The following is a 72,089-nucleotide window of genomic DNA, read 5'->3' as shown; positions in this document are numbered from 1 at the left end:
CCGTTGTTGCTGTTGCTGCAGCTATTCCTGTTCCAAGCGACATCACTCACCTGAATGCAGCCGACAACATCGCAGATGTCACAAGTTCAATTATGTCTGCCTGCACCGACAGCACCTCCGTTATACATTCCATCATTTCCGCGACTGTATTTGCTACCACAACCACCCCCACCCCACCACCCCTCATACGTTAGCATCACTCACCTGACCACTATTGACAGCATCACAACGTCTCTTCCACAACCCCCGAAGATGCCTAAGGCACCTCTTCCCACACACAACCGACTCCCAGGATGAGGAGCAGTTGTAATGGTAATGTCATCCTTGAGCACAACCATGCCCACTCGCGTGAGAGTCTCCACCCCCCACTCCCAGCTCCAGCCCAACGGATCTCAGCTTCCATCTTTGCTGTGTTCTTTACAACCCTACCAGGTCTCTCCCTCGCTGGCAATGAACGAATAGTTCTCATTAAAGGTCTCATCTTCATCGCCGTATGCTCCCAGATCAATTAGTTCAACAAGTGTTGCGACATCGAAAACTTCTTTCATCGACTTCTGGACTCCTTTTACCAGCAGGACTCCCGCCCACCTTCTGAGGACCGCTTCCCCGTCGCCAACACACCCCATCCACCTGGAAGCCCTGTGTCAGTCTGCTACCCACCCTCCAATCTCTTTGTTTCCAACTGTCACTGGGAAATTGACCGGCTCAACCTGTTTCCCCATCCCTCAATCCAACCACTTACCCATTCAACGCGCGGTCCTCCACTCCCTTCGCTCCACCCCAACCTCACCACCAAACCAGCGGATAAAGGGGGTGCAGTGGTAGTTTGGCACTCCCACACCTACACAGCTGAAGCCAGGTGCTTACTTGTGGACACCTCCTCTTACTGCCTCCTCTACCATGACCTCATCTGGCATCAACAAACCATCATCTCCCAGACCATACACAACCTCATCACCTCAGGGGATCTTCCATACACAGCCTCAAACCTCATGAGCCACGAACCCCGCACCGACTGATACTACCTACTAGCAAAGATTCACAAGCCTGACTGCCCTGGTTGCTCCATTGTCGCAACTTGCTCCTTTCCCATTGAACTCTTCTCTACATTCCTTGACTCTATCCTTTCACCGTTGGTACAGGATCTGCCCTCATATGCTCAGGACATCACTCACACCCTCCACCTACTCCATGATTTTCGTTTCCCTGGCCCTCAACGCCCTTGGACATCCAGTCCCTATATATAAGCATCCATCATGATGGAGGTCTCCAAGTCCTCCATTTCTTCCTCTCACGCTGAACCAACCAATACCTTTCCACTGACACTCTCAATTATTTGATTGAACTGGTCCTCTCCCTCATCAATTTCTCCGTTGAATCCTCCCACTTCCTCCAGACTAAATGGGTAGCCATTGGCAGTCACATGGTCCCCAGCTATGCCTGCTTCCTCGTCGGGTTCATGGAACAGTTCATCTTACACAGCTACGCTGGCATCATTCCCCACAATTTACTCTGCTACGTCGATGACTATATCGGCGCCACCTCGTGCTCCCAGGAGGAGGTTGATCAGTTCAACAACTTCACCAACACATCCCACCCTGATGTTAAGTTCACCTAGATCATCTCAGACCCTCCCTTCCGTTCCTGCATCTCTCCATCTCCATTTTTGCTGACCCACTCAATACAGACATCTTCTACAAACCCACCATGCCCCACAGCTCCCTGGACTACATCTCCTAACACCGTGTCTCCTATAAAAATTTAAATGCCAGCCCTTGTTCCTAATTCCTCCATACCTGCTGCAACTGCTCCCAGGAAGACCAATTCCAACTCAGACCATTCCAAATGGCCTCCTTCTTCAAAGGCCACAATTTCCCATCTTACGTTGTCGAAAATGCCCTCCAGCTATCTTCTCCACTTCCCGAACCTCCATCCTTGAACCACAATCTCCCACATGCAAGATAGAAAGAACCACGCCCCCACGGTTGTCACCTTCCACCCCACCGATTTTCAGATACATTGAATTGTCCTCCGCAATTTCCACCATCTACAAGCAGACCCCAAACTCAGAGATATATTTCCCTCCCCATCGCTATCCCCTTTCCATAAGGACCTTTCATTCTGCGACTCCCTCGGTAGGTCCACACCCATACCTCAACAGCCCACCCTCCCATCCCCGCACTTGCCCTGCTGCCACAAGTATAAAACCTGCGCCCTCCCCCCTCCCTTACCTTGGTCATAGATGACAAAGGTTCTTTCCACATTTTCAGAGATTTCCCTGTACTTCTATATATGTTGTCTACTGTGTCCTTTGCTCTCGATTTGGTCTCCTTTACACTGTGGATATAGGACGCCAACTTGTGCAACATTTCAGAGAACGTCTCGGGGACACCTGCATCAATGAACTCCACCTCCCCGTGGCTGAACACTTTATCTTCCAAAATCTGATTGAAGATTTGTAGCTCGGGTATCCGTTGTTGTGGTTCTGCTCGCTGAGCTGGAAGTTTTTGCTGCAAACGTTTCGTTCCCTGGCTAGGGAACATCATCAGTGCTGTTGGAGCCTCGTGTGAAGCGCCACTTTGATGATTCTTCCGGTATTTATAAATACCGGAAGAAACATCAAAGCAGCGCTTCACACGAGGCTCCAACAGCACTGATGATGTTCCCTAGCCAGGGAACGAAACGTTTGCAGCAAAAACTTCCAGCTCGGCGAGCAGAACCACAACAACTTTATCTTCCCCTCCCACTCCCCCAGAATGTGCAAGCGCTGGGCCTCCTCCATCGCCAAACCCTAACCACGCGTCTCCTGGAGAAAGAACAACTCCTCTTCCACCTTGGGACACCCCCAGCCACCAGGGATCAGTGTGGATTTCACCTCTTTGTTCATTTTCGTTTCTCCCACCTTATCACAGATCCAATCTTCTAACTGAGCACCCTCCCCTTTACATGTCCGACCTGTCCATCACCTTTCACATCTATCCAAACCAACCACCTCTCCGAATTGTCACCTTCACCCACCTATTGCACTCACAGCTACCTGCCCCAGACCATCCCCATCTCATTTACATCTCAGCCCCCCCCCCGCCCCCCATGGCCAACAATACTCATCTGATGAAGGGCTTGTGCTCGAAATGTTGACTCTTCTGTTCGTCAGATGCTGCCTAACCAGCTGTGGTTTTCCAGCAACACAATCTTCGACACAGATCTCCAGCATCTGCTGTCCTTACTTTCTCCGAGGTTATTTTATGGTGAATGGTTGTCCCAGGTTATGCATTCAGTGATGTTGACGTCATAATATGCCAATGGGAGATTGGTAGCTTCTCACTTTTTGTACTGCTCATTGCCCAGCTCTTATGGGATTTGAACATTTCTTGTCACCTATTAACCCCAGCTAGATGTGATCCCACCATATATGGACACAGACTTCTTCATTATCAAAGGAGTCATGAATGGCGCTAACCATTGTGCAATCGCCAGCAAACGTCTTCATATCAGAAATGAGGGAATGGTAGGAATGGGACAGCTTAATATTTGGGGAGTGAAGAAGTGATTCTGAAGAATCCCTGCTGAGACGATTGACCTCCAAAAGCCAGAAAGACCTTCGCATATAGTAAGGATGAAACCAAAGAGATTTGCAATCTCGTTGAGATTAGTTTCACAGGGGTTACTTGTTGTGAATATGTGTTCATTATCATTGTATTTAAGAGTTGAACATTTCTTTTCAGAAATAAAAAAATGAATCTATAAAAATAGGCACATTTTGTTGAGGAACAGACATTCCATGAATGCAACCTAAAGAGTCCAGAGTTTGTCAGACTTTAGATTTAACGTATGGTTGTGTTGGAAGTTCAGAGACTGTGGAAGAAAAACATGGCAGTGTGTGACTGAGTCTCAACATTGACAGAGTCCGAATCTTTGTCATTATCGCATAAAAAATTAAATATGTTCACAATTCTGGAAATAGATTTGTGCGTTTTTGTAGTGACATAAATGGCAGGCAAAATTGATTCCTTAATGTCCAAGACCAAATGTACAAGTTACTGTACTCATTGTTTCACGTTCTTTATTCAGACCTGTGAATTCCCTGAAATGTTCTCCGCCACCATCATTGGTAACAGTTACAATATTGCAGAGACTGCCTTCAGTTATTTGATGAAATAGACATTTTTATTCCTATTCCAAGCTTTTTTTTTGTAGATAATGCCTTAAAACTGATTGATGCACAATGCTCATGACCAGATGGACCAATGAGCTGAGAAGTGGCTGTTAGCTTCTGATTTATTCAGATAAATGTGATGTGCAGAAATTTGGCATAGCAAATCTTAGCAGGACTAATATACTTAATGGTAAGGTTCTAGGAAGTGTTGCTGAACAAAGACACCTTGGATTGCAGGTTCAAAACTTCTTGAAAGTGGAGTAGGATAGTGCAGAAGACGTTTGGTATGCTTTCCTTTGTTTGTCAGAGTATTGAGTACAGGAGGTGGGAGGTCATGTTGCGGCTGTACAGGACATTGGTTAGGCCAGTGTTGTAATATTGCGTGCAATTCTGGTCTCCTTTCTATCAGTAAGATGTTGTGAAACTTACTGATTCAGAAAAGATTCACAAGGATGTTGCCAGGGCGGCAGGATCTGAGCTAAAGAGATAGACGCTGGAGCTGTTTTCCATGAAGCGTCGGAGGCTGAGGGGTTATAAACCTTATAGATGTTTACAAAATTATGAGGGCATGGATAGGATAAATAGACAAAATATTTTCCCAGTGGTCAGGGAGTCCAGAACTAGAGGGCATAGGTTTAGGGTGAGAGGGGAAAGATATAAAAGAGACCTAAGGGGCAACGTTTTCACGCAGAGCAGGGTACGTGTATGGAATGAGCTACCAGAGGATGTGGTGGAGGCTGGTACAACTACAACATTTAAGAGGCATTTGGATGGGTAAATGAATAGCAAGGGTTTGGAGGGATATGGGCCGGGTGCTGGCAGTTGGGACTAGATTGGGTTGGGATATCTGGTCGGCATGGACGAGTTGGACCGAAGGGTCTGTTTGCATGCTGTACATCTCTACGTCTCTATAACCTCACCCTCCCTAAAGGACACGCAACACAATAGTGATTACCAGAATATTGCCTGTGTTTAGATTATGAATAGAAGAAACAAGTATTGTTAATCTCAATCTACTCAGCTACAGATGTTAAACAGTGCGAATTACTCTTGCTCTACATTCATCCTTCGAGACATCGTGTCATGCGGCACTGAAACAGACCCTTTGGTCCAACCAAACACAATATCATATTAAACTAATCCCACCTGCCTATTCCTGCCCCGTATCCCTCCAACCCTTTCCTGTTAATGTATTTATCCAAATATGTTTCAAACAGTGTAGGCACATCCATCACTTCCTCAGGATGTTCATTCCACCACTGCTCTGTGTAAAAACAATTACTCCTCATGCGTTTTTAAAATCTCTCTCCTCTCACCTTAAAAAATGTGCCTGAAAAATTACATCCTAGGAAAATCCCAACTGCCAGTAACCCAATTTGTGCCACTCATTATTTTATAAACCTCCATAAGGTTGCCAGTGAAAGATGTCCCATCCTATTCAGCATTTATTTATTACTCAAATCTTCCATAAGCGGAAACATCTCAGTAAATCTCTTCCTCATCCTCTTCAGTTTGATAATATCCTTCTCATCAGTAGGTGACGCAGCATAGACACAGCATTCCAGAAGACATCTTTGACATGACTTCACATCTCAAAAGACTGAGTAATGAATGCAAGTGTGATAAACATCTTCTAAATGACATGATTTAGAGATGCTGGTGTTGGCCGTGGTGTACAAAGTTAAAAAACACAGAACACCACGTTACAGTCCAACAGATTGAAATGTAAACTTCAAAGAATTATGAACCTGCGCCTCTAGGTTCCAATGGTCTACAAAAATACCCAAGGCACTACAATTAATTGCATAAGTCCTAACCTTGTTTAGTCTCCCAAAAAACAGTACCTCGCATTTGTCCATATAAGACCATAAGATATAGCAGCAGAAATTAGGCCATTCAGCCTTATCCAGTCTGCTTCACCATTCAATCATGGCGGATAATTTCTCAACTTCATTCTCCGACATACTTCGCCTAACCTTTGATCCCCTTCATAATCAAGAACCTATCCATATCAGTCTTAAATATACTCAATAAACTGGTCTCCGCAGCCTTCGCAGACAGTGAATCCCGTAGTTTCCCGTGGCTCAAGATGTTTCTCTTTGCCTCTGTTCTTTACCTTTTACCTTCAGGTCCTAATTTCTCCGAGCAATTGCAACATCTTCCCAACATTTACTCTGTCCAGACCATTCATTGTTTGTTAGTTTCAATTCGGTCCCCCACATCCTTCTAAACTCTATCAAAAATATATCTTGAATCCTGAAACGTACCTCATATGTTGAAACCCACCTGCCACTTTTCAACCTGTTAACCCATTTTATCAAGATAACTCTGTTATCTTAGAAAACCTTCTTCACTGTCTACAATGCCAGCAATTTTGGTGCTTTGTGCAAATTTCCTAACCAGGCAACCCTACATTCACATCCTAATCATTTGTATAAATAACAAGCACTCGAGCATCCAGCACAGATCCATTTGGGACACGGTTGGTCACAAGGCTCCAGTCCATAAAAAATACCTTCCATCATCACATTCTGTCTCCACGCTACATTACGTATTCAGTGGACAAGCTCACACTGAATCCCATGTGACATACCTTCACTAATTAGTCTATCATGTGTAACCTTGTCAAAAGATGTACTGAAGTCGAAGTAAACAATGTGTACTGCTCTCCTGTCATCAATATTTCTGGCAACTTTTCCAAAAAAAATCAATTTGTTGAGACAATTATCCTTGCACTAAACCATTGCTTACTATCTCTAATCAATGTTTGCCTCTTGTCCAGAAATTCTATCTTTTAAAATCACTTCCAACAGTTTATCCACAATCAAATTCAGACTCACAGGTCTGTATTTCCCCGATTTCTCCTTACAGGCTTTCTTAATGAAAGGTACAATTGCAACCATCCTCCAGTCATCAGGCACCTCACCCATAGTTGCAGATGATGTAAATATTTCTGCAAGGGATCTTGCTTCCTTGCTTCCCAGAGCATTCTGGAACGCATTCGATCAGGTCCTGGACCTTATTCGCCTTTATGTTCTTGAAGATCTCCTGAATTTTCTCTTTTGCAATCTGAACTGTTTTAAAACAATATAATTTATTTCATTGCACTCTGTACTCTCCACTTAAAACACAAAGATAACCTCTTTGTTCCTTTGAGGGCCCTATCCAGTTGCCTTCCTACTCTTAGTGTATATCGAAAATCTCTTTGGATTACCTTAAACTGATTTGCCAATGCTGTCTCATATACCCTCTTTGCCTTCCTATTCTTTTTAAGAATACCCTGCACTGTTTATATACATTTGGGCATTCAATTGAGTCAGGTTTTTTGTATCTAAAATAAGGCTTTCTTTTACTCTTGACTATAACCTCAACATCTTTATTTATCCATTGTTCTTTAACATTATCAACCTTACCCTTCACATTAACAGGAACAGAATCCCTCAGAATTCTAATCATCATTTCATGAAAGCCTCCCTTGTCTGATGTCCTGTTACCTGCGAATTTATTTATGGCTAGATAATGAATCAGAGTAGCCATTTCCTGCAGCTTGTCCTGACCACAATGGAAGTTAAACATTGACGTAAATTGACACTGTTACTATATTACTTTCACTTAATACTAAAAGGTACATTTTTCCTTTCCAATGGGGCATTTCACTTTGTAAACTTGTAACACACATCTATTCAACCAACGGCAAAGATTTTACAATTTAAAATCAGTTACATTTCCAAACTACATTCACAGTTTCGTCAGTGAACAGCTCAGAATGAGAACAGCAATATGAACGATGCATTCCATGGATACAATGAAATTTGGTTGTAATTACCATTATGGTCAGATATCCCCCTTCATTCAGCTCACCACAAGCAGTTAACCTCTCCAGTCAGATATATTCCTGATTGCGCATGGCCACTGAGGTAAGATGTTCCCCCTGCAGTTAGTAACCCACAATTTGTGTGATTTTACATTGACAGGTGCTCCAAGGAACACATCGTCACTGGGGTTAGTTACTACTCCTTGGCTGGGAACTCACCCTCGGTAAAATTATATTTGAAAGATGCTCACTGAATCACAATGCACTGGAATAGGGTACTCCCACCAGGCTGTTGACGCATACACAATACAGTTCTCCAGTGAACGATATTCCTATTAAAACTTGCAATTGGAGTCACTGGTATACTCCTGTTAGTGCTCCACACGTACACCAATGCTGTTTTTACAGATACCTGCAGACAAGCAAGAATACTGGGTCAGAAAAGTTATCGACACTCAATGCAATTTTATACTGACGCATTCTCACAGAAACATGAGGCCTCAGCAATCACAGGGTCCAGCCTGAGGTTTGTGGTTCCCATTCAATACAATTGCAAGGACAGTAATACCTTCACTCTGAGTGATTCCTGGAGACATGGATCAACACTAAATAACATGCCAGTCAATCTCTGGATAATGCAGAGTACCAGGGAACGACGGATAGAATTTTCTTTCCACAGGTGAGGAATTATACCAAAGAGTTAGTTTTGAAATGTGAACTCCATGCATTGTATCATGCATGAGGAACTTGTATGGACCCATCTATCTGTCCTTGCAAATACCATGCCCCCACACACTCACTAACTGACAGAAACACACAGGATATTCAAAGCTATCAGTACTGACACTCACTAATCACTCCATAATGACCTGTTTAACCCATCTGTTGTATCGGGCACACATGTGGAGGGAGCTGTCTGAGCAAGATCCACCAACGCAATCCCTTCACATCAAGGAATGGGAAACACCAGGTATCACTAAGAGGTAAGTTGTTACGAAACCCATCAGACCAATAACAGGCTTCGAACTCCCACAGAGAGACTGTGGTCTTCCTGAACACTTTCTAGACTAGCCAGGATGTTGCTCAGCCAAAGCTCATCAATGTGGCCTCCGAGCAAACTCATTCTGCACAGAGGAGAGAAACAGGCAATGCTGTACATTACTGAGGAACCTCTTAAACAAGCAAGTACAATAATATAGCATTGGGTTTTGACTTGCCAAATAGAAATAAAATAATTATCAGCATAAAGTGGAAATAAGTCTGATTTAATGCAGATATTTATCCAACTTAAGTTGTTACAACACTTACCAGGAACACCAACAACAGCGAGGATGGTGTACTATACTTTTTTAACAATTTGCCTTGGAAGATGAATTTTGTTGTTTGTGAAAAAAACCGCTGTGCTCCTGCGGTTAACAATTTCATAGAATTGGAAAATTCTCTCGGACTTGGTGATGACACAGTTCCATAGATATATCGTTTATACTGTGTGATATCTTCATTTGGAGACTTGAATGCACCGTCAGTTTTCAAATTCATTTTGAACAAACAGATTGTGTCAACAGGTTTATTTTAATGATGTGGCATCGTTGAGATTTATGTCTGTCACTGAATACCCAAAAGACTGTCTTAACCTGATCCTATTAGGTCTCAAAAGTTAATTGCAATCTGCCTTCAAACAACAATGTTTACATTGTTTCATTCACTATTTGCCCCATCAATATCTAAGTGCTTTTTGATATTAATTTCAGTGATGCCCTTCATTTTGCTGAGGTTATTCAGTCATCAACTGATGCTGCCGCGCTCCTTGAAAGCTGTTCGACTGCACGCTGTCATCCTACTGCTTTTCTTGCTCGTTCTGTTATACAACTCATTTGGGAAATTCTATCTGTGAACGAGTACTCAGATACAGAACCTGAATCTGATACTGACTACAACAACAGCAGGAACTTACAATCAGTAATATTTTCTCAAAAGAAATGCAAGGGAAAGTAAAACCTAATTCAGAAACTTACTATCAGAATTACAGAATTACAGAACAATATAGAACACAAGAAGTCTGTCGCCCCATCGTGTTTGTCCTGTGAATATTACCTTAAATCTACCTCAAACCCAATTCCCAGCATTTTGAACAAAGCCTTGAGCGTAATAACATATTAAGTGTGCATCTAAGTATTTTTTAAACTTTGTGAGGTTTCCATCTCAAACACCTGCCCAGGCAGAGAATTGCAGACTCCTACTATCCTCTAGCTGAGAAGAGGCTTTCCTCATAACCCCGCGAAACATTCTGTCTTTCAGCTTCAAATTACGCCACATGGTTATTGGGCCTTTGTCTGAGAGGAACAATTGCTTTCTACTTGCACTATCCAAGCTCCTTATCATTATATATGTCTCGATTTCTGCTCAAGAGAAAGCGACACGAGCGTATTCAGACTCCCTCCTCACAGCGAAGCTGAGACAGCTGCAGCAACACTCCTTTGCACTCTCTTCTTCCTATGGCACAGTGAATAGAACTGCATGCAATATCCCAACTATGACCGAACTAACCAGAGTCCAGTATAGCTCATATAGGACCTCACTGCTCTTCTCATCTATCCTCGATTGCTAAAGGCCAGTGTCCTGTATATCTTCTGAGTAACCGTATTAACCTCTCCTTCCACCATCAGGTCTCTGCAAACAAACACCTCAATTTCTATTCCCCTGAACTTCCTGGTGTCCTCCCCTTCATTGAGTACTGCCTTGTCCTGTGACTTCTGCCACAGCACATCGTCTCACATGTTATGAGAGTTAAATTCCATTTGCCACTGATCCACCCCCCTGAACAATCTGTTGTTTCTCTGTGTAACCTTAGATGAGGAAAGGCTGAGGCACTTGGGGCTGTTTTCATTGGAGAAAAGAAGGTTTAGTGGTGACTTGATAGAGGTGTACTAGATGATTAGGGGTTTAGATAGGGTTGACCATGAGAACCTTTTTCCACGTATGGAGTCAGATATTACGAGGGGGCATAGCTTTAAATTAACGGGTGGTAGGTATAGGACTGATGTTAGGAGTAGATTCTTTACTCAGCGAGTCGTGAGTTCACGGAATGGCCTGCCAGTAACAGTGGTGGACTCACCCTCTTTATGGGCATTTAAACGGGCATTGGATAGGCATATGGTAGAAAGTGGGCTAGTATAGGTTTGGTGGGCTTGGATTGGCGCAACATCGTGGGCCGAAGGGCCTGTACTGCGCTGTCTTTTTTCTATGTTCTATGTTCTATTATCTTCCTCACTGCCAAACACTCGGTCAACGTGTGTCATCCCCAAACGTAGTTAACTCCATCAAATAACAAAGTGGGATGCCAGCATGTCAACGTGTCATACAAATGCACAATGCTGCTGATACATGAAAGGTAAAATGAAAGCTCTTAAAGTAAGGGAACCCTTAGGAGGCAGTATCTTATAACACTCTATAATAAGATAGAGTTCAGTCTGGAGTTGGAAAGAGGAAAAGCAAAATTCGATTGAATTGTGTTACACTTAAATAAAGGTAATTATGGGGCATGAGAGAGGAATTGGCGAAAATGGAGTGGAAGCAGATTATAGTGGGGAAGACAATAGAACAACAATGCAGGAGCTTCTGCGTGCAATTGAGGACAAAGTACAGAGGTACATCCAAAAGAAAAAAAAGATTATCCGGTGGGGGTTCGGGTAGGGGCGGTGGCGGATTAGGCAGCCATGCGTGACAAAGGAAGTCAGGAAATATATCAAACAAAAAGATTCTGTAAAATTATCAAGAGCACTGGGAAGTCAGAAGATTGAGAAGACTACAAAAACAAACAGAGGATGACAAACAGAGAAATACGTAAGGAGAGGATCAAATATGAATGTAAGCAAGGCAGTAGCATTAGATATGATAGAAAAAAAATCAATAAATAAGAAACAAGCGAGAGCCAAAACTACAGATTGGGTCGCTCCAAATTGATGCAAAAGGGTGAGTGCTGGGAGGAAAGGAAATAGCTGAAGAACTTAATAAGTACTTTGTGTCACTTTTCACAGAAGAAGACATGAGCAATATCCCAACAATTAAGGAGAGTCAGGGGCAGAGTTGAGTATGGTAGCCATTGCAAAAGAGAAAGTGCTAGAAAAGCTAAAAGGTCTAAAAATGGATAAATCTCCTGGCCTCGATGGGTTACATTCTAGAGTTCTGAGAGAGGTGACTGAGTAAATAACAGAGGCGCAGACTGCGCTCTTCCAAAAATCACTGGAGTCAGGGAAAGTCCCAGATGATTGGAAAATTGCTGTTGTAACCCCCTTGTTGAAGGAAGTATCAAAACAAAAGATGGAAAATTATAGGCTGATTAGCCTAACCTTGGTTGTAGGTAAAATTCTACAATCCATCATTAAAAATGCGATTTCTAAATTCTTGACAGTGCAGGGTCGGATTAGAACAAGTCAGCATGAATTTATTGATGGGATGTCATGTCAAACAAAACTGTTAGAATTCTTACAACTGGTAACACGTAGGATAGACCAGGGAAACCCAGTGGATGTTTACTACCTGGACATCCAAAAGGCCTTTGATAAAGTGCCTCACTGGGGGCATTGTGACAAAGTTCTGCGATGGTACAAATTGAGGCAGACAGGCAGGTGGTACAGAGGAGGTGGGGGAGGGGAGGGGGCTATAGAAAGATTTTGACAGGTTAGGACGTTTGTCCAAGAAATGATTGATGAAATTGATGACTGACTCCCGCCTCAGGCGACTGACTTCCCGCCTCAGGCGACTGACTGTGTGGTCCCGCCTCAGGCGACTGACTGTGTTTCCCGCCTCAGGCGACTGACTGTGTGGAGTTTGCACGTTCTCCCCGTGTCTGCGTGGGTTTCCTCCGGGTGCTCCGGTTTCCTCCCACAGTCTCAAGATGTGCGGGTCAGGTGAATTGGCCATGCTAAATTGCCCGTAGTGTTAGGTTAGGGGTATGGGTGGGTTGCGCTTCGGCGGGTCTGTGTGGACTTGTTGGGCCGAAGGGCCTGTTTCTACACTGTAAGTAATCTAATCTAAAGTAATCTAAAAAAAATTCAACGTGACCAAATGCGAGGTGTTGCACTTTGGCAAAAAAAGGATACAGGCATGGACCATTTTTTAAATGGTGAGTAAATTCATAAAGCCAAGGTACAAAGGATCTGGGACTGCTCGTCCAGGATTCTCTACATGTTGATTTGCAGGTTGAATCTATGATTAAGAAAGAAAATGTGATGTTGTCATTTATCTCTAAGATGGTTGGAATATAAAAGCAGCGACGTGCTTCTGCGACTTTATAAAGCTCTGGTTAGGACCCAGTCAACATACTTTGTCCAATTTTGGACCCCACACCTCAAGAAGGCCATACTGACGCTGGAGCATGTCCAGCAGATGATTCCTGGAATGGTAGGCCTAACTTATGATGATCGGCTGAGGATCCTGTGATTGTGTTTATAAAATTTTGAAGAATTTAGATCAGAATTGTGCTGGATTTTCCTGCATCTCGGATGCTGCCTGACCACCCTGATCTAAACTCTGGTTTCCAGCATCTGCAGTCCTCACTTTTGCGTTTTCAACATTCTTGTCTAATCACACTTGTTTGAGAATTGAGAAGGTTGAAGGGAGATAGAAACTAGCAAGATACTCCATGGCGGAGAAAGGGTGGATGCTGGAAAGCTGTTTCTGTTATGCAGGGAGAGGATAACCAATGGGCACAACCTTAAAATTAGAGGGGGTCAATTTAGAACAGAAATGAGGAGACATTATGTTTGCCAGAGAGAGGTGGGCCTGTGGAATTCATTGCTGCGGAGCATAATGGAGGCCGGATTGTTGGGTATCTTCAGGGCAGAGATTGATAACTTCGCGAATTCGCACAGAATTAAGTGTTCCGGCGAGATAGTGTGTAACTGATTAAGAAGGGTTGTAAGCACAAGCTAGGGAACTATACACCAGTGAGCTTGACCTTGCTGGTGGGCAAGTTGTTGGAGGGAATCCTGAGGGACAGGATTCACGTGCATTTGGAAAGGCAAGACCTGATTAAGGATACTCAACATGACTTTGTGCGTGGCAAATCATGTCTCACAAACTGGATTGAGTTTTCCTGAATAAGTAATAAAGATTATTGATGGGAGCAGAGCGGAAGATGTGATCTATATGGACTTCAGTAAGGCATTCGACAAGGATCCCCATGGGAGCCTGATTATCAAGGTTTGATCTCATGGAATATAGGGAAAACTAGCCATTTGGGTACAGAAATGGCTCAAAGGTAAAAGACAGAGGGTGGTAGTGGACGGTTCTTTTTCAGACTGGAGGCCTGTGACCAGTGGACTGCCACAAGGATCGATGCTGGGTCCTCGACTTCTTTTAATTTACAGACATTATTTGGATACGAGCATAAGAGGTACAATTAGTAAGTTTGCAGATGACAGGAAAATTGAAGGTGTAGTGGAAAGCGAAGAGGGTTACTTCAGATTACAACAGAATCTTGCCCAGATGGGCTAATAGGCTAGGAAGTTGCAGATGGAGTTTAATTCGGATAAATTGGAGGTGCTGCATTTTGGGAAAGCAAATCTTAGCAAGACTTATACACTTAATGGTAAGGTCCTAGGGAGTGTTGATGAACAAAGTGACCTTGGAGTGCAGGTTCATAGCTCCCTGAAAGTGGAGTCCCGGATAGATACACCAGTGAACAAGGCGTTCGGTATGCTTTCCTTTGTTGGTCAGAGTATTGAGTATACGAATTGGGAGGTTATGTTGCGGCTATACAGGACATAGTTTGAATATTGCGTGTAATTATGGTCTCTTTCTATTCAGAAAGATGTTGTGAAACTTGAAAGATTCAGAAAAGATTTACAGGGATGTTGCCAGGCTTGGAGGATTTGAGTTGTAGGCAGAGGGTGAATAGGCTGGGCTGTTTTCTCTGGACCGTGCAGCCTGAGGGGTGACCTTATAGAGGTTTACAAAATTATGAGGGGCAAGGATAGGGTTAATAGGCAAAGTGTTTTCCCTGGGGTCGGCGAGTCCAGAAGTAGAGGGCATAGGTTTAGGGTGAGAGGGGAATGATATAAAAGAGACCTAAGAGCCAACTCTTTCTAATAGAGTGTGGTACGTGTATGGATTGAGCTGCCAGAGGACGTGGTGGAGGCTGGTAGAATTGCAATTTTTAAGAGGCATGTGGATGGTATATGAATAGGAAGGTTTTGGAGAGATATGGGCCATGTGCTGTCAGGTGGAACTAGATTGTGTTGGGATATCTGGTCCGATAGGGCAGGTTAGACCGAAGGATCTGTTTCCATGCTGTACATCTCTTTGACTCAACGTGCAATCGAAATGCCCATTAGCCATGATAAAATGGTGGAGTGGACTAGTTGGGCCGAATGGCCTTGCTTCCACTCCTTTGTCTTATGGTCTTAAGGAAAACAGAAAGTGCTGAAGAAATTCAGCAAACCTCACATTACCTGCGGAGAGATACACAGAGTAATCATTTTGTTTCAAATATAGCTTCAGAACAGTGCTGGAGCGGATTCTTGTAGGATTTGAAATATTAGTTATTTTTCTCTCTTCACAATTATAACAGGCCTGCTCTGTTCCTTCAGAACTTTCTGATGAATAACAAATTAATCAGTTTTGTTGGTATACCCACAAACATGCAGCCCAACCTCCACTAATGTTCATTTCCAGCATTGAATTACACTGCAGACGTTCACTAATGCTCCTTAGACCGCATTTCCCAAATCACTACCATCCTAAAGACAAAGGCAGTAGGAACATGAGACCAGCTCTACTGCACATCTCCTTCAAAGCCACTCAACATCCTTATTTGGATACATTTTCCTGTAGTAATGTCACCATTGGCCCAGGTAACCATCGTGCTGCTCTCTAATCAGTGAGCTACGACTGAGATTGTTTTAACCTGAGGATCACTGTGCGCCAGGGGAGGGTTGGGTGAGGTGAGAAGGTGGGACCTTTATGCTGGTCTCTGTCACCCTATATCACAAACCTGCCACCCAGCCACCACTGCTGCAAAGGGACAGTTAGCACAGTTGTCTGGATGGCTGGTTTGGGATGTAAAGTCAAACTTACCTTCATTTGCCTTTCTCGGAGAGAACAGCCTTCTGGAACTAAGACAGTCCTTCGGTATCCCTCTGTCAAACTCCTGGACAATCCATCTGCCATTCACACCACAGAACGATTGTATTCTCCATGGTCAGGACTGCAGTGGTACAGACAAGAAGCTACCACCTCATTCTTCTTTTTTCCCTCTTTTGTTTGCACTGGCTGTGGGCCTGCCAGTCCCAGCATCAGTTCATCCTTCACGTGAACCAATCAAGAGGATAATACTTGAACACTGGTCCAGCTGCATCAAGAGCCACCACCTCATTCTTAACGAAAGTAAATGTCGGCCCAGCTATTGAAGTCAAGTTCTCTGAATCGATTAATGCAACTCGTCTGATAACCAAGACTATAACTAAAACGAAAATTTAGACAAAGTTACAAATAAAATTGTTGCATGTGTTAACATCTTTGCTGATATTTTCACCTGGATGGGGTGTGTGTGTGTGTGTGTGTGTGTGTGTGTGTGTGTGTGTGTGTGTGTGTGTGTGTGTGTGTGTGTGTGTGTGTGTGTGTGTGTGTGTGTGTGTGTGTGTGTGTGTGTGTGTGTGTGTGTGTGTTTGCATGGGAAGGCGTGACCACTGCTGTAACAGAATTAAGCGATTTTCCAAAAGCTCAGTTAAGCTACGTTTTAACAATGCATTGAGCAGGGCCGGCTGAATTTGCCTGGACAGGATTCTGAACTGTGAAGCATTTTCAGACAGTACTACCAGGAAATTGATGGTGCATGTAGCACGTCATAAATCCCTTCTGCTAAAAGCAAGAATTACTGCCTTTAATTCTGAATAATACTCTGTTATTTGATCAGTGCTTTTATCTCAGGTGAAATTACACCACTCGAGGTCCAAGATTTGTCAGTATTTGTGTTCAAGAGGAATAAAACGTCGTGCCCGTGTCAATAGTGCAACAGCACTGTCATTGCAACAAGAGTATGTCCTAATATAATAACACCTTCAGTTTTGGTTACAGAAGAATATTGATATCCCTGTATAACTGTGCGATAACAGAAGTATCAGGAGAGCACTGTACCCTCTAATGTGAATAATTTCACATTGAGACTCACAGTGATTAATTACTAATGCATACCTTGACACGGTCCTGTCCCCCTTAGTCCAAGAACTCCCCACCTTACTAATGTAAGGGTATGATATGGAAAGCACTGATCTGAAGGGGAATAAAACCTGGGTCAAGAACAGGCTCAGGATGCTGTGTCTGAGATGACTCCTCATCACCTGTCCTGTGGGGTCAGGATCACTGCAGTACTTCAAACCCTCACTTTCCAACTGCAAACATTGTCTTACTGAATTATCTAATGTCATTTCCAACTAATGCTTTAATCTGATGTATACAAAACAAACCATACGTCAGTATATATAATAAATGACTATGACTAATATAACTGTTCAGTTAGGAGGAGAAAGTGAGGTCTACAGATGCTGGAGATCAAAGCTGAAAATGTATTACTGGAAAAGCGCAGCAGGTCAGGCAGCATCCAAGGAACAGGAGATTCGACGGTTCGGGCATAAGCCCTTCTTCAGGAATGAGGAAAGTGTGTCCAGCAGGCTAAGATAAAAGGTAGGGAGGAGAGACTTGGGGAGGGGCGTTGGAGATGCGATAGGTGGAAAGAGGTCAAGGTGAGGGTGATAGACCGGAGTGGGATGGGGGCGGATAGGTCAGGAAGAAGATTGCAGGTTAGGAAGCCAGTGCTGAGTTTGAGGGATTGACTGAGACAAGGTGGGGAGAGGGGAAATGAGGAAACTGCAGAAGTCTGAGTTCATCGCGTGTGGTTGGAGGGTTCCTAGGCGGAAGATGAGGCGCTCTTGCTGCAGCCGTCGTGTTGTTATGGTCTGGCGATGGAGGAGTCCAAGGACCTGCATGTCCTTGGTGGAGTGGGAGGGGGTGTTAAAGTGTCGAGCCACGGGGTGGTTGGGTTGGTTGGTCCGGTGTCCCAGAGGTGTTCTCTGAAATGTTTGACAAGTAGGCAGCCTGTCTCCCCAACATAGAGGAGGCCACATCGGGTGCAGTGGATGCAATAGATGATGTGTTTGGAGGTGCAGGTGAATATATGGCGGATCTGGAAGGATCCCTTGGGGCCTTTGAGAGAAGTAAGGGAGGAAGTGTGGGCGCAAGTTTTGCATTTCTTGCGGTTGCAGGGGAAGGTGCTGGGATGGAAGTTGGGTTGGTGGGGGTTGTGGATCTGACGAGGGAGTCACGGAGGGAGTGGTCTTCTCGGAACGCTGACAGCGGAGGGGAGAGAAATATATCCCTGGTGCTGGGGTCCGTTTGGAGGTGGCGGAAATGACGACGGATGATACGCTGTATATGGAGGTTGGTGGGGTGGTAGGTGAGAACCAGTGGGGTTCTGTCCTAGTGGCGGTTGGAGGGGCGGGGCTCAGGGGCGGAGGAGCAGGAAGTGGAGGGGATGCGGTGGAGGGCATTGTCGATCACGTCTGGGGAGAAACTGTGGTCCTTGAAGAAGGAGGCCATCTGCGCTGTACAGTATTGGAACTGGTCCTCCAGGGAGCAGATGCGGCGGAGACGAAGGAATTGGGAATATGGGATGGCGTTTTTACAGGGGTAAGGTTGGGAGGAGGTGTAGTCTAGGTAGCTGTGGGAGTCAGTCGGTTTATAGTAGATGTCCGTATTGATTCGGTCGCCCGAGATAGAAATGGAAAGGCCTAGGAAGGGGAGGGAGGAGTCTGAGACGGTCCAGGTGAATTTGAGGTCGAGGTGGAAGGTGTTGGTAAACTGGATGAACTGTTCAACCTCCTCGTGGGAGCACGAGGCTGCGCCGATACAGTCATCGATGTACCGGAGGAAAAGGTGGGGCTGGTGCCAGTGTAGTTGCGGAAGATGGACTGTTCCACATATCCTACCAATAGACAGGCATAGCTGGGGTCCATGCGGGTGCCCATGGCAACTCCTTTAGTTTGGAGGAAGTGGGAGGATTGGAAAGAGAAGTTATTCAGGGTGAGGACCAGTTCAGTCAGTCGCAGGAGGGTGTCAGTGGAAGGGTACTGGTTGGTACAGCGGAAAAGGAAGAAGCGGAGGGCTTTGAGTCCTTCGTGATGGGGGATGGAGGTGCACAGGGACTGGATGTCCATGGTGAAGGTAAGGCGTTGGGGATCAGGGAAGCGATAATCATCGAGGAGGTGGAGGGCATAGGTAGTGTCCCGAACGCAGGTGGGGAGTACTTGGACTAAGGGGGACAGGACCGTGTCAAGGTATGCAGAGATGAGTTCGGTGGGGCAGGAGCAGGCTGAGACAATGGGTCGGCTGGGGCAGTCAGGTTTGTGGATTTTGGGCAGGAGATAGAAACGGGCGGTGCGGGGTTGTGGGACTTTGAGGTTGGAGGCGGTGGATGGGAGATCCCCTGAGGTGATGAGGTTATGGATCGTCTATGAGATGATGGTTTGGTGGTGGGAGATGGGGTCATGGTCAAGGGGGCAACAGGAGGAGGTGTCCGCGAGCTGGCATTTTGCTTTAGTGGTGTAAAGGTCGGTACGCCAAACTACTACCGCGCCTCCCTTGTCTGCCCGTTTGATGGTGAGGTTGGGGTGGAGTGGAGGGAGTGGAGGGCTGCATGTTCTGAGGGTGAGAGGTTGGAGTGGGTGAGAGGGGTGGAGAGGTTGAAGCATTTAATGTCGCTGCAGCAGTTGGCTATGAAGAGATCGAGGGTGTGTAAGAGGCCAGCACGGGGCGTGCAGGTGGATGGGGTGTGTTGGAGGCGGGAGAAGGCGTCGACAGAGGGTGGGCGAGAATCTTGGTTGAAGAAGTAGGCACGGAGGCGAAGGTGGCGGAAGAATTGTTCGATGTCTCGACGCGTGTTGAACTCGTTAATTCGAGAGTGTAGGGGAATGAAGGTGAGGACTGATCTTTCATCCTCAGAGAGGAGGAGGTCTGGAAGGATGGTGAAAACACGGCAGGGCTGGGAGCTAGGACCTGCTGTGGGGCTGGAGCTGGGAGTGGGGGCGGGGTTAGGCGCGGGGGCTGGGACGGAGATCGGCGTGGGGGAGGAGTTAGGTGTGATAACGGAGATCGGCGTGAGGGCGCGGTTAGGCATTGTGACGGTGTTTGGCGTGGGGGCGGAGTTGGGCGCGGTGATGGAAATCAGCATGGGGTCAGGGTTACGCATGGTGACGGAGATCGGCGTGGGGGCGGGGTTACGTGTGTTGATGGAGATCGGCGTGGGTCGGAGACACATGCGGCTTTGTGGTCGTTCAGGTCAGTGATGTCACTGGGGGTGGAAGTGGCTGAGGCGACGGCAACCCAAGATGCAGAAGTGTCTGTGGCGACGAAAGAAACGCTGTTATTAACTGTTCAGTTAACCGAATTGCTTCCCTGGAGATTTGATGTTAGAATTGGAACTAGAATTATATTTTATTGCAACGTGTATTTGAGTATGAGAATACATGCGGGCAGTGAAAACAGAGTCTTCATTCTCCATCGCCATCTTAGTGTCAAAGCCAAGATGCGTGCAATAATATAGATTCACTTCGATTTCCTTAGTCATTCCTCAGTCAGAATATTTGAGTTCCTGAGGAAATCATCCCCTCTGATGGAGAGTGGGGAAAACACTATTCGGCAACTACTTTACTATTCGATTCGTGAAGCTGTTGCTCCTCCTGGTTCTCCATGGCTCATCTCCATGGCTCATCCCCAGTTTTGAGGTGTCAGTGTAAACTACAATTCTTCTGAGGCTTTTAGTTAGTTCAAAATTTCCATTTCTTTTCTTTGGCCCTAGATGCCTCCTCCCGACTGTGGATGTGCAATGCTTCTGCACGTACATCTGCCATCAGGATAATCGGAAGGTTTTCTGATTCTTCCTCAATAAGAGACCGAAACAGTCCACATCACACACTTTCTCCAGGCTAAGCTCATTTCTAAATTCTTAACTTTAACTTGTCTCACTTTCTCCAAACCAAAGATGTGGTTCTGGCTAGCTGCACGGTTCCCAGCTGTATCTGTCTCTGTTTAGGGAATGTGGAATATTCCTTGGTTCAGTACCAGTTAGGGATCCACCCAGAGCTCTTTGCCCATTATACGAATGATTCGAATTGGTGCTATTCAATTCCCATAATTAGACTAAAATAGAAGCAATAATTTACTTCTAATTTCTATCGTTCTCTAATGGACACCTGATCCATTTCTGACTCTTACCTGATTTCTCTGATTCCAGTTCTGGATAAATGTTATAGACCAATATCCATTACAGACCCACTGACTCCTGCAGTGACCTCGAACTCACTTCCTCACAACCTGCTGCCAGACAGCTTCCCATATTCCTTCAAATATAATCTTAAAGAGAGTGGCAGGGAAATGACATCTGGAAAAGGCTTCAGGCAGGGCAGTTATGGCATTGAAACGCATTAAATGACCAATATCAGAAAGATCTCAAAATTGTGTCATAGCAGGAGAAAAGGAGTGAAGAGATAACGCCAGCTATGACCTGCTTCTGAAGCTGGGTAGAGTGCTCGCACAAATGCTGGAGAAATTCAGCAGATCTGGCAACGTCTGTGGAGAGAAAACAGAGGTAATATTTCGAGTCCAGTAACCCTTCATCAGAACTACTTTGACATGGAGCTCTAGAATCAAGCCCAATGATCTGCCAATCAATCGTTGAAAGGAAATATAGAAGAGTAAGCAAGAAAGGGTGGGAAGAGATGTTATTGATGCGGGAACATGTCACAGCAGTACTTAGAATATTCCGAGGGATAGTCCAGTTAAGCCATGTGAGTGTAATTATGAAAATGGTACAAAGTTAAAAGTCACACAACACCAGGTGATAGTCCAACAGGTTTACTTGGAAGAATACTACCTATCGGATCGACGCTCCTTCATCAAGTGATAGTTCCTATCACCTGATGAAGGAGCGTCGCTTCGAAAGCTAGTGTGCTTCCAATTAAACCTGGTGAACAATAACCTGGTGTTGTGTGACCTTTAACTTTGTACACCTCAGTCCAACACCGGTATCTCCAAATCGTGAAAAAGGTAGGGTGTGATCACATTGTTGGGATTGTATTACAGGACACCTCCCCTTAGTCAGTGGGAAATTGAGGATCAAATATGTAGGAAGGTCACTGTTAGCTGTAACAAACTTAGAGTTGTAACAGAAAGTGATTTTAACTTTCCAACCACAGCCTGGGACTGGATCAGAGCAACTTGTTATGAGCATTCAAGAAACATTCACTATCAACATGAGATGATCGTCTGAGAGAAGGGTCGAAAAGTGTGATACTGGAAAAGCACAGCCGGTCAGGAAGCTTTCGAGGAACAGGAGGGTACCGTTTTGAGCATGAGCTCCTCATTCCTGATGAAGCACTTACGCCCGAAACGTCTCTTCCTCGGTCATTGGCTGCTGTTTGACCTGCTGTGCTTCTCCAGCGCCACATTCTGGACTCTGATCTCCAACACCCGCAGTCCTCACTTTCTCATCTGAGAGAAGGGGCAAAACTCAACCTCCTCTTGGAAAATAAGGCAGGGCAAGTGTCTGAAATGTTAGTGGGGAAGGAATTACAGTCAATCTATTTGTTTCAAAACAGCTATTTTGAAGGATCGGCCTGATCTACAAGTTAATATCTGGAGCTGACAGCTGGGTTCATTCAGTCTCTGTATATTTCAGCTTGTCGGTGTGATTTGTGGAGTTTGTTTCCCACTCTTTTATATTGTACGTGAGAAAGAGATTCTATACACAGGTTTGTGACATTCTTTGTCTGCCTTATGTATTACGTGCATATCTTTCATGTTTATCTCTACTTGGATTTGTAATTGTATCTTTAATAACTAACGTACAGTTTTCTACGTGGTATGTCAGTAATAAATAACCTGAACTCTGTGTTAATATCTGTTTAATTAAATCACTTCTGTGCCTTCTGAACATGGAGCAAACCTACTCGAAGTAAAACAGGAAGTGCTGCAAATACTCAACAGGTCAGACAGCATCTGTGGAGACAAAAACATAACAAACGGTTCTGGTCAATGTCATTTCACTCAGACAAAATGACTGAATACCTTTGTGTTTATTTAATGTTTACAGCATCTGGACTCTACAGCTCTTCAAATTATAAATCTCCACAATTGGTTTATTCAATTGGTTGTTGTGGGTTACAACTGAGATGAACACAGTCCTCGATCTTACAGTCTTTGGGATTTGGGATTTGGAGGTTGCGATTTGTTTCCAGAACGGTTTGCAGAGACGTGGAAATGATTTTCGTCTCCCTTCCTCTGTTTGGGCGTTGGAATGAAAATATGTCTCTGGAATGTGGGACCAAAATGGGTTGATCACTGTCTCTACCTGATCCTGTGGGATTCATAACCTTTTTGTGCCTTTCTGTCTCTGTGAATGAGAATGTCCGGACTGTGTGTGAGAATGAACTTCCGGCATTGCTCCTTGTACCTCAGGTAGAAGGTGAAAAGAAGAGCGGAAGGGCACGTCTGTGATGGGATGAAGGGCAGCAGAGACTTAGATGAAAGAGTGATCATGCCAAAGTTTTATACTGACATGAAACAAGGCTCAAACAGGCCTATGAAGTATTCAAAACCAGGCTTTATTGATGATTTGGAGATGCCGGTGGAGGACATGGGTGTACAAAGTTAAAATCACACAGCACCAGCTTATAGTCCAACAGGTTTAATTGCAAGCACACTAGCTTTCGGAGCGACGCTCCTTCATCAGGTGATTGTGTGATTGTGTCCTCGATCTTACCTGGTGAAGACAATCACCTGATGAAGGAGCGCCACTCCGAAATCTAGCGTGCTTCCAATTAAACATGTTGGACTATAACCTGGTGTTGTGCAATTTTTAAGTAAGTCTTTATTTAATCACGCATGCGAAGAGGTACCATAAATTTATTGGAAGCAATCTCTAAACAGTTGTTCCAATTACAGTCTATTAAAACAAATAATCATGAGGAAGTCCATGCATGACTTAAAAATGCCATAATGATCAAGTATGATTGGATTTTCAATTACACAGTTCATATAGTATAAGTATTATGATGCGCAGTTAACCCCTTTACTAATTTAAAGCAGCCACGCAGAAAAAGCTCACCTCGCGCCATAATCTCTTAATTTCGAGTGTCAAAGAACAATTCCAGATCCCACTACTTAAAATAAAGGTAAATAATAAAATAATTACGTCCAAAAGAGATCATTAGACACTTGGGTACAGAAATGGCTCAAAAGTAAAAGACAGAGGGTGGTAGTGGACAGTTGTTTTTCAGACTGGAGGCCTGTGACCAGTGGACTGCCACAAGGATCGATGCTGGGTCCTCCACTTCTTTTACTTTACAGACATTATTTGGATGCGAGCATAAGAGGTCCCCTCTCCCACTGCAACTTCCAGGTCATTTCCTCTGCCCTGAAGCGCTATGCTACTCTCTCCCCACCCCCACCCTCCTCTAGCATATCTCTCCACGCTTAAGTCTCTCTGTTTTTATTCCTGATGAAGGGCTTTTGCCCTAAACATCGATTTTGCAGCTCGTTGGATGCTGCAGCACCACCGATCAAGAATCTGGTTTCCAGCATCTGCAGTCATTGTTTTTACCTTAGTAACTATTTACAACTCCTTTCTCTTAATCTAACTATTACCCCCCGCCTTCCATGTCTGATGTTATGTGCCAAGAACATCCCCTTTGCTTTCACAAATTCAATTTTGTTGAAGTTTGTTACCAGATTTGCTTCTCGTAGTCGTTCAAAGAGCTCTGACAACTGTACCATGTGATCATTCTGGAACTGAGTAAAGATCGCTACATCGTCCAAATAGACTGTGCAGTTTGTTAACCCAGCACAACTCAGTTTGTGAGTCTCTGCAATGTGGGGGGTACTTTCTTCATTCCAAAGGACATCACTTTAAATTGATTATTGCCCATTTGTAGTTACAAACGATGATATTTCTTTCACCGTCTCTGATAAAGATACCTGCCAGTAACCACTCAATTAGTCCAATTTGGTGATGTAACTTGTTTGTCCAGATTTCCCGATACAGTCCTCCAATTTCCGTCTTGGTATGAACCCGAATTTGCAATGGCATTGACCATCCGATAATCCACACAGAAGCATTAAGTCCTGTCCGGTTTGGGAACTAACATGATCGGTTTGGTTCAATGATATCCCCATTGAGCATGGCCTCCATCTCATTCTGGACCTGTCTGGCTTTGACATGATTAAGCTCGTAGGGGTGTTGTTTTATCTGAACAGCATTCCCTTAGACTACTTCATATATGATAGCATTAGTCCTCCCCATCTGATTTCTACATCGAGCATCGAACAATTCAGTGCAGTGAGGCTATTCGGCCCTTGATGTTTTTCCGCCTTGTCAAACCAATCTGAAGTCAATCTAACCTATACTATTCCATTTTTGTATATACTTCTATCCAATTACCATGTAAATACCCACAATGTTGGCCAATCAACTACTGTTATAGGCAGTGCGTTCCATGATCCTACTACTCTGAGGTAAGAAACTACTTCTGACATCTGTCCAATATCTATCACCCCGCAATTTAAAGCTATGCCCCCTCGTGCTAGCCGTCACCATCCGAGGAAAAACAGCTCCTACTGCCCATCTATCTAACCCTCTGATTATCTTTCATGTCTCAACTAAATCACCTCTCAACCTTCTTCCTTATAACAAAAACAGCCTCAAGTCCCTCAGGTTTTCCTTGTAAGACCATCCCTCCATGCAAGGCAACATCTTGGTAAACCTCCTCTGGACATTTTCCAAGGCTTTCACATCCTTCCTATAATGTGGTGAGCAGAACTGCATGCAACACGCAAAGCGCAGTTGCACCTATGTTTTGTACAGCTGCAGCATGATCTCATGGTTTTGAAACACGATTCCTCTGCTAATAAAACTAATCTCCTCATCCTGCCGTAACAAACCTTTCAACTGCTCTCTTTGCTCTTGAGACAGGTAGTTCGCTAACCTATCCCACTGTTCAAGGACTTCTTCATTTCTGAACATGTTGAGGCACATCAAAATCCACAACAACAGCAGTTTCCTCATTTCCCTTGCACCTGCCTTCTCCAATGCCAACCTTACAACTCGGCACCACCCTCTCTATCTACCTATCCCCTATCTATCTCCCTTCCCAACTATCTGCTCCACCCTCCTCTCTCACCTATCACCCATACCCCTCGGCCATCTACCTATCATAATCTCAGCTACCTTCCCTCCTCGACCCAGCACTGCTCCATTCATCTCACCACACCCTCGGCTCACAAGCGTCATTCCTGATGAAGGGCTTTTGCCGGAAACTTCGACTCTCCTGCTCGTAGGATATTACCTGACCTGCTGCGTGTTTCCCCCTCCACACTCTCAACTCCCACCGTGGACCCTGTGAAATCATTCCCAAGAACAAACTTGGTTCCTACACGCAGACACCAACACCAACCAACAGTTGGTGGTAGACCCAATGCCACGACTAGGAAACAAAATTACATATCTCGGAACAAAATTACACATTTCCGGACAATTAACCCAGATAGAATTCCAGAAAATGAAACTCGAAGGGATCAACACCCCACGATTCTACGGACAACCAAAAATCCATAAACCAGGAGCCCCCTCAGACATATATTCGCACAACCCGGCACACCAACTTACAGACTGGCCAAAGAACTACGCAAGACTGAAATACCTCGTAGAAGAGTCACAGCACCACATCCACTCCACCCAGGAATTCGTAAAAATCTTCGAAAACACCAAAACAGAGGAAGACGAAGCAACGATCTAATGCGACGGAACAGGACTGTTCATCTGCATCAACATCGAGTTGGCAAAGGAAACACTTACCACACTTTTAGAAGAGGTCATCGCACATGCACCAATCACCATCAATCACACTACGAACGAAAACATCATGAAGCTAGTCAACCTGTGCCTCAGCACCCAATTCACTATCAACAACATAGTCACAACAAACCAACGGCATATCCATGGGATCTCTGCTATCAGAATTCATAGCAAAAGCAGTTATGCATAGAAAAGAACAAACAGCCCTACAGACCATCAATCCAAAAATCTGGGTCCGCTACGTAGATGACACATTTGTCATCACAAAACGAAACAAGATTTAACATCATCAACACCACCCTCACAGGCATAAATTTCACCAAGGAGGAAGAAACCGAAAAGAAACTCGCATTCCTGGACGTCACAGTCGAGAGAACGGACAACGGGCAACTACAAACCTGCGTATACAGAAAACCGAAGAACACTGACTAAATACTGAACTACACCAGCAAACATCCCAACACACACAAACGAAGCTGTATCAGAACACTATTCCAACGAGCCACGACACACTGCAGCACAGACGAACTACGCAAAACAGAGCAGAAGCACCTATACAATGTATTCAAGAAGAACGGATACTCAAAAAAGTACAGTGCGCAGATTCCTCAAGGACAAACCACGACAAGCAGACCAAATACAGCCAGAAACACTAAGCACCTTATCATACATCAAATAAATTTCAGAAATGACAGCCAGACTACTAAAACTCCTCGGAATCCTAGAAACTGACAAACCCACCAGCACTCTGAAACAAAAACTCACAAACTTAAAAGACCCAGTGCAACCCGTGGACAAAACCAACGTCATCTACAAAATTCCATGCAAGGACTGCCGCAAACACTACATAGGACAAACAAGTAGAGTGTTAGTCACCAGAATACACGAAAACCAACGAGCCACAAAAAAAGACACGCCCACTCTCCCTCGTAGCCTTACACACGGATGAGAAAAGCCACCATTTCGACGGGGACAACACATCTATCCTGGGACAGGCTAAGCAAAGGCATGCCTGAGAATTCCTAGAGGCCTGGCACTCCAACCACAACGCCATAAACAAGCACATAGATCTTGATGCATCTATCAACCCCTCATAAAACGAACAGGAAATGACATCACCACAAACCCCAGGAAACCCATACAGGAGAAAGATATAAATAAAAAGCAGGAGACAACAGCTTCGCTTCACTTGGAGGTCGCCACTGATTATGTTACCTAGCCAGGTAATGAAACGTCTGGATATCAAACCTACAGCTCAGCGAGCAAACCTACACCCTAAATCTCAACCTGAGCTGCACACCTTCACAAAACTTGCATGATACTCGTTTCTTAAAGCTCCCAATTAAAATTTACAATACAACACTTATCTCAAAAACCAGGCAGCTGTAGGTTCTTGTGTTTGGATCTTCCTGTGTCTTCTTTTCTCCTTGTTAGGAATTTCTACATCACAGGTTATTGATCAAAAAGATACCTTTAACAGAGTTTTTTTTTCAAGCAACCTGGTACATCTTAGGCTTGACGGTTCTCCTCTCAAATGTTCGATTTTCCCCATCTCGTACACCCCCAGTGCATCAGATTGTGTCATTGGCTTTTGCCATTGTCATATACTCAGTTAAAACTTCATTGAACTTTGATTTTTTTTTAAATCAGTGTATAACTTAAACTGATTGGTGGAAGTCGAATTTGTTTTTGTCTCCAGGCCACAAACTACTCAAGTTGTTCAAATCAGTATAACATAAAATGCTGCCTTATTGAGAGCACTTGATGCTGCGTCCAGCAGTTCTGTTGCTTTTAACTCTTTTAAAGGAATACCCACATCATCATAATATTTAACCAAAATCTCAATTTCTCAAATAATTTGGCATTCCCTACACCTACCAGATTTGTCTTTCACGCGAGCAGGAATATAATGTCTCTGGAGTCTCGTTAACTCATTTTTGAAGGTTTTCCATTTTCCTGTTGTTGCAGTGTGCTCAAGTGTACATGTCATCATTTGTATATATACCTCAAGGAGTTCTGCTTGCTGACTTTACCTGTTTGGCTTAGAGTGTAGTGATACTGTGTTCATTTATGAAATAAACTTATGTTCCGTTGTGAAAACATCTTGTATTAATTTTTGGGACTAACTTGCACAAAGTTGTGCAAATACCTTGTGTTAAGTTGTGCAAAAGTCTTGTGTGAATTGGTATTGTAACCGTGTGTTGTGGCTTCTCCGTGTTTGAAACTGCAGCTTTGTGTCTACGTGCATTCCAAGCCTGGGTCCAGTGGGGGTGGGAGAAGAGCAGGTACATGCTGGGAGACCCCTGTGCTAAACCCTTGACCTGCTGCTTTCTCCCGCACCACTCTCTAATTACATAACGATCATCCCATTGCTCTCCCAGCCTCTGTCACTCTGAGCAAGATTCAGGAGACAGTGTTTTTCATAGGATGTTCTCTCACCCTGTCCATTCATGCCATCATGCCTATGCACTCCTGCTCCTGCAAACTTCTTTGTAACTTGGATGTCATTATCGGAGGGATCGTTCGTAACTTTACAAATGGCACCACAATTGAAGTTGTACTGGACAGCGAATAAGGTTGTCTCAGAGTACAATGGACTCAGATGGGCTGATGGCCCGAGGAGTGGCAGATGGGATTTACTTCAGATAGATGCGTCATGTTCTATTTTTGTAAGGCAAATCAGGGTAGGACTTATATATTTAATGTTAAGGGAGTGATGCCAAAGAAAGAGATCTTTGGAGTGCAGATTCATAGTTCCTTGAAAGTTGTGTTGCATGTTGACAGGATAGTGAAGAAAGCAATTGGCACACTTGCCTTTATTAGTCATTGCGTTGAGTTTACGAGTTAAAATGTCATGTTGTGGCTGCATAGGACATTGGTTCGGCCACTTTTGGAATACTGCATTCAATACAGGTCACCCTTCTGTAGGACAGATATTATGAAACCTGAAAGGGTTCAGAAAAGATTTATTAGCCTGTTGCCAGGGCTGTAGGGCTTGAGCTATAGGGAGAGTCTGAATTGGTTGGTGGCGATTTTGCCTGTAACATCGAATGCTGAGGAGGGAGCCTTATAGAGATTTAGAAAACCAAGAGGTGCATGGATAGAGTGAAGGGCCAGCTCTCTTCCCCAAGGTAGGGAAGTCCAAATCTCGTGGGCACAGCTTTAAGGAGGGAAGCAACAGGTTTAAAAGGGCACTGAGGGGCAACGTTTTCACCTAGAGAGTGGTGTGTGTATGGAACAAGATGCCAGAGGAAGTGGAGAAGGTACATTATACCATTTTAAAGGCATCTGACTGGGTACACTAATGGGAATGGTTTGAAGGAATACAGAATGGAAACAGGCCCTACGGCCCAAACTACTCCATGCTGACTATGTGCTCGTTCCAATTGCCCGAATTTGGTCCGTATCTTTCCAAACACTCCCATACCTGCATGCATTAAAATGAATGTTACATGTTGCTACTGTACTTCCCTCAACCACTTTCTTTGGCAACTCATTCCATTCACTCTCTGTGAGAAGGTTTGCCCCTCATTTCCTTCCTAAACGTTTCCATTCTCACCTTCAACCGATGCTTTATAGTTTTCAATTCTGCATCACTGCGAAAAAGGCTATACATATTCCTTCCATCTTTGCCCCTTATGATTTTATACACATCAGTCAGGTCACTCTTCATTCTCCAACATTCCAAGGAATAATATCTGATCCTGGCCAGTCCCTCATTATACCTCAGGCCGATTAATCCTGGTAACATCTTCGTAAATCTTTACTGCATTAACTATGCCTTTCAAATAACAGGGTCACCAAAACTGTATACATTACTGCAAGTGCAATCTAAACAATGAGTTATATAGTTGTAACATTATGTCCCAACTCTTATACTCGTTGCTTTGAGCGATAGAGGCCAGCATGTTAAATGCTTCTTCACCACACTGTCTGTCTGTCATCGTCACTTTCCAAGGACGATGTACTTGTACTCCTGGGTCCCTCTATTTCACAGCACTCTTCAGGACCTCAGCATTTACGGTATAAGTCCTACATTGGTTTGACTTTCCAAAGTGCAACACCTCACATGTATCTGTATTGAATTGCATTCACCAATCCTCAGCCCACTTCCCTGTAATGTTTGACAACCTTCCTCGCTACCAACCATGTCTCCGAATTTTGTATCATCTGCAACTTATTAACCAGATTATTTATGTAAATAACAAACACCAAAGGTCCCAGCACCGACCCCTGTGGCTCACCACTTGCCACAGAACACCAGTTCGAGAAACGACCATCAACAATTACTACCATTGAGTCAATTTTGAATCCTATTAGCTCGCTGTCCCTGTATGCCATGCTACGCAACATTCATGTGTAGACTGACATGGGGGACCATGTGAAGACTTTACTGAACTCCATATAGACAACATCCACTGTCCTTCTGTCTTCAAGCCTGATCCATTTAAAATTGGAACCTTGCAATGGCCAGAAATTGAACCTGGATCAACTGCTTCGAAAGCAGCTAAGCTAAAAGCATTATACTAACATTGCTCATTTAGGGGTCTCTGAGTGTTCATTGATGAAGCAGGTGAAGATGGTTAGACTTAGGATGTTTCCTGAGGAGCTCTTGCAGAGGTGTCCTGAAGGTGAAGTTGCTGAATGAACAATAACAACAGATTTCCTTCTTGCCAGTTATTGCTGCAACCAACAGAGAGTTTTCCCTGGATGCTCATTGATTGTGGTTTTTCCTTGGCCTCCTAATGTCGCACTCTGTCAAATGGTACCTTGATGTTAAGTGAGCTCGTCTCCCTTCTTCTCTAGATTTCCGCTTCTTTGAACCAAGTCCCTTGCGCCACACAAACTGGCCATCAATAAGCAGGTTATCGCTGATCAGGTATTGCTTGATACCCCTCTTAATGACACAATCCTTCCCATTTCCATGTTAGAGAATGAGTTTTATCTTTTGCACTGATGCCCTGGATTCCTCCATAACTGAAGGTTTAAATGTTAGACAAAGGACTTCTCACCCAGTGGTTTAATTATCCACCTTCTTTTATGAACAAATGTGTCAGAGCGTAAATCTACAGAAATTAGATGTGATGCAAAAGCAGAAATTACTGGCAGCATCAATGGGAAGAAAGCAGAGTCTCATCGGTTGTATGATTACTTAGCTCTGTCCATCACTTGTTGCAGACAAAAGTCGTCCTGTTTTGTGGCTTCACCAGGTTGGAACCTCAGATATTGGTTTTCAGTGCTGCTGCCTGTATGTCCTGTTGTACTCTTCGTTGAACGAGTCTGAATACTTCCTATTCATATACTCACTCACATGCCATTTCAATTCTCTAATTGTACCAGCTTCTAGCATGAAACCATAGGGGAATAAAGCATGGAAACAGACCCTTTGAAGCATCCAGTCCATGCCGAATGCAATCCCAAACTAAACTGGTCTCATGCACCTGCTCCTGATCCATATCCCTCCAAAACCCTTCCTATTCATGTATCCATTCAAATGTCTTTGTTCCATACATACATCACCCTCTGCATGAAGGAAATGCCCCTCAGGTCTCACTTTAAACCTGTGCTCTCTAGTTTTGGAATCTGTTATCCTGGGGAAGACCTTGGCTTTCCATGCTCGTCATGATTTTAGGAGGCTCTATAAACTCATCCCTCAACCTTTGACGCCCCAGAATAAAAGACGTCGCAGGCAATCCAACATCTCCCTATAACCCAAACCCTCCAGTAAGATATTTTGTCAGGTAGTCGATGATTGTCTGTGCAAAGTATAATTCTGATGCTGCAGATAGCCCACTGAACGTCATGGACATTTCATCGTAAGTTGGTAGATCTGTTTGAAGTCTGCCAAATTTCACACAGAGACAGTGCCACACCGCATAATGTAGTGTCTCTTAAATGTGTGACACGCAGAATGGTAACAATGCCTTTTGTAATGTCCCAGCTCAGTCAGCAGGTGGTGCTGCTGAGCCTGTCTTAATAATGGACACTGAAGCCTCCCAAAGACACTTTGACATTCTCTGTCCTTTTCACTTTCAATGTTGTATTCAAAAAGGGAAATTCGAGGGATGTGTTAACTGATAATCAGCAGAATGTTTCCGTGTTTGTGTTTGACCTGATGCCATGAGGCTTCATGGGGGCAGGCATCAATGCTGAGCACTTCCAGGTTACAATCACCACCTTCCGTTTCACTATAACCCACGGGGCTGCTTCCTCTGTTGTCAGGCATGGAGGCTTTGAGGCACAAAAATAGCCTGGAAAGATTGGGGTTTAAGAGATTAAAGGGTGACCAAATTGAGGTTTACAAAATCATGAGGGGCACAGATAAGGTGACTGACCAGGGTCTTTTCCATAGGGTGAGGGAGTTTAAAACTAGTGGGTGCTATTTTAGAGTGAGAGGAGAAAAGAATATGCAATGCAATGTTTTTTACACAGAGGGTGGAATAAACATTGAGAGAAAGTCATGGATGCGGATATATTTCCAACATTTATAAAACATTTGGATAACTTTGTGACTAGATAATGTCTGGAATTGTTACGACAAACTCAGGCAGATAAAACCAGTTTAGCTTTGGAGCATAGTCTGCAGGGACTACTTCTGTCCTATATGACACTGACACTTTGACATTGCAGTAGGCAGTCAAAACAGAGATTAGTCTTCGCACATGCTCAATTCTCCCTCCATGCCAGGACCTGGAATACGGCATGGGGAAGGGCGACGTAGATGGATGGAGATATAGAGGGGCTATTGGATTTGATGTAGTAGTAATGTAAGGAAGGATATTCAAGGGAGATGAAGCTGCACAGGGCAGGGCAATTGGACACGAACCATGAAGAGAAAAATTGCTGTTTCGGGATTGCAAGACAGAAAGAGACCAGGAAGGAAAAAAGCAAGAAAGAAATTGTGAGGAAAAGAAGAAAGAATGCAAGAAAGTTGGGAAGAACACATACAAAGTAAGAAAGAGAGAAAGAGATTGAGAAAGAGAAACAGTGTGATGTAGAAAGTGAGAGAGACAGAGTCAGAGACAGACCGAGGGAGAGAAAAGAGGATATATCAAACAAGTACAAAAAGGAGTTCAAAAACGCATGGCCAAAGTAAAGAGGTGTTTCTCCCTATTCTGGTTGGTCTCAGCTCTCTCGATGGTCTCTCACATTCCTGCCCTTCCATTGAGGTCAGACCCCGCGACAGTGGCTTGCTTTAGGAGTGGCTTGTTCAGTGAGGGAATGGGTGTCTTACAGGATCAAACTGAGATTGAGATTCAAGCACTTTCCACACACATACACACAGACAGACAGAGCCACACAGATACTCATTTCCTGCTCAATGCACAGTGACTGCCAGAACCTGTTTGAAATACAACCAGGTCTGTCACTTATAGACGCCATATCCACCAAAGTCCCAGCTGATGCAGTCAGCATCTAGCTATCTCAATCTGGGGGACACCCAGTGATGAAGCACAACCAGAGTAATCTCTGTGGTATTAAAAATGGAGGTAGGGATGGAGGAAGTAGCTGCGAGAGAAACAGCAGGTAAATAGTTTTATTCAGACTCTCTCTCTCTCCTCCAAGCTTTCGTCTTAATGTCTTGTAATGAAAACCATGCATGTTTTCAAATAGATCAAATTCCTTTTGTCTTTGGGTTTTCCTATTGATCATTGTAAAAAATCTCATCATGCGATTGTCAGGAGTCAGACCAGGTCACCTGTTTGAAAAGCATCTGTACTCCCGACGAGAGCACCATCACTGGTCCACTTTAACTCAACATAATCCCCAAACACATTTAAAGAAAACCCTTATCATGACAAATTAACCAGAGTTGATATTGACTCACCAAAGCTAATAATAGACCAGGTGACAGTAAATGATATAAAGAGGCAGATTTGAAGGACCATCTTAAATCAGACGGGGAGCTGGGCAGAGTGAGAGATCCAGGAGTCCCTGTGGTTGGGCTTGGATTTGCCACCAACCCATTAGCTGGTTTATGGAAAGTAAGGAATAAAGAAATGCAATGATACCTGGAATTGAACGAAACAAATTGACAAAAACATATTTTTAACCTGAAGACACAACATTTAAAATATATTATTTTTTTCTTTTTAAAACTTTACCCACATGTGTGGATCAAAGAATTCAGTGATGAAGAAGGCTCAGAAACTTCTCGCTGCTTTTCCCACTCTGGCCTGCACTGAACAATGATCCTTTCCACCAGGGCATTTATGTTTGCATCTGGTTCACTCACTGAGAACTGATTGCTTAGCATGATTGTATCTTTTGTGTATATCTAATTCCTCTTTTGATTTTGCTTTTGTTGTTCAGCTTTCTCCAAACGGTTGCTTTATACAGGCTTTTCCCCTGCAGTCTCTTTCATTTTGTCCCTCAGATATAGTCAGTCCTTGCCCCTTAGAAAAGAAGTGTTATCTTGTTGCTGCTCCTCATTCTCCTTTCAGTGCATTCTTCAAGTGGACTCCTCGTTCTATTATCTGCTTCAGCTAATATTGGCTCTAAGTTACTTGGATTAATTCATCAATTGACTTATTTTAATAACAGGATATTTCACTGCATACTTTAAGTAGTCTTTGAAGTTCTTCCGCGTCACGACGTAAATAACTGCATTTGTGCAGCAAAGAGACTCGGAGCAGCAGAATCCAAAGAATAACTGACATTAAAGAAGTATAAAATATACATCAGCCAGAGAAGCATGAAACTGACAGAGATGGCAAAGAGTAAAATCACAGATTTCTTTCTTCTCTCTACTTCTGGGTCAGCTTCGATTTTTTTCTCTGATCCCTCAGTGCCTTACGTATATTAATGGCATCAATGATGTGTCCAACAGTCAGAATGTTGAGAAAGAAAATAAAAATGAATTGGAAAATGTTGTTAAAATTGCTCAAAGTTTCTAAAACTTGCCCAACGGCGTTCAGAATAATAACTGTCGGTTGTATCACAGTACCGTGGGCGGCACGGTGGCACAGTAATTAGCACTGCTGCTTCACAGCGCCTGAGACCCGGGTTCAATTCCCAACTCAGGAGTTTGCACGTTCTCCCCGTGGACTTGTTGGGCCGAATGGCCTGTTTCCACACTGTAAGTAATCTAATCTAATCTAATCTAATGTGATCTTTATAATAGAACCCTGTTTGCAGTTCTCTCTGTGCAATGCTGAGATTTCATCTGATGAAAACAAATGGCAACAAATCGATCAAAAGTAAAATCAGCAGTGAACCAGCCAGAACAATCAATGGTCAAGCGAACCAGGGCATCGATAACACTACATACAAGGAGTGATATCCAGGAAACACGGTGAATATTAATAGTCAGGAAATTAGCGAAGAAGGATGTAAAAAACAATGAAGATTAGATCAGATGCTGCCATGGCCACCAGATAACACGTGCTGCATGTAGAAAGACCACACTTGCCCCCTGCTAGGGTTATAAATCACAATAAGGCTAACTGTAAGAGGGAAAAAGGGCAAGTTGAAGATACTGATCAAACATTTTCCGTGTCTGAGCTATGGTTGTAAGTAATGGCACAAACATGATTGCTGTTCTAACCATATGAAGTTTTTAAAAATCTGAATCACAGCAAAAAACTATCTCTAAATTACTAATAACTCAGATTATTTTGACCATTATATATCCACAGAATATAAAATACACATCAAATTACTCCATAGTGTACACGAATGGACGAACAAATCATCGAGATAGTCCCTATATCGTGCCGCATTGTAAATCCTGACATTCTGAACTATGAAGGTATTCAGGAGTGAATCCAATGGCTGAGTACAGAGAACCCAGTAAATCCAATCACCATACTACAAGTTGGGTTCCAACGCAACCACAAGAACTTTAACATTTGGCCCGGACTCTCCCACCTGTCCAAGAATGTACACCACAGATCCCAACGAAATAAAAGATGAATCCATGCAGCATTGTTCAAAGTAACTTTTTGGATTAGAAATCAGACTCTGTATTTTGGATTAAACAAGGCTTTCTGCCTGATGTTCAAGCTCACATTCCCAAGCTCTTCATATGGATCCTTTCCTTGTGAACGGAAATCACCCTCCCAGATTCAGAGCACACACTTGGCTGAGGCATCCCCATATTTTACCCAGCAACTCTCCACGGAGATCACTTGAATTGTACCACAGTTAGGCACCAGAGAGTAATAAATGCATATCTAAATGGATGGTCAAAAACAAAATAACAATCCCAAATGAAGGCATGTGGGAGCACCTTCACATAAACCATTATTGCTCGGGGAACATCAAGGGATGACAGCAACAAAGGGCAAGGTGGGAAATATCCTGTTGGATAAAGTTGTTTGATCCTCAGTGTGAGAGCTGCTGCCACAACACCTCAGATCTCAGTGTTTGTACTATTAGATCCTGCAACAAAGCACTGTGTATCTGTTTTTAAATGACATAGTACGTACACCTCCTTGAGAATCAAATAATTCAACATTACGCATCATAATTTGAGCCCTGTGCTCAACAGCTGTCCCAGTGATCTGTCCTCACAATTATCATATCCCAACACATCCACTGACCGATAATAACAGACAAGGTGGTTGACATTGTTTGTGATGACCCTCACTTATCACTCCATAAGAGTCTGTTCAACCCATCAATTGCCCACCTGTTGTATCTGGGTTCCAAGTTGGAGCGAGCTGCCTGAGAAAGACCCACCAACACAATACCTTCACATCACAGAATGGGAAACAGAAGGTATCGCTAAGATGTGGGTTGTTACAAAACCCAACTGACTAATAGCAGGCTTTGAACTCGCACAGAGAGAGAGTGGTCTTGATAAACATTTTCTAGACCAGCCAGGGCCGATGCTCAGCCAATCCCATCAATGTGATCTCAGGGACAACGCATTCTGTACAGTATGGAGAAACAGACAACAGTGCACATTACTGAGGAACCTCCTAACTGACAAACTGTTCACTTTAAACTCAGTAAGTCGTATTTGTTTTGAGAAAGATATTACTTAGCATAAGTATGACATTTATGACATTTCAAAAGCTCGTCTCAAAATCATATGTCCATCGGTATTTGCCTTGCTAAATGGGGAATATAAAACTATCATACTTTGGAAATAATTATGATTAAATGCAGAGCTTTATCCAAGTTAAGCTGTTACGGGACTTACCAGGAATACCAACAGTGGCGAGTATGGTGACGTACATTTTTTCAACTCTTTCCCTTAGAAGATGCATTTTGTCAAATGACCTCTCCATTCCCGCTGCTGTAAATCTGTCAGAATTGAATAATTCTCTCGGAATTGGATATCTGACCGTTTAAGAAACTTTATTTGTATTTTCTGCTGCTATCTCTACTGGGAAACTGTGACTACCACTACTCCTTCAATTGCTTTTAATCATTTTGAACAAACAGGTTATGTCAACAGGTTTATTTTAATAATTGAGGTGCTTGAATACCCCAAGATCGGGTGATTCTAATGCTATGGGGCTTCAAATATGGATTGCAACTTGTTTGCATATAAGAATACTTACAGTATTTCACATCAACATCAAACTATCTTTTGATATTCTTTTCAGTGATAACCTTTATATTTCTGACGCTGCTCAGCCATTCAATACCTCATGTTGTAGAGCGTTTTGAGAGGTATTGTACGGCATTTCTTGTTAATTCAGTTTTGCAAGTCATTTGGAAATCTTGTCTGTCAGTGAGCACTCCAGTACAGAAGCTGATACTGACCAGAACAACAGCTGGAGCTTATGCGTAGTAATATCATTCTCAAAACAAATATGAATAAATTGGAACTAATTCAGAACCTTAACTTCAGAATTCCAGAGCGAACAAATCACAGAACACCAGAGGCCCTTTCGCCCATCATGCCAAATCGACAATAAATGTTAATCAGGCCTACTTTCCACCATGTGGCCCGTAGTCTTGAATGTTATGACATTTCAAAACCCCGTCCACTTTTTATATGTTGTGAGGTTTCCCATTCCTTCCCGGACAGTGCAATGCCAGACACTACCATTCTTCATGGGAGAAGAATTTTCCTCATGTCCCCTCGAAACCTCCGGCCTTTCAGCTTAAAATGAAGCTCCCTTGTTATTGACCCTTCGATTGAGCGGAAACAACTGCTGTGTTTGAGCTTCCTCATGTCCTGCCATTCACAAACTACTGCCTTGTCTTGTTAATTCTGACAAAGTGCGTCACCTCACATTTATCAGGGTTATATTTCATCTGCCGCTGATCTGACCAATCTGTCTATTTCTATCTCTTACCAAGGACCATTTTCATCATGTTCTACCACGAGGACAATATTTGTGGCATCAATAAATATACTTAGCATCCCCAACCTGCCTCACACACACACACACATTGACACACACCAACATGCACTCATTGATTTCATTTACCAAACTTATAATCAGTAAAGAACCCAGCACTAATACCTGTGGTATTCTAGTGAACACCAGCCTCCAATTACACAACCATCCCACAATCACACAGACAGCCCAACCACACAAACTGGCCCAATTACACAAACGGCCCCAAATTACTTGAACAGCCTCCAATTACACAAACTGACGCCTAGCAACCCCCTCTGCCTCTCCTGCCTGAGCCAATTTTGGAGTAGACTTGCCAAGTAACTCTGGATGTCATGTGCTTTTATTTTTTGTTGTCTTTCTCCCATGTGGGGCCTTGTCAAAGGCTTTGCTGTAATCCACATAAAGATCAATTGTCCTGCCCTCATCTACAGACCTGCTCATTTCCTCATAAAATACTACCAGATTTATGAGTCATGACACCCTCTGATAAATCTGTGCTGTACATGCTCAAACCTTGCCTCTTCAAATGAAGATTAATTCTGTCCTTCGGAAATTTCTCCAAAAATTTCCCTATCAATGTTGTGACACTCATTGCTGTCTATCTCTACCATCCTTCTTGAGAAATGGAAAGACATTAGCTGCCCTCCAGTCGTCTCGCACCTCCCCTGTGGCCCGAGAGGAATGAAAGGTTTGGGTCAGACACCCTGTAATTCCTATCCTCGTCTCCTTGGTTACATCTCCTCCATATCTCAGGATTTGACCACTTCAAAGCTCCCCAAATCTACAACTCCTGCTCGCGTCATATATAAAACTGCTAAAGACAGACTGGGAATGAGGCTTTTTGTAGCCTTTTGCATTTTTCCTTCCCAATGCTTTTCCTATCCTTACAGAGGTGAGTTGGGGGCGGAGGGGGGTGGTGGGGTTGGAGGCGGGTGGGGCGGGGATGGGGAATGTGGTTCCCACACCCTTGTTTCTGAATTCCAATTTTTCACATAAACACATTCCAAACTCCATTAACACTATTTTATACACAGAGAGTTATTTATTTAAAAAAATCATAATGCAGACGAATATCTTACGTAATTTATGCAGGCACATGTACACATATGTGCACATCGACGCAAACAAAAATATATACACAAATGCAACACATATAAATTCATATATAAATTCTTCTCCCTTCCCACACATTGCCTTCTTTTGCATGGGCAAACCATAGTTCCTTCAAACTTCCCACTGAGCAAATACACGAAACCATCTCGATCAGAAGCAACCTGGATGGTCTCATCATTGTTCACAATGTAGTTGTCAGGCCCAACTTCAAGTGTCTGCATCTCTCTTTTCGAAAGAACAAAGCGAGAAAAAATGATATCACACTCAATGATAAACTGCAACATTTAAACCTGTATTTCGTATTTGGAACAGAAATATCAAATTGGCTTCTAAATCAACCAAGAATCCAGAAGTTGAATTGACTGATATTCAGATACTTCTGAACTATTATCATGTGTCATTTCTCTCTCTATTTTTATCTCTCATTCCCTCTTATTCTCCCCATCCTCCTCACTAGCAGCCTCCCCTTTTGTCTCTCTCTTTCTGTGTATATTTGTTTGTATCCCTTTCTGCTATTCTCTCCTCTCCGCTCTCTTTTGTTGTTCTCTTTCTTATTGGAAGCCCCTCAATTTCTCACTTAGTCTTTCAATTTATCATTGTCTTCTCTCTCTCTTTCTCTCTATGCCCTTTTACTCCCACAGCGCGCACTCTTCACACTGTCCCCCCTGCCATCCCAGCCTGGAAATGTACTGCCTCCCCCATTCAAACTTTTGTCACCCATCAAGTTTATGATTCCCACAAAAAAGAATTGTACGCTAACCTTTTCCCACGCTTATTTGTGCCCGTCCTTCCTTCCATACCAGATAGCATTCATGTCTATCGAACCTGTGATGCACATGGTTTATGACCCTCAAGTATCAGAACATAGAAAACTACAGCACAGTACAGGCCCTTCGGCCCTTGATTTCGTGCCAACCTGTGAAACAATGCTGAAGCCCATCGAACCTGCACTATTCCATTTTCATCCATATAGTTTATCCAATGACCATTTAAGTGCCGTTAAGGTTAGGCGAGTCTACTAGTATTGCAGGCAGGGCGTTCCACTCTCTCACGACTCTCTGAGTAAAGAGACTACCTCTGACATCCGGCCAATATCTTTCACCCCTTAAATAGAAGCTATGTCACCTTGTGCTAATGATCACCATTTGAGGAAAAAAGGCTCTCACTGTCCACACTATCTAATCCCCTGATCAGCTTATATGTGTCTATTCAGTCACCTCTTAACCTTCTTTTCACGAATGAAAACAGCCTCAAATCCCTCAGCCTGTCCCCATGAAACCTTCCTTCCATATCAGACAGCGTCCAGGTATATGTCATCTGTACCATTTCCAAGGCTGCTATGTCCTTCCTATAATACAGCGATCAGAACTGTATAAAATCCTCCAAGTGCGGCCGCACCAGAGTTTTGCACAGCTGCAACATGATGTCATTGGTCTGAAACTCAATCCCCTTACCAATAAAATCTAAAACACTTCTTAACAACCCACTTAACGACCCTATCTACCTGGGTGGCAACTTTCAGGGATCTATGTCCATGGATACCAAGATCTCTCTGTTCACCTACACTGTCAACAATTTTACAACTAGCCCAGTAAACGGCATTCCTGTTACTCCTTCCAAATTGATTTGCCTCCATTTCCCACCTCTCAGCCAAGCTCTGCAACTTATCTGTGTTCGTCCGTCACTAGCAACATCCTTCTGCACTCCACAACTCCATCCACCTTAGTGTCATCTGCAAATTTACTAACCCATCTTTCTACTCCATCATGCAGTGCATTTATAAAGATGACCAACAGCAGTGGCTCCAAAACAGATCCTTGCGGAACACCACCACTAACTGAACTGCAGGATGATAGTTTCCCACCAACCACCAACCTCTGTCATCTTTTAGCTTGCCAATTTCTGATTTAAACCACAAAATCACCAAAAATGCCAAGCCTCTGTATTTTCTAATAGCCTACTGTGGGGAAACTTATCAAATGCCTTCATGAAATCCATAAACACTACATCAATCGCTTAGCCCTCATCCATCTGTTTGTTCACCTCCTCAAAGAAATCAATAAGGTTTGTGAGGCATGACTTACCCTTCACAAAAACATGCTGACTATCTTTAATCAAATTGTTCCTCTCCACATGCTTATAAATCCTTTCTCATATATTCCTTTCCAACACTGTATCCACGACAGAAGTAAAGCTCACTGGTGTGTAATTACCAGAGCTATATCTACTCCCCTTCTGGAACAAGGTGACAACATTTGCTATCCTCCAATCTGGCACCAAACATGTAAACAACGATGACATAAAGATCAAAGCCAAAGACTCTGCAATCGCCTCTCTGGTTTCCAAGATAATCCTGGGATTAGTCCCATCTGGACCTATTTTCACACTTTCCAAACTTCCTAACACTTGCTCCTGTGAACCTCAATCAGACCTAGTCTAGGAGCCTGCATCTCAGCATTCCCCTTGACAACCTTGTCTATTTCCAGTGTGAATACAGACAAAATATATTCATTTAGCGCAATGCCTATTTCCTCAGACTCCACGCACAACTTCTCATTACTGTCCTTGATTGGCCCTAATCTTACTGATATCCATATAAAAGAAGATTGTCCTTGATCCTACCGGCTGTTGACTTATCATGTCCCATCCTGGCTCACCATGACGTGTTCTTTCAGTCTTTTCTGACTAACATAACTCTCGAGTGCACCAACTGCGTCTTCACGTCTCATCCTTGCATATGCCTCCTTCCTCCTCTTGACAAGAGCTTCAACTTATTTTGTAAACCACGGCTCCCTGACGCAACCACTTCCTCCCTGCCTCAGAGGTCCATGCTTATCAAGGAACTACAGTAACTATTCCTTGAATAATCTCTACATTTCAGTTGTGCCCATCCCCTGCAGATTCCTTCTCCATCCTAAGCATCCTAAATCTTGTCTAATCACATCATAATTGGCTTTCTCTCAGCCATAATACCTATGCCTTTCCATCGCTAAAGTAAACATAACTCAATTTTGGTCACTGACACAAAAGTGCTCATCCACCTCCAAATCTAACACCTGGCGGATTAATTACCCAGTGCCAAATCCAATGTGGCCTCAACTCTTCTTTGTCTGCCTGCATGCTGTGTCAGGAAATCACACATGCACACATTGGACAAGAACTGACCCATTTAGAGTTCCCGAACTATCGTACTTCCAGTCAATATTTGGGAAGATAAACTCCACCACATCAATTACCGTGTTGCTCTCGACCTTATCTAGAATTATCTTTGGTATCCGTTCTACAACACATCGCTGGAACTTCGGGAGGCCTTTCCGAAACTCCCAACAGAAACTCTCCATTCCTGTTTCTATCCTCAGCTCAGACTACCACAGTAGATGAGTCATCAAATGTCCTTTCTGCTGATGCTGTACTTGACTAACAATGCTTCCCCATCTTTCAACACCTACCCTGTTCTCACTGAAACATTTAAATCACAGAACCTGCAACAATTATTCCTGTCCCTGCTCTATCCATGTCTCCGAAATGGCCACAGTATCGAAGTCCCAGGAGTCAAGCCATGCTGCAAGTTCACCTACCTTCCAGGCGTTCTTGTCGTTGAAGTAGACACACTTAACAGCACCTTCCTGCTTGTATGTGCATTCTTGTTACGGTGAAACTTTATTTCTGACCTCACTACTCTCAACCTCCTCGAAACCTATGAACAGAGTGAAAGGGACTGAGAACATAGAGTTCTTGAATCCTATTTAACCAACCGCTTCAGCACTCGTCAGCCCACGACAACGACAGCAATTCTAGATTTAATCGTCTGAAATGATGCTGGGTATGTGGATGAATTGGCTGGGAGGGAGTGTTTTTGAGCCAGCGACATTAACACTTTTATGTTGAGTATAAATATAGAAGAAGAAAAAGACAACAATGGTCAATCCTCAAATTTTGTTGCACCCAAATGTAATGAATCGCAGAGATTACCTAGTGAATTTGAATTGGATATTGAAGAGAAATCAAGGACAAATCAGTTGGAGGATTTTCAATGTGAGCTCCTGGAGGCACAGTGCAGACATGACCCAACAACATAAATCGTCATACTTCCAGATCGGGAGCCCTGTTGGTGTCACTAAGCCTACAGGGCAAGGAACAGTAAAAGAAAGATTCTTGCGATGACAAAAAATCTTAAAACTGTAGAAAACACAAAAGAGAATTGAAATTAAATATAGATTCTGAACGGGAGCAGAGGGAAATTACTAGCGGGTAAGTTCAACAAAAAAAAAAGTCATACCAGTAGATTTAAGACCAAAAGATAACTCTTAAATTTATAGGGCTGTCAAAGAAATATACAAGATGATTGATGTAATCCAATGTGCTTTCGCAGACTGATATACAAAAAAAAATCATGGTATATCAATGCATTAGTTTTCATTTTATTACTTCAATCACTTTGAATCATGTAACTGTGTTTGAGATTTATTCCATATTGTGGCCGGACGGCCCATTCAAATTAATGAATTTATAAAGGAAAATAACGAACTTATGATGGAAAATAATGAGCTTATCATGGAGTTACAAAGGATGAACAATGATGAAAGCATGCTGGGATATGGGAACTAGCCTTGAACAAAATAACGGTGCTGACTAACATGATGCAGAATACAGACAGGCTGCAGCTACCAACAGGAGAATGTGAGGACTGCAGATGCTGGAGAATCAGAATGAAAATGTGTGGCACTGAAAGCACAGCAGGTCAGGCCGCATCCGAGGAGAATAAGCCCTTCATCAGAGTTTGCACTTTTTAACACTGCAGCTACTCACAGACAGTCTGCAAACAACCTGGTACTGCAGAACCTACAGTAACCACCCAGATTTCGATATTAATTTGCCCGTGGTGTTAGGTGCAGGGGTATATGTCGGGGAATGGGTCTGGGTGGGTGCGCTTCGGCGGGTCGGTGTGGACTTGCTGGGCCGAAGGGCCTGTTTCCACCCTGTAAGTAATCTAAAAGAAAGCATGGAAGCACCTTGCACCCTGAAAACACAGGGAGAATGTACAAAGTCCACACAGAACGTCGCCCAAGGCTGGAATTGATCCCGGTTCCCTAGGACTGTGAGGACCACCCTGTTTCATACTTCGTGAACCACATCATGCTCGGGTCTTTGAAACACTCCTCAAGCTGATCACTAGAAACCAAAGTTAGAGCAGACGTGGCTCTGAAAACGCGATTGAACATTGCACCTGGGTTCACATTACATGTTTTCAGTTTGTTTTTGTTTCCTTTAAAACAAAATTGGGGGATGGCGGGGTGAGGGGGTGGGGGGGGGGGCAAGGGTTAGTGTGTATACAATAGAATACTGTATCAAAACTATTCAGCAATTAAACAAGGATAACAACAAAAGCAACCCTTGTCTCTCCCTTGGAGACGACATGACTGCACGAAACACACTCGTGATATACCTCATTGTGATCATTGTCATCATTGGGAACCAGGCACAGAAGACTACAAACAATCCTTGCGACATTTCCCCAGGGTATTTATGGTTGAGCCCATTGGATATCCCCAGGATATTTATGGCTTGGCCATTGGATATCCCAGGAAATTTATGGCTTGGCCCATTGGATATCCCCAGGATATTTATGGCTTGGCCATTGGATATCCCAGGAAATTTACGGCTTGGCCCATTGGATATCCCCAGGATATTTATGGCTTGGTCCACTGGATGCCCCCAGGATATTTATGGATTGGCCCCACTGGAAGTCCTCAGGATATTTATGATTTGGTCCATTGGATGTCCTCAGCATATTTTTAGCTCGGCCCACTGGATGTGCCCAGGATGTTTATTGCTTGGTCCACTGAATGTTCACAGGATATTTATGGCTTGGCCCACTGGATGTCCTCAGGATATTTATAGATTGGCCCACTGGATGTCCACACAATATTTATGGCGAGGCTCACTCGATGGTCCCAGGATATTTATGGCTTGCCCCACTGGATGTCCTCAGCATATTCATGGTTTAGCTCACTGGACGTCCTCAGGATTTTTATGGCTTGGCTCACTGGATGCACCCAGAATATTTATGTTTGGGCACACTGGATATCCCCTGGTTATTTATGGCTTGGCCCAATGGGTGTCCCAACATATTTATGGTTTGGCGCACTGAATGTCTCCAGGATATTTATGGTTGGATCCCATTGGATGTCCCCAGCATATATTAGGTTGACCCCCACTGGATATTCCCAGGATATTTATGGTTTAGTCCACTGGATATCTCCAGGATTTTTATAGTTGGGCCTACAGCATGCAGGCGAATGTGAGGATGGCGCATTATGGGTACACCTCAATAGGAGCAATGTTTGGATGCAGCAATCAGGGGCAGTGTGTACACATGGAAGCGCAGGTGATTGTTACCTGAACGTTGAAATAATGGGTGATTGGTGGGGATTGTGGTAGTTGTGTGTAAGATGGCTGAGCTAGGAAGTTGATTTGCAGAGGTTTTGTCCCCTGTCTAGGTGACATTTTCAGTGCTTTGGAGCTTCCTGTCAAAAGCTGCTGTGCTGTGTCTTCTGGAGTTTATTTTGTTCCGTTCCTATATTTCAGTTGTGGTTCCGGCACTACAACGAGCTATCTGAACCAGCAATTGGAAGCAACAGAAATGAAATCAAATAAACTCCAGAAGACACAGTACAGCAGCGCTTCACAGGAGGCTATAAAGCACTCAAGATGTCACCAAGACAGGGTATGAAATGTCTGCAAACCAACTTCCCAGCTCGGCCAACACAACCACAGCTAACGTGACCAGCACTGAGCTACAAACCTTCTCAGTAACCCTGAATTGGTGGAGATTGTCAAGCAATGGGTGTCCTGAGATAGGATGCTGAACATGCAGCTCAGAAAAGGGATTGGGACTCACGCAGAAATGTCCCTGGAAACTCACAGGAGGGAGGTTCGCTCTGTAAGAAATACGGAATGGCCTGAAACCAACTACAGAGATACCTCAACCCGTGTGTCGTGAAGCTACCCCGGACCATAAAACAGACTAGTTTTGGAGCCAGTTGGGAAAGCTTTACATGATACCATCCACCACAAATTGGAACCTGCTGTGGGACTTTGAGCAGGAACACAACTGCCAGATTCGTGCTCTCCTCAACTCGGAAGACTACACCTCCATTTGACCCATCAGTTATTGGGACGAGAGATAGGAACAGAGGATAACCAAAACTCAGACAGAAAAAATGGCATCGAAGTGAAATGCTGCATGATTTAGCGACAGCACAGGTCGCAGGCTAATCAGCACTTAATGCCCTGGATTTGGCCGACCTGGACAATGAACTCCGAATCCTGACTCGACAAGTAAAACAGACTTTCGCCATAATGCATGAGAATAGTTTTCAAGATGCCGAGGAGGTACGAGGAGGAAAATAAAGCCCGTAGTCTTATGGTGTCTGTGCGAGAAGGACATGCCACAACAGTCAACCAAATATTAAAAGGGAAACTAGAAGATACCGGCAGACAGCACAACCAGACCCTGTGCAGAATGTACGGACAATGAATGATAATACAGTTGAGGAAAATCTTGATCAGGTGAGACAAAAGCAGGTTGCATCCTGGATCAACCGCGAACATAAGCATCACGCGGACCTATGGATACGATATGACGATACTCGACCATTTGCAGTACAGAGGGATGGTGGCTCATAGACACCAATATGCAAAATTCATTTCAGGGAAAGAAACGCCCCACATTCTTGTCGAAGGGCTTATGCCCGAATGTCTACTTTCCTGCTCCTCAGATGCTGCTTGACCTGCTGTGTTTTTTCAGCACTACACTTTTCGAATCTGACTCTGCAAAATCTGCATCCTTAACTTTCTTCCGGACTGCCAACTGAGAAAACTGACCAAGGTGTGATTCCATGATGACTTGAAAGGAACTCCTGGGAAGCATTAGGACTCCAAATAATTACGCATGACAGAATTGGACTAAGGGTGTTCGAAGTAGAAAACATAGGAACTATTCACTACGGATAGGATGTTACGATACACTATCGTTTAGTAGAGAAGGATGGAGGGCCCATTTTAATCACTTTGGATGAAAATCAACAAACCAACACTATGGTACCATGCCTGGACCCTGTTTACTTTAGTGAACATGTCCTGTGTGGCTGCAGGACCAACACCATCCGGAATTGCACTGGAGAAACGTGTAACCCGGACACCGACAGAACCCAGATAGCCTGTAGGGGAAGGGAAGTATGGCCTCGCAACCTCACTTGCCCTTATCAGCATGGCACAGCTCAATATAATACCACCAACAGCGCACTCAGCATTAGGGCCCACATGCCTGCCAGCACAGGCCAAGTCCAGCTCATTAATAAACAGAAAAGGCAGAGGGGCTTATTCAATGGGAGTCAGCAACTCTGGAAGACTCTGGGGGAATATCTGGCGAAGTATGACACCGTCCCCGAGCCCTTGCTGGAGGAGTTACAACAGCGTCGATCTGGATTGGTCACAGCCAATAGAATCCTCCCCACGGTGGCACAATGATAAGCACTGCTGCCTCACAGCGCCTGAGACCCGGGTTCAATTCCCACCTCAGGCAACTGACCGTGTGGAGTTTGCACATTCTCCACGTGTCTGCGTGTGTTTCCACTGGGGGCCAGGGTTTCCTCGCACAGCCCAAAAATGGGCAGGTTAGGTGAATTGACCATGCTAAATTGGCCATATAGTGTTAGGTGAAGAGGTAAATGCAGTGGAATGAGTCTGGGTGGGTTGCGCTTCAGAGGGTCGGTGTGGATTTGTTGGGCCGAAGGGGCTGTTTCCACATTGTAAGTAATCTAAAGAAAGTAATGTAATCTAATCTAAGGTGGGACAGCAGACCCACGGTGCCAAACAGTGAAGAAAAAAGATTGAAATAACGACTTGGTGGGAAGATTTCTGGCAATGGTGCTCCAACGTACAGATCCATCCCTGGTTCAGCCTTGTCTCACAATGATCTGTGTTGTTAATTCTGGTTACCCTGGTATACCACACCATTTCCTGTCAAACAATTTGAATGTGCACACCCCAGTCAATTCACGGTCTACCTTAGCTCATTGAAATCTTGTAAATATTTGGTAAGGGCTAAGGAATCTTTATTACCATCGTGTGTGAATAATGTTGGTATAATTTTCGTTATTATTATTCATGAGCTTTTATTGTATAACTTTATAACGTTTGGCAAGTATAATTTTCACTGTGAGAATTTTTATATTTGTCCTTTTCTCTAATGTCATTATTTATTTTAATTTACTACACTACCTGGAAGAGTTTAGTTATTTAAATAGGTGTGGTGCTTTACTTGAGCTTGGATGATCGTTAGCTCACCGCAGAGTGGTTGGGTTTTTATAATGTGATCCGTCACGTTTCCCAGTCAGGATTACTTGGCCGCATAGGTTGCTTAAAATAATTGATTTATGTCGTTATTTAATTAAAGTGGACAAGCATTAAAGGATGCTGGAAAATGAAAGCCAGCCTTGCCCAAAGTGAGGCACCTCATACCCTTATTTGGAGGAGGTCATGTGTACCCAGCACCTCCAGTAATGGGCACCTAAGGGCCATCCTGTCATCAGTGTGCCAAAACCAATTAAGGTGACCAAAAGTGATCGATCCTTTGGAAAGTACTCAAGATGTCCTCAAAGATGCAAAGACTTTGGAAGATAAGAATTGCTGCAAAACCATCTGTGTGTGTTAACTCGAGAATAACTACCGAATGGGAAGACTCCTCCAAGATGGAAGAAGACGACATCACCATGACATGGAACATGGCCAAGTTCTAGTGTGTACAACCATCCAAAGTTAAATTAAAGTATCAAACGGAGTTGTAGTGTTTATTGTTATTTTATCGTGTATCATTCAAATATTGTATTATATCAATGAATACTATTATTTGTCATTATTCAAAATCGGCTCGTAGTTCTTTACTCGAAATAAGAGTTCAAACACACTGCGTGTTAGGTGCAAGAGTGTTTATTGAAATTTATAAAATTGAAAGAGTTACTGTTTAGTCATTGAATAATCCTTCCTTCAGTTAAGATTTCCAACAGAGTTAGGTTATTCCAATATATACTTCTTTTGTTTGTACTTCAATAATAGATTCATAGAGCCATAGAGATTTAAAGCACAGAAACAGACCCTACGGTCCAACTCATCCATGCTGACAAGATATCTTAAATCTAATCTAGACCCATTTGCCAGCACTTTGCCCATATCCCATTAAATCCTTCCTATTCATACACCCATCCAGATGCCTTCTAAATGCCGTAATTGGATCAGCCTCCACCAATTTCTCTTACAACATATTCCATTCTCACATCACCTTCTGCATGATAAAGTTGCCCCTTCGGTATCTTTTGTATCTTTCCCCTCTCACCCTAAACCTATACTCTACACTCGAGGGAAACGATCTTGTATATTTACTTTATCCATGCCCCCCACACCATGATTTATAAGCCTCCTTAAGTTCACCCCTCAGCCTCAGACGCTCCAGAGAAAGCAGCCCCAGATTATTCAGCCTCTTCCAATTATTCACATTCTCCAATTCTGGCACCATCCTCGTATTTTTTTTCTGAATCCTTTCAAATGTCACGATATCCCTCCAATAGGAAGGAGACCAGAATTGTATGCCATATTCAAAAAGTGGCCTGCCAACATGACCTGCCAGCTTCTATACTCAATACTCTGTCCAGTAAAAGAAAGCATACCAAACCCCTTCTACACTATCCTTTCGACCTCCGACTCGACTTTGAAGGAGCTGTGAACCTGCACTCCTTCATTGTCTTGTTTCAAACTTCCTGTCTGCTCTCCGTAAACATTCAACACGTTAGGAATTAAAACATCTCTTCCCTTCTCAAATTTATTTTATGGCCCCTCATCCACTGCACTCCAGGGCAGTGAATTTGAGATTCATAACTCAGAAGTATGGGTAGGGAGGTCATTCAAGAGCTCAGGGAGTTAGGCTGGAAGCTAAAAGCTAGGACAGAGAGAGTCGTCATCTCTGGGTTGTTGCCGGTGCCACGTGACAATGAGGCAAGGAATAGGGAGAGAGTGCAGTTGAACACGTGGCTGCAAGGATGGTGTAGGAGGGAGGGCTTCAGGTATTTGGACAATTGGACTGCATTCTGTGGAAGGTGGGAACTGTACAAACAGGACGGGTTGCACCTGAACCAAAAGGGCACCAATATCCTAGGGGGTAGGTTTGCTAGCACTCTTCGGTGGGGTTTAAACTAATTTGGCAGGGGGATGGGATCCAGACTTGTAGTCCAGCAAGTAGGCTAGCTGTTTGTCAGGATGTCCAAGAATGTAGGGAGGCTGTGGAGAAAGTAGCACTGACAGGAATACTTGCGGACACAGAGATGGGCTGAAGTGCGTATACTTCAATGCAAGGAGTATCAGAAAAAAGGTGGGTGAACTTAAGGCTTGGATCGGTACCTGGGACTACGATGTAGTGGCAATCACGGAAACGTGGATAGATGAGGGACAGGAATGGTTGTTGGAGGTTCCTGGTTACAGCTGTTTCAGTAAGATTAGGGAGGGTGGTAAAAAAGGAGGGGGGTGGCATTGCTAATTAGAAATGGTATAACGGCTGCAGAAAGGAAGTTTGAAGGGGATCTGCCTTTGGAGGTAGTATGGGCTGAAGTCAGAAATAGGAAAGGTGTAGTCACCTTGTTGGGGGTTTACTATAGGCCCCCCAATAGCAGCAGAGATGTGGAGAAACAGATTGGGAAACAGATTTTGGAAAGGTGCAGAAGCCACAGGGTCGTAGTCATGAGCGACTTCAACTTCCCAAATATTGATTGGAAGCTCTTTAGATCAAGTAGATTGGATGGGGCGGTGTTTGTGCAGTGTGTCCAGAAAGCTGTTCTAACTCAGTATGTAGATTGTCCAACCAGAGGGGAGACCATATTGGATTTGGTACTCGGTAATGAACCGGGACAAGTGATGGACTTGTTAGTGGGTGAACATTTTGGTGATGGTGACCACAATTCTGTGACTTTCACCTTGGTTATGGAGAGACATACGTGCGCACAACAGGGTAGATTTTACAATTGGGGGAAGGGAAATTACGATGCTGTAAGACAGGATTTGAGGAGCATAAGTTGGGAGCATAGGCTGTCAGGGAAGGATGTGGTGGAAATGTGGAACTTTTTCAAGGAACAGATACGACGTGTCCTTGATATGTATGTACCTATCAGGCAGGAAAGAAATGGTCGTGTGAGGGGCCCTTGATCGACGAGGGAAGTTGAATGTCGAGTAAAGAGGAAGAAGGAGGCTTACATAAGGTTGAGGAAACAGGGTTCAGACAGAGCAGTGGAGGGATACAGGATAGCCAGAAGAGACCTGAAGAAAGGGATTAGGAGAGCTAAGAGAGGGCATGAAAAATCCTTGGCCGATAGGATAAAGTATAACCCCAAGGCATTTTATGCGTATGTGAGAAACATGAGAATGACGAGAACGAGGGTAGGTCCGATCAAGGACAGTACTGGGAGCTTGTGTATTGAGTCGGAAGAGATAGGAGAGGTCTTGAATGAGTACTCTTCTTCAGTATTTACGAACGATAGGGACCGTATTGTTGAAGAGGAGAGTGTGAAACGGACTGGTAAGCTAGAAGAGATACTTGTTAGGAAGGAAGATGTGTTGGATATTTTGAACAACTTGAGGATAGACAAGTTCCCCGGGCCTGACGGGATATATCCTAGGATTACGTGGGAAGCAAGTGAGGGAATTGCAGTACCGTTGGCAATGACCTTTTCGTCTTCACTGTCAACGGGGGTGGTACCAGTGGACTGGAGAGTTGCGAATGTTGTGCCCCTGTTCAAAAAGGGGAATAGGGATAACCCCGTGAATTACAGGCCAGTTAGTCTTACTTCTGTGGTGGGCAAAGTAAAGGAAAGGGTACTGAGGGATAGGATTTATGCGTATCTGGAAAGACACTGCTTGATTAGGGGCAGCCAGCACGGATTTGTGAAGGGTAGGTCTTGCCTTACAAGTCTTATTGAATTCTTTGAGGAGGTGACCAAGCATGTGGATGAGGGTAGAGCAGTGGATGTAGTGTGCATGGATTTTAGTAAGGCATTTGATAAGGTTCCCCATGATAGGCTTATGCGGAAAGTCAGGAGGCATGGAATAGAGGGAAATTTGGCAATTTGGATAGAAAACTGGCTAACCGGTCGAAGTCAGAGAGTGATGGTAGATGGTAAATATTCATCCTGAAGCCCAGTTACAAGTGGAATTCCGCAGGGATCAGTTCTGCGTCCTCTGCTGTTTGTATTTTTTATTAATGACTTGGATGAGGGAGTCGAAGGGTGGTTCATTAAATTTGCAGCTGATACGAAGATTGGTGGAGTTGTGGACAGTGAGGAGGGCTGTTGTCGGCTGCAAAGGGACTTAGATATGATGCAGAGCTGGGCTGAGGAGTGGCAGATGGAGTTCAACCCTGCCAAGTGTGAGGTTGTCCATTTTGGAAGAACAAATAAGAATGCGGAATACAGGGTTAGCGGTAGGGTTCTTAGTCAGGTGGAGGAACAGAGGGATCTTGGGGTCTATGTACATAGATCTTTGAAAGTTGCCACTCAGGTGGATAGAGCTTGTAAGAAGGCCTATGGTGTATTAGCGTTCATTAGCAGAGGGATTGAATTCAAGAGTCGTGAAGTGATGTTGCAGCTGTACAGGACTTTGGTTAGGCCACATTTGGAGTACTGTGTGCAGTTCTGGTCGCCTCACTTTAGGAAAGATATGGAAGCTTTAGAGAGGAGGCATAGAAGATTTACCAGGATGTTGCCTGGAATGGAGAGTAGGCCGCACGAGGAGAGGTTGAGAGCTCTCAGCCTTTTCTCGTTGGAACGGCAAAGGATGGGGGGTAACTTGATAGAGTTTTATAAGATGATCAGAGGACTATATAGAGTAGACAGTTAGAAACTTTTTCCCCGGTACAACAGAGTGTTACAAGGGGACATAAATTTATGGTGAAGTGTGGAAGGTATAGGGGAGATGTCAGGGGTGGGTTCTTTACCCAGAGAGTGGTGGGGGCATGGAATGCGCTGCCCGTGGGAGTGGTAGGGTCAGAATCATTGGCGACCTTTAAGCGGCAATTGGATAGGTACATGGATGGTTCTTAATCTAGGATAGATGTTCGGAACAACATTGTGGGCCGGAGGGTCTGTTCTGTGCTCTATTGTTCTATGTTCTATGTTCTAAGTAAATTCTCACATATTTTAAGTCGGCTATTCCTTATTCTGAAACGGTGCCATCTCATTCTAGATTGCCTCACATCATGGCACAATCTTTGCATGTCCACGTTGTCGCACCCTTTCAGCACCTTATTGATTCAATGGTATGTTTTCTCATCCTTCTAAGACAGCGTAGGCCTAAATTGCTCAATCTCAGGCATACACCACATCTTTGGAATCAATCCAGAGAATCTCCTCTGAACGGCCTCCAATACAACTACACCCCTCAATTAAACGGATCATAATTGTACACAATAATCCAGGTGCAATCTCTTTAATGCCTTCGTACAGTGCAGCAACAATTCCCAACTTACACATTATTTTAGAATAGTGCCCAAATTCAATTTCTTTTTCTGATTACCGGCTGTACCTATATACTAGCATGAGCTGAAAATGTGTTGCAGGAAAAGCGCAGCAGTTTAGCCAGCATCCAAGGAACAGGAGATTCGACATTTCCGGCATAAGCCCTTCTCCTGAAGAAGGGTTTATGCCCGAAACGTCGAATCTCCTGTTCCTTGGATGCTGCCTGACCTGCTGCGCTTTTCCAGCAACACATTTTCAGCTCTGATCTCCAGCATAGAACATAGAACATAGAAGGATACAGCGCAGTACAGGCCCTTCGGCCCTCGATGTTGCGCCGACCGAGTCCTACCTAACCTATACTAGCCCAATAACTTCCAAATGCCTATCCAATGCCCGCTTAAATGAACATAAAGAAGGAGAGTTCACCACTGATACGGGCAGGGCATTCCATGAACTCACAACCCGCTGTGTGAAGAATCTACCCTAACATCTGTCCTATACCTACCACCCCTTAATTTAAAGCTATGTCCCCTAGTAACACCTGACTCCATTAGCGGTAAAAGGTTCTTAGTATCTACCCTATCTAAACCCCTAATCATCTTATACACTTCTATCAGATCTCCCCTAAACCTTCTCTTCTCCAATGAGAACAGCCCCAAGTGCCTCAGCCTTTCCTCATAAGATTTTCCTACCATTCCAGGCAACATCCTGGTAAACCTCCTCTGCACTCGTTCTAAAGCTTCCACATCCTTCCTATAGTATGGCGACCAAAACTGCACACAATACTCCAGATGAGGCCTCACCAGAGTCTTATACAACTGCAACATGACCTCAGGACTCCGGAACTCAATTCCTCTGCCAATAAAGCCCGGTACACCATATGCCTTCCTCACAGCACTATTTACCTGGGTGGCAACTTTCAGAGATCTGTGAACATAGACACCAAGATCCCTCTGCTCATCCACACTACCAAGTAGCCTACCATTAGCCCAGTAATCCATCATCTTGTTATTCCTACCAAAGTGAACGACTTCGCACTTAGCTACATTGAATTCCATTTGCCACATTTCCGCCCAGCTCTGCAACTTAACAATATCCCGCTGTAACCTACCACTTCCTTCCTCACTATCCACAACTCCACCGACTTTTGTGTCATCCGCAAACTTGCTTACCCAGCTTTCAAGTCCTTCCTCTAGATCATTTATAAAGATAACAAAAAGCAATGGTCCCAAAACAGATCCTTGTGGTACACCGTTAGTAACTGCGCTCCAAGATGAACATAATCCATCAACTACTACCCTCTGTCTCCTTCCAGCCAGCCAATTCCTAATCCAAACCTCTAATGTATCCTCAATGCCATACCTCCGAAGTTTTAGCATTAGCCTACCATGGGGAACCTTATCGAACGCCTTACTAAAATCCATATACACAACATCTACTGCTTTACCCTCATCCACTTCCATAGTCACCTTCTCAAAGGACTGCATCTGCAGTCCTCACTTTCTCCTCCTATATACTAGCATGCGAAGATTCATTCAGTGTCACCTGGACCTTTATACACTGGAGCACTGCAAACATTATCTTCATTCAGGTAATTTGCCTTGCTATTTCTTCGATCAAAAACAACAACCTCTCACATTTCTTTTCCTCAAACCGGTTTTCACATAGATTATAAATAGTTGAGGCCTCAAGGACCAAACACGGTAGCACTCCACTAGTTACATCTTGCTAATCAATAAAATACACAATTACCACAACTCTCTGCTTTCTGTTGATGAGCCAATCCTCTAGCCAAGATGATAACTTACCCCATCTCACATAATCTTATCTCGTGTATTAACATTTTAAGCAGCATCTTGTCAAATGTCTTCTGGAAGTCCAGACATCAAACATCCACAGAATTCCTATTATCCACATGTTTTGATACATCTTCAAATTACTGGTCCAATTTAGTGAAACATGAGTTCCCCTTCATATCTCCACATTGATTTATGGATTGTATTTGGACTTCCCAACAAGACCTGTTACATTAACTGGTTTGTAGTTTCTTAATTTCCAGTTCAGAAGCATAAAATCAAATACCAACACGAAGATGGGAAATTAAAGTAAAACAAAATCTCTACCCAAAATAAAACCAATTTTGCAGAGAAATAAAAACAGAAAACACTAAAAGCATTCAGCAGGTCAGACATAGGAATAAAGTATGTTTTGATTTAAGTCTGGCAGTGTGAACAATCAAATCCCAATGCTTTACACTTGCCATTAAAAACTCAGAAAACAAGGAGTCTGCACCGTATTGTCAATATAATTTGAGTGGGTATGGTTTGGATAATAACATCCGAAATTGCAGTGAGCATGAAAATGAGGCTGGAAGATTTGCTTCGTCCCAAAACAAATAGCTGTTATCTAAAATGGAAAATTGCACTGACCAATGCAGCAGGGATGCGGGTTTAATGTTGGTGGGAACTGTGGTGCACAGTCTTGGACAGGTGGGCGGAGTCCATGCCAAAGTTCAAAGTTCTTCTGGTTGCAGTGGGTCTCCAACGTGCGACATGGTGGTTGGATTCATTGCTGAATCCATTCATAGTTCAGACTATCAGGGTGTTCGAACCTGTGAACTCGATGCGTGGTCATTTGTTCATACATTCCTAGACAACGTGGAGTGATTCAGTGTCCTGTACTGTCATCCATATAGTATACATATCCAATGCTGGAGGCAATCTGAGATGCGGAGACTCCAAAACCAAAGTCTGAAATTTTGCAATCAACATCTATATTAGATCTCTCCCATTCTTTGTTGAACTGAATCGAGATGTCACTGTTTGGATGTTGTGGTTATATTAGATTACTTACAGTGTGGGAACAGGCCCTTCGGCCCAACCCGCAGAAGCACAACCCACCCAGACCCATTCCATTCATTTATTCCTTCACCTAACACTATGGGTTACTTAGCATGGCCAATTCATCTAACCTGCACATTTTTCGACTGAGGAAGGAAACCGGAGCACCCGGAGGGAACCCACGCAGACGCTAGGAGAATGTGCAAACTCGACACAGTCAGTCTCCTGAGGCGGAAATTGAACCCGGTTCTCTGGTGCTTTGTAGCAGCAGTGCTAACCACTGTGCCACCGTGCCTGAAGGGAAACTCCAGCCAATCAGAGTAACCCGCAAAGAAGGTGAAATCAATTTCTGCCAACCTCGCCAAGAAAACATTGATTACATGACCGTGTTTCTGTGAGCAATCTGCTGCTCATGTTCATCCCTCTGTCTTTTAAAAGTACAGATGATTCATTTGTGGAGAGGTTGACCGCTATGGTTCAGATCAATTAAACTTCAAATTACATGGAACACCAATTATCTTTGCGTCATAACTTATAGTCTAGGCTCAGGCATGAAGAATGTTTGATCAGTAACGCTAAGTCTCTTTTTTTCCCATTCTCTCTTACAATTAGTCTCGTGGAGATTCTAATCATAGATCGGGATAAGCGTGGTCTTTCTGCATGCAGCACTCGCTATCTGGTGGCCATGACAGCATCTGATCTATTGTTCATTGTTTATTTTGTTATACATGATCAATTTCGGTCTTACTACTTTCCATAGTGTTTCGTTCATATCATTCCATCTTTTCATTCAGTTGTGTGAGTCCAGAACTCGAGGGCAAATTTTCAGAATGTAAGGGGAAAGATAGAGAAAGGATGGAAGGGGCAACATTTTCATGCAGTGGATTATGCATTTAGGAAATGAGCTGCCAGAGGAAACGGTTGAGGGAGGTAAAATTACAGCGTTTAAAAGGCAGCTGAATGATTTTATGAATAGGATGTGTTTAGATGGATATGGGACTAGTACTGGCAAAGGGGATTAGATTAGGTTAGTTATCTGATTGGTATGGACGACCTGGACTGAAGGATCTGTTTCTTTGCTGACTTTATGCTACTGTGCTACTTGATGTTAATTGTTCTTTCTGGTTCACTGCCGGTTTGTCTTTTGATCGAGTTGTTTCCATTTCCTTTCATCAGATGAAATCTCAGTATTTCATGGAGAAAACTGCCATGAGGATTCTCGCAATAATCTGCATTTTCTTTTATTTAAAGAAGATTGCCAATTACTTTCGACGTAAACCTGCAACGATCAGAAATGGTGCTCTGTGGTTTTGTTCTAGCTGCTCCAGTTATTACTATGAAATTCGGTGGGAAAATTTTAAATATTTTGAAAACGATTCAACATCATTCCTTCCATTCACTTTAATTCTCATCAACATTCTGACAGTCAGACACATCTGTGAAACCAGTAGTTAAACGAGAGCTCAGACTCTGTGGTGAAATGTTACTGCTCTTCAGTGAGAGTGTTTCCTGTGGTTTATGAAGGGATTTAATTATTTTTTTCTCAATATTTTGTGGAACAGCTAAAGCCAATCGAAGAGTCTGTTGTGGAATTAAGGCTAATACGCACAAGTAAGTTAAATCCAGGGACTCCAACATTGAAAATAAAGAACTATTCTGCACACACATAATGCTGGACCTTTCGCTCTTACTTCTACACATGCCCATTCCTGCTTGATCCATTGTTTTATTTTAAATTTGCGATGAGTAGTGTTTAGATAAATGTGGATATGAAGAGTGATGACGATGACTGGAATTGGAGCATATGGAGAGGGCTGTCAATAAATCCCTTAATCAGTGAATAACAGAACATACTCCAAGGACTAAATTGTCTCAACAACAGCATAGATCAAGGAACAAAGCCTTCCGTCGACAGAGGTCAGTTTCGTGTATCAACGTGTAAAAAATATCATGTTAGACCAGAGCTCCAGCTTTGACATTATTTCACATTTACATTTATTTTTTGCCGCTATTTAAAATATATTCCTTAATTATTTTCCCTTGTTGCAGCTTGACTATGCAGTCAGTCATAAACATTTGCATCGTAACACATTCTGCCGAGTGCACTACACCCTCACGGACTTTCACTTTTGAACACAATGCCAGCCTCGCACATTTTTGGTTGAAATCCTGTTGCATTTCCTACTTCCATCAGTTGGAATGAAAAATGTTATTAGCTTTAACTGTTTTTCTATTTGTCTGCATCTATTCTCTGTGACCCACTGAGCAGATCCACAGTTTTCTGCATTTTTATTAAGTGGACTTGGCAAAAATAATTTTGCCAAAAAAAAATTGAGACCACATCCGGATCGGTTGTCGTCTCCATATTTAGAGATAATAAACTTGCAGTGCAGTTTGTTCGACACCACAGCCACAAATATTCCCTGCCTCCAACAACTACATTCAGTTGCATCAGCGTGAACCACTGACCAGATACACTGCAGAAACTCACCAAGGTTCCTTACAGGGCAGCTTCCAAACCATGACATGGTAAATTAGAATGCAAGCACAGCCAATAGATGGAAAACCATCAGTTAACAATTACACATCAAATCATTCACCACCCTTTTTGGGAAAAAAACTTCTCAGTTCCATATACAGCCACAGAATCATAGAGATGTACAGCCCGGAAATAGACCCTTCAGTACAACTTGCCCATGCCAACCAGATGTTTCAACCCAATCTTGTCCCACTTGGCAGTACTTGGCCCATATCCCAACAAATGCTTCCAATTCATATACCCATCCAGATGCCTTTTAACTGCTGCAATTTTACCATCGTCAATCACTTCCTCTGGCAGCTCATTCCATACATGCACCATCATCTGTGTGAAAGAATTGACCCTTATGCCCCTTTTACATCTTTCTCCTCTCACCCTAGACGTCTGCCCTCTAGTTCTGGACTCCCGCACCCTAGGGAAAATACCTGATCTATTCACCGGAACCCTGTTCCTTTCCCTCGTGGTTTTAAAAATCTCTACAAATCTCGATTACTTAAGAATTTTAAAATTATGTTTGTTGTTGAGAAAATTGGGTCTCAACTCCGTGTCGGAGGTTGTGGTGCTGGAAAAGCACAGCAGGTCAGGCAGTATCTGAGCAGCAGGAGAATCTATGTTTCGTGCATTATCCCTTCATCAGGAATCAGAGTTGTCCACAAGTTTAATGAATGCAATGACGAGAGAAATCACAACAAGAGCTGTCTAAAGCATGCTGGAGTAGTAGGAAGAGGGAAGGCGATGGAGCAGCAGGAGCAGGCATTTTTGCAAATATTTCATCGTGCTCAGTAAAACTTGATTTCAGTCAAAAAGAAAAATTCAATGACAAGGATACACCTCCTGTGGTAAATGAAATAATATCCAATCCCAAATTAAAGCACATAATGCAGTATAAACTCATGATTGGTAAGAGGATTGGGAACATATTTTTAAAACAAGTAACGAGTACTTGAAGGCTGAAAATCTGATAAAGAAAAAGAAATTAATTATAAAAATAAGTCAGCACAAACATGTAGCATGAGCTTTGAAAAGTTTTTTTAAATTAATGGTACAATAACTTAGGAATTGTGGGCTGCTTGAAGGTCGTAAATGAGGATTTAATAATGAGGGACAGGGAAATGACAAATAAAAAAACACGATAACTTGCATCAGTTTTCACCCTGAAGGAAGCGATGAACAGACCGAAGATAGTTGTTAAAATGTCATTTAGGCGGCTTGCTTTTGCTGCTCAGACCTCTGAGTATATTGGTTGGCAAGTCATGTTGATGTTGTACAGGACATTGGTGAGGAGACTTCTCGAGTAGTGTCCAGTTCTATTCGCGTGGCTATCGGAAGGATATGATCGAGTCAAAGAGTGTTCACAAGGGACTTACCAGGATGTTGCAGGGTATGAATGTTCTGAGTTATAAATACTCGATAAGCAGAGATGTTTTTCACTGGAATGTAGGCAATTGAGAGGTGAGTTTATGGAGCCATGAGGGGGATAGATGAGTTAGTGGTAGGTGTCGTTTTCCAATGATGAGGGATTACAAGGCTAGGGGACATATTTTAAATGAAAGCTTAAAAAACAAAACTTCAGATTATTTCTTTTTCAACAGAGGGTACTGTGTCTGTGGAATGAAATTCCTGAGAAAGTTGTGGATGCAGGACAGTTACAAATGTTTAAAAGACACTTAGATTAGCACATGATGAGAAAGGTTTGGAGGGATATGAGCCAGGAGCAGACAGGTGGGACTAGTTTAGTTTGGGATGATGTTCAGCATGGACTGGTTGGACCGAAGTATCTTTCCATGCAGTATGACTCAGTGCCTCTATTATAGTTAAGGAAGGTGCTAAGGAGAAGAAATATCTGATAAGTCTCTTTCACGAGGGACAAAGTATTTGATGAACTAATTGGATGAAAGACAGAGATGTCATCAGGGTATGATCATCTGTATCGAAGGGTTTAAAAGGAATAGCTGCAGAGACAGTCCAGGCATTGGCTGAAATATTCAAGAATTGAATAGAATCCAGAAAGGGCCTAGGTAAACAGGAAATGTTAGGCCAATTCATCTAAGTCTGTTGCTGATGCCAGAATTCATTCTTAAGGATGGCGGAGCTGGACATAGAGAAAAGATTAGCATTATCAAAATCATGTTCGACAAATTTGCTCCAGCCCTTTAAGGGCATAAAAAGCAGAGTTGAGAAAGGGGAATTAGTGAATGTTGCATAATTGGGTTTTCAGAAGGCATTCAATAAAGTGTTTTATTAAATGTTATTCCAGAAGAAAGGATCTCACAAGATCCAATTGCAATCTTTCCCCATCATCTGAATCCTGTTTCCCCTCTAGTTTTTTTCTGCCACCCGACCCTGTGGAGAAGCCCTTGGGTATTCACCTTCCCCATGCCTGCCATGATTTTATAAACCTCCATAAAGTCACCCTTCAGCCTCTGACGATCAAGCTTATTCAGTCTCTCCCCTTTTGTACCCAATGTCAGCATTGTGCACTCCCAATGCAGGGATTCACAGGGTAAGATACATTGTAGAGTTCTTTGTGCATCACCCTCACAGTTTGTCCCACATGTTACCAACCAGTTTCAGCCTCAAGCTCTCCAAGGACACGTACAACGCAGAGGTGGATGCAGTGTAGAGCTCCCTGCACATGACCATCACAGTGTGTCCCACATGTTCGCAGCCAGTTTCAGCCTCAAGCTCTCCAAGGACACGTACAACACAGAGTTAGATGCAGTGTACAGCTCCCTGTATGTGACCCTAACAGTGTGTCCCACATATAACCAGCCAGTTTCATCATCGAGCCATCCCAGGACAGGTACAGCACAGGGTTAGATACAGTGTAGAGCTCCCTCTACCTCTCCGTCATCATGTGACCATGAGGATGTTGCTTTACTGGCCTTTGAAAGGCATTGCCTCGGGAAAATGAATTTGGGTTCCACCAAAGCAGACGATGAGGCGAGTGTATGGAACTGACTCGTGCCCTGATCATTTTCAGTACTGTCCCACGGCCGGTTGATGCATAGGATTGATGCTGAAGAGAATTTGGTGACGCCAGGCCCACTGATTGGCAATCCAATTGGCTTGAGCCACAGGCTCCTCACAGAGTCAGAGAGGCATGGAGTTTGATAGCATGGAAACAGGCCCTTAGGCCCAACTTTTCCATGTCCTTTAGTTTTAGACTTCCCTAGCTTGGGGAAAAGCGGTTGGCTATCAAACTTATCCATGCCTCTCATGATTTTACTCGAGTGACACTTTGAATTAGTGACGTGTGCTTTGGCGATAGGTGGACAGACTGGGCTTGTTTCTGCTCGATTTCGCACGAGTTAAGCGTGACCTGATCAAAGTGCATAATTCTCTAATGATCTTGACATGGTTGATGGACAATGGATGTTTCTCATTGTGAGTGAGTTCAGACTGGGACATTGTTTTAAAATCAGTGGGGGTAACCCTTTTTGGACAGAGATGAGACTTTTATTTCGTGGGCTGTGTAACTCTGGAACTGGCTGTCCCAGAAAGTGATAGGGGCGGGAACAATGAATGTTTATTTGTTACAGGTAGATTTATTACCTTGCATAGTAAGATTCTAAGGTTACTCTGCATAAATGGAGATGTGGAGCTATAAACGTCAATTCACCAGCTCTAGTCTTCTGAAATGGTGGAGTCGGTTCAAGCAAGCAAGTGACCTACTTCAGTTGCAGTTTCACGTGTTTCTGTGTAATAACTCCATATCTGAATCTTTATTATTATAATTTATAGTGTTAATGTTGAACCCTGCTGTTTTGAGCTTTCTAATTGTGTTCCTGAGTATGTCGATGTGAGACTGTGCCTGCCTGCATCTGTCCATCTAAGTGAAAAGTCCGAGTGTCGATGACCCCATAGTGTAATTGTCTATAAACTCCAATATATCTCTGCCCTAATATCAAACACACAGACCCCTGTACACTCACACACACTGTTACATTATCTCACACTCAATACCAAACACCCACTGCCGTCACTGTTTCAAACACGGTCACCGACTCTGACACACCCATAAACTCTCTCAAATCTCATTTCCCGCACTCAGTCTCTCACATGTTGCAGCAAACTGCCTCACAGTCACAGCCCCTCACTATTATTGAGAAATTTCCATTAAATCACACTGTGCACTGCAGGCATGACCGCCCATACACCATGCACATTCATGTCCTTGCACACTCAGCCGCTCGCACAGATGTAGTCACATGCTCTTATACATTGCTGCACACCCTTGTGCAGAGACACACTGTTACACGTTCACACCATTTCATCTGTTCTACCAAATGGTCAAATATCCTGACTGTAGGGTCAATAACAAGGGGACACTTTTAAAGTAAAGGCAGGAGTTTTAAAAATGAATTTGAGGGTTAGTTTCCCAACAGAGAGCTCTGGGAACTTGGAATTCACTGCGTGAGAGGGAAACGGAGACAGGAAACTTCCCAACCTGTGAAAAACACCTGGATGGTCACCGGGTACTTTCAAGGCTCTCGGCCTCATTGTAGAAAGTGGGATGTGTCGTGTAGGGATGAGTGTGGTTTTGATGGCAGACACTTCATGTGTACAATGGCATCTCCAGTACAGTATTAATCAATAATTCTGTGAAATCACCTTCCCAGTATTCCAAACAGGATGGAAGCATTCTCTAAATTCACTGCAAATATCCTTATCGATTCTCTCCATTCGGCTTTGTCAGATTCCTAGTTGGAAACGTCCACATGAAGATTTTCCATTATCTGGGAGGTGAATCTTGAGCTTGACCCAACTGAATGAATTTTTTGTGTTAATCTGACATAAAGAGATTGCAGAAATCCAAATAATCTTTTGCAGTCAAAGTTCCTTCAAAACTGAGTGTATGCATGTTCAAGCGCCACAACCCTTCTGCATCATGAAGACAATTTATCCTTCACAAAATCTCAGAGTACTTTCTGTGCTCTGTTAGAGTCAAATTGACATTAATGTTGGATTTCATGCATGGCCAGTAAGTTGTGTAAGTGCCAACCAGGTATAATCTTGGGCAAGCTTTACCATCACTGCTGATGACATTACACATTGTACTGTGAGGAACAAAACAATAATCAGTACCATTATATTACACTGTTTTTCTAGGCCTAAATAATATTATTAAAGAATAATTTATTTGAAATTTGTTTTAATTAACATGATTCTACAACACTAATGACCTATTCAGCCTTCACAAACTATTCCCTATACTTGGATTCATCTTCCATTCTCCAGGTTTAATGTTTGGGAATTCATGGTCGCACTGAAGTAGAACGTCATCCTTTGTTTGTTAAAGACCTGTCACTAATAGCTTTGACACAGCTTTTCTATTGTCTCATTTCCTCTCAGGGAGATGGTTTGCTCTCGAAAGGAGGTGAAATTATGGAACTCAGATGGAGTTCACAAGGAGCCAGAGAACGTGAAGGAATTTCCTCATTCTTCATGGAAGAATGGTAACAATTCTCCATATAAGGAACATTTGCTATCTTGTTATTGCAGCCTTTGGCTTTCTTGGACAGTGGACAGTAAATGTCATGGTGTTCATATAACAGATTTCAGGAATAGTCCTCATTATAAAGTCGCTTATCCATCAGAAGGAACTGGGGAAGACAGACTCGGTGCTGCATATTTACAGAACAGCTCCTCCAGCAAGAGTATCAGCAAAGAAAATCAACTCTTGGACGTTAATGCAATATTGGTGTCCGAACGGAATGAATTGTTGGAATCAAGAGATGTTTAGCAATTATGTAGAAATGAATTAGATATTGCCATCAATGAAATATAATGTGTCTTGGAAGAGCACAGACATTAAATGTGCGATGTTGTTTTGTCCTCGACAAATTGTCAGTCCATTCATCAACATTATAGAAACAAGTCTTTGGAAAACTTGATGTAAAACCACGTCCGACTATGACCCAAACATTTCCTGTAATATTACTTTATCGAAGACATCCTTCTAATCCTTTCTCTCTCCCTCTTACAGCAAAACTTACTGATCATTGTCATTCTCTCCAGTGGAATTTCTAAACGTATCTTGGCTTATATGAATGACATGGCAACTGCACATTTCCTGATGATATTTTTCAATGTCATTGTCTATCACATTTTGAGTTATCGCTTTATGCATTCATTTCTGTCCCATCCAGCTGTTTGTAAGTTTATTCTCTCATTAATCCTGCTACATTGGATACGTGCATGTGGTTTACAATTGCCCATTTCGTAACGATCTGTTTTCAGAAGTTTAAATCAAACTATTCCACAGTGAAAACTGCCACTGCAATTTCAACCACGCTGTCTGCCCTGATTTATTTGCATATGATTCCAGAAGAATAATTTCTAACGTTGCTAGGGTCAGTCGCTCCACATTGGCCTTGTACACATCGTATGCAGATTAGGCCTACTCTTGGCTGAAAAGTATTACAGTTGCTTGGCTGCCTTTCTGTTTGATATTACTGTTTGATATTACAGTCCAGCTTAGTTTAGTGACCAGCAAAGTCCCTGGGGGACTGCAGGGTCTCAGCAATGAGAATAGCAACGACTCAGTGATGAAAAGCAGAAGGAAATCCAACGTGTTAGTGTTCAGTTTATCAGGCAGTTTTTTCCTATTGTGGCTAACCTTTTTAACCAGCAAACTCACCACAACAGCGTATTATCGAGGGGATCACACAACTCCAACACATATTGCAACTGAGTCTGGATACATTCTCATGTATTTGTGTTCCGTGCAAATCGATGTATTTATGTAGCTACACAAACCAAATTCGGGGAAGAGATGAAGAAGTTGATGAAACCTTCTTTCTATTTTATTTTGACATTGGTTTAAAAGAAGTTAAACCAAAACATTCGTCCCAAACTGTGTAAATATCAGTATGTTTTTTTCACTTAGAACAGCCTATTCTGATGTGGCTGATGATTGCTCATGTGAAAATTAAATGTTCTGGAAATGCATATTTTCAATCTGTACGCATACTCATTTCTCAGGGTGAAATATTCGACATGGTGTTTATCCTGAGTCCAGTCAAACCATTGCCACTGTTTTGCCTGCCAGGGGCGAGCATCACAACAACGTGTTTTCATTCAGCAGCATCGCTGTTTTAATCCTGAAAAGTACTTCAGCCCTCTAAATTGCACAGCTTCACCTCCATTTCCCAGATGGATAGGAATGCCCGCTTCTGATTCGGTTCGGACCTGAACCTTCTGAGAAAGAGTTGGTTAGCTAGTCAGCTGGTATATGATGCACAGTGATGCCAACAGCGTGGTTTCAATCCCTGTCACTGACTGACGTCTAATTCTTCTCACTGCCTGAGATTACCAAGACGGACTCTCCTCATCAACCCAGGAATGGAAAACAGGAAAAGAAAATAATGTCTATATCAGTCTTACAGTTATCATCGGGAAAAAAAATTGCTGCACTGACTTTTTAAGGAGGTTGTTGCAAGATATTTTGAAATGAAGCAAAGCCAGCAGTGTTTCATGAAAAGCAAAACATGATGACCAATTAGTCCATAACCGAAGAGGATAATCAAGCAGGATGGATAAAGGGTGGCCAGCACATGTAATGTGTTTGAATTTCTAAAGGACATATTATAATATTTCAGAAGTAATATTATAGCCCGTTTTCACAGCACATGGTGATGGGGTGAAGGCACAAGTTTAGACCGAGAATTGAGTCATGATGAGAAACAGATTGAGGAAAATGGGTCATTTGCAGGTCATTAAACTGGAAAGAGAGATCATTGCTGTTACGTTCATATTCACAAACTGTACTCACACTAATGCAGAGTCAAGAAGGAAATTAATGAGTCGAACAGTAAGGCTTGCTGTAAATCTACAAGAGTGAGTACAGTGAGTTCTTGATTATGTGTTTTACTGAGATACGACTCTTGATTAAACTTAAAAATAACAGCCATATGTGTGAATTTAGCCTGAAGCAGTGTTTTGTAGAACAATAGGGCGGTGCTATTTTCTGGGTCTGTAGAAGTGGGAGTTTGAAGACTTTTTTTTACTGAGAATTAAATTGTTAATGAATATCTTTGGATATAAATCATATCAGATAGAATACATTATATGAAGCAGCAGTTAAAAACAATGAGGACTTTACAAGAGAAAGGGAGTGTGATGGATGATAGTTATAGAAAGGGGGAAGTCTCACATACAGCCAGATAGGTGGGGTTAACTCCAGGAATTGTAAGAGAGGTAGGCAGGTAGTGCAGAAGAATTCTGTGGCTCTCCCCATCTCAAACAATAATGCTGTTTTGGAAAATGTTTGGAGGGATGGATTCTTAGGGGACTGTGGACCCACCCAGTTTCTGGTCTTGAGACTGGCTCTAGTGTAATGAGGGGTACGTCGGGGTCCTTAACACAAGAAATCGATTGTGTTAGGAGACTCTCGAGGAAAAACACTACCGACAGATGTTTGTGTGGCGAGCAGCGAAATATCAGAATGGTGTGTTGTCTCCGTGGTGCGAGGGTCAAGGATGTTTCAGAGAGGGTGCAGAATGTTCTCATGGCTGAGAGGGACCAGCAGAAGGCCATTGTATACAATGGAACCAATGACACAGGATGGGAAAATGATGAGATTCTGAAGCGCGAATATTCAAAGTTAGCCAGTAATTTAAGAAGGAGGTCCTCGAGGGTAGTAATATCTGGAATACTTCCGTTGCTACAAGCTAACGATGATAGGAATTGGAGTGAAGATCAGATCAATGTGTGGCTGAGGAGCTGGTGCACGGGAGAAAGATTCAAGTTTTAAGATTATTGGAATGTCTTCTGGGTCGAAGTGACCTGCACAAGAAGGTAGGATGATTTAACCTTATAAGGTTGATGGGGGTGGGACCACGGAGATACTGAGGAAACAGTTACAGTTGAGAAAGGATGCGAGACAAACAGTCAGGGCAGGCAGGGAAAAACAGAGAACAAGGTTAGACTGATAAACTAAACTGCATTTATTTCAATACACGATGCTTAACAGGGAAGGCAGACGATTTCAGGGGATTGTTAGGAACATAGAAACGGGATATCATAGCAATGACAGACACATGGCTCAAGGATGGGCAGGACTGGCAGCTTAATGATCCAGGACACAAAGGCTGTAGGAAAGACGGAAAGGGAGGCAAGAGAAGAGGCGGAGTGGCACTTTTGATAAGGGATAGTATTACAGCTGTAATGAGGGGGGGGGGGGGGGATAGTCCCAGAAATACATCCAGAGATGTTGCTTGTTTGGAACTGAGAAATAAGGAAAGGATGATCACCTTACTGGGATTGTTTTATAGTCCCCCAAAGAGTCAGAGCGAAATTGAGAAGAACACTTATTAGGAGATTTTGGTTACCCATAATAATAATAGTTGTTTATGGTAGGGGATTTTAACTTACCAAACAATATGGGATTGCCATAGCGTTATGGGTTTGGAAAGGAAAGAAATTTGTTCAGTACGTACAGGAAAACTTTCTGATTCAGTATGAGGATGTACCTATCATAGAAGGTGCAAAACTTGATCTATTCTTGGGAAATGAGGCAGAGCAGGTGACTGAGATGTCAATGGAGGAACATTTTGGGACCAGCGACCACAATTCTATTAGTTTTAAATTAGTGATGTGAAAGGATAGACCGGATCTAAAACTTGAAGTTCTAAAATGGCGGATGGCCAATTTTACTGATATTAGGCAATAACTTTCTAAGGCTGTTTGGGGGCAGATGTTCACAGGTTAAGGGATGACTTAATGAGATAATGACAGTGCAGAGACAGTATCTTCCTGTTAGAGTTAAAGGGAAGGCTGGTAGTGTGGGGAATGCTGGATGACTCGAGAAATCCAGGATTTGGTGAAGAAAAAGAAGGAAGCGTGCGTCATGCATACACAGTAGAGATCGAGTTAATTCCTAGAAGACTATAAAATCAGTAGGATTATACTCAAGAGGGAAATCGGTGAGCAAAAAAAAAGCAACATGGGAAAGCTTTGCAAATAGAATTAAGGCGAATCCAAAGAGTTTGCACAAATGCAATAACGACAGAAGGGTAACTGGAGATAGAATAGGGCCTCTCAAAGATCAGCAAAGCAGCTTTTGAGTGTAGTAGCAGAGGATGGGGCGATACTAAATGAATATTTTGCATCATTATTTACTGTGAAGAATGACATGGAGGATATAGAATGTTTGGAAATAGACTGTGTAATCTTAAAAATTGTCCATATTGCAGAGGAGGAAATGTTGGACATCTTGAAACCCATAAAGGTGCATAAATCCCCAGGACATGATCAGGTGAAGCCTAGAACTCTGAGGGAAACTAGTGAAGTGATTGCTGTGCCTTTTGCTGAGATATTTGTATCATCAGCAGCCACAAGTGAGGTGACGGAAGACTGGAGTTGGCTAACGTGGTGCCGCTGTTTTACAAAGGTGGTAAAGAAAAGGCAGGGAACCATAGACCAGTGAGCCTGACATCAGTGATGGGGAAATTGTTGGAGGGAATCCTGAGTGGCGGGATTTACACGTATTTGGAAAGGCAAGGACTGATTAGGGATAGTCAGCATGGCTTTGTGGGTGGGAAATTATGCCTCACATAATGGATTGAGTTTTTTGAAGAAGAAACAAAGAGGATTGATGAGGTCAGAGCAGTGGATATGATCTATTTGGACTTCATAAAGACGTTTGACAAGGTACCCCGTGGGAGATTTGTTTACAAGATTAGATCTCATGGAAAACAGCGAAAACTAGACATTTGGATACAGAACTGGTTCAAAGGTAGAAGACAGAGGGTGGTGGTGGAGAGTTGTTTTTTTCAGACTGGAGGCCTGTGACAAGTTCAATAGAACAAGGATTTGTACTGGGTCCACTACTTTTCCGCATTTATATTAATGAATTGGATGTGAGCATAACAGGTATAGTTAGTAAGTTTACAGATGTCACCAAAATTGGAGGTGTAGTGGACAGCGAAGAAGGTTACCTCAGATTACGACAGGATCTTGATCAGATGGAACAATGAGCTAAGGAGTGGCAGATGGAGGTTAATTTAGATAAGTGTGAGGTGCTGCGTTTTGGAAAGAAAATCTTAGCACAACTTATAACTTAATGATAAGGTCCTCGGGAGTGTTTTTGAACAAAGAAATCTTGGAGTGAAGGTTTATAGCTCATTGAAAGTGGAGTCGCAGTTATATAGGATAGTGAAGAATCCGTTTGGTATACTTTCGTTCACAGCTCAGAATATTCAGGATAGGAATTATTGGATCATGTTGTGGCCATATAGGGCATTGATTAGGCCACTTCGGGAATATTGCTGCAATTCTGGCCTCTTGCCTAATGGAAAGATGTGAAACTTGAAATAGTACAGAAAAGATTTACAAGGATGTTGCCAGCGTTAGAAATAGTGAACTGTATAGAGAGGCTGAATAGACTGGAGCTGTTTTCCCTGGAGCAAAAGAGGCGGATGGGTGGTCTGACAGAAGTTTTTAAAATCATAAGGAGTATGAATACCATAAATAGACAATGTCTTTTCCCTGGGGTAGAGGAGCAGAATGACAGAGAGACAGTCAGTGTGTGTTGAGTCAGGGTGACAGTGACGCAGTAAGTGCGTGGGGGTCAGGGTGACAGTGACGCAGTAAGTGTGAGGAGTTCAGGCTGATAGTGATGTAGGAACTGGTGATGTGGGCGGCACGGTGGCACAGTGGTTAGCACTGCTGCCTCACAGCGCCTGTAGACCCGGGTTCAATTCCCGACTCAGGCGACTGACTGTGTGGAGTTTGCACGTTCTCCCCGTGTCTGCGTGTGTTTCCTCCGGGTGCTCCGGTTTCCTCCCACAGTCACAAAGATGTGCGGGTCAGGTGAATTGGCCAAGCTAAATTGCCCATAGTGTTAGGTAAGGGGTAA

This window comes from Hemiscyllium ocellatum, chromosome 19 (assembly GCF_020745735.1).
Source record: "Hemiscyllium ocellatum isolate sHemOce1 chromosome 19, sHemOce1.pat.X.cur, whole genome shotgun sequence".
NCBI classification, from domain to species: Eukaryota; Metazoa; Chordata; class Chondrichthyes; order Orectolobiformes; family Hemiscylliidae; genus Hemiscyllium; species Hemiscyllium ocellatum.
Note: the sequence above shows the minus strand (reverse complement) of the source record.